General features: G+C 48.9%; 1 protein-coding gene and 2 long non-coding RNA genes across 4 annotated transcripts; 2 read left to right on the top strand and 1 right to left on the bottom strand.

Annotated features, from left to right (window-relative positions):
- The first annotated feature begins 527 nt into the window (after nucleotides 1-527).
- LOC124682212 lies at nucleotides 528-4,109 on the top strand. Its single transcript, XR_006996198.1, has 2 exons — nucleotides 528-1,269; nucleotides 3,754-4,109. It is a non-coding gene; the product is annotated as an uncharacterized LOC124682212 (long non-coding RNA).
- A 26,024-nt stretch (nucleotides 4,110-30,133) lies between these two features.
- Nucleotides 30,134-31,148, top strand: LOC124651582 (protein EXORDIUM-like 2). Its single transcript, XM_047190643.1, has one exon. It carries the CDS (start codon nucleotides 30,134-30,136, stop codon nucleotides 31,094-31,096), a length of 963 nt encoding a protein of 320 aa, XP_047046599.1. The 3' UTR covers nucleotides 31,097-31,148.
- Nucleotides 31,149-47,065: 15,917 nt separating this feature from the next.
- LOC124682204 lies at nucleotides 47,066-48,698 on the bottom strand. 2 transcript variants are annotated; one of them, XR_006996186.1, is made up of 3 exons: nucleotides 48,596-48,698; nucleotides 48,428-48,513; nucleotides 47,066-47,635 (listed from the first exon to the last, which is right to left on the bottom strand). It is a non-coding gene; the product is annotated as an uncharacterized LOC124682204 (long non-coding RNA). The 2 variants fall into 2 exon arrangements; XR_006996187.1 differs by having other exon boundaries at nucleotides 47,066-47,632.
- Nucleotides 48,699-61,108: the final 12,410 nt, after the last annotated feature.

The following is a 61,108-nucleotide window of genomic DNA, read 5'->3' as shown; positions in this document are numbered from 1 at the left end:
TTTGACTTAGTTAAGTTACCCATGATAGAATTAATTAGAAAACTACGGGCCAGAAAATTTTGTTTATACTTAAGCGAGATTATATGTTGCTAGGTTTAACCGTACTATTGGTGAGGTCACGCCGGCTGAAGAGCAGCCTAGATCGAATCACTGCTATGGTGATAACCATATATGAGTGAACTATATGATTGCCATGCATTGCATGCATCTTATATCTGCAACAGAAATATGAGCTCAGGTAATTCCGAAAACAAATACAACAAGAAACAAATTAATAAGATACATGAGTAATAAGAAAATGCCACTAATTATTTAAATTTCTCATATACATGTGGGTTGAAATGTTTGTGTGATTTGAGCAGGAGAAAACATAAGTTTAGCCATGATAGCGGAGTGTGCGCTCGAGATCATGATTTTACTAGAAATTCTCAATTTTAATCGGATAGTGTTTTTGAGAAAAACTAATTTTACGGTGAACGTGATTCCATCGATAATGCCTGACTTGCAAAAATATCCGCAAGGGTAAATAGGCACTGAATGCTGAACCGAACAAGTTCAATTTTGAAGAATTTATGTAATCAATTTATTTTCTAAAAATTGGTTGAACTCCCTAGTAAATATATTTTCTTACTAATTTAAATTCTAGGAGTGACTGAAATATGTATACCGTTGGTGGAAAAGCTAGCAACTTAAATGTCTCGTTATGTTCACGTACTAATCCATCCATCGATGGAGAAAATATTTGTCATTCACCATGGAGTGTAGCAGTCAAACCTGATCACACTTCTTCTAGCCAAACAACCACTATACGATGTATCTTGGACAGAGCTAATAGTAGTAGGAGCTGGCAAACAGGGGAGCAGCCAGCGATGCAGACATGGGCACGTCATGCTCTTGTAGAAGTCCGAAGATAGGGAAAAGGGACTGAAGCACTTATCCGATGTAGCCTTCCCGCAGGCCTCTTCCTCTCGTTCTGCAGCGATTCTCCACCAAATCGAAGCCTGTGACATGCCATCCAGCACCATATTCAAAGGAGGAGGAGAGGGACACTGCCTGATGGCGGACATCTGATCGGCGGCGGCAATCGGCAAGCAACAAGAGGTCGCGGTGGACACCCTGAATACTAGGGGGCCTTGCCGGGCGTTCGTCTTTGGAGCTCGCCGAGCCTGTCGGCAACTGTTGCCCACACTGGCGCTGGTGAGGAAAATCATCTGGAGCCCGGGCAACCAAGATCCTTTCCCAGGAAGATTACAATCCCGAACCAGTCAGGTAATACCTTACACTTTAGGGCACAAAGAATCTAAATATAATTGATGTGTGGCTTGCTTGTGTGCTGATCCAGTGTACGATTTGTGAAAATATAAAATGGGGATTTAGATGGAATAAGTTGAGCATCAGCTTGGGTTAATAATCAAGACGTTAGGCACCTCAGTTCTCATGAGATTCAGTATTTGAGATGCTGCTTTATATATATACGTGTATGCACTCACCGCACCTACACTTGATAATTTTAGTGTCATCACAAACCGGGGATATATAAGACTAGTGTCATGTACGCCTCTGAAAACTAGAATACAGATTTACCGTTTAGAGTTTAAAACTGTTGTGGTGCTGTCCTATAAATGATGTCAGACTTTCTTGTTAATTGGTACTGCACGTAAGAGCTAAACTGAACCGTAGTAACAGTATCAGGAGCGTTTTGTCGCAGCAGACTGTCCGAGTCACATCTCTGAATTTGCAAACTGCAGTGTATAAATGCCAACTTAGATTTATGTGGTCTTACTCTGAATATCAGTGCCTTGTTGTTTACTTGACTAAATAAAGTTCAGAGAAGAAGGTTATCTAAAGAACATTCTTTCAATAATGATAGAACAAGTAAACTATTGTTATAGTTTCAGTCAGCAGTAGTCTTACTGTGTTAGCTTGTCTATGAAAATACAACAAGCGGAAACCATCCAATTTACTATGCTTGCTTGCTTATTTAATTCGAAAGTGTCAGTAGAGCTAAAGATGAATAATATGGTCCGTTATGGTTAGCTTGGGACATATCATCTAGTAGACCATGGAAGTGAACATCTCTGCATTTGGGCACCACGGTGTGCACTGTCCCGAAGCCGAAAACATAGGTAGTGTTTCTCTGCCATAGGTGTTTTGCTATCATTGCCTAGTAAAGTCTGACAAAGTATATAACCATGAGAAAGCCAGTTCATAGAACAAGTAAGTTGTTATCTAGTAGAGATCAGCCATGCACAGATGCATTTCCATTCATGTTCAGACTAGTAACCCCACTACTCTAGCATATGTTCAGGTTTTAGTAGAAGAACCAAATCCAGGAATACCATCAAACATTTGATTGTTGTCGTATGTGCATGTCCGCATGTTACCAGCAGTACCACTAGGTGATCAATAGAATTCAAGTGTTTAGCTTCTGACACTAGAGTTCACTATCTAGTCTAATTCCTTTTAGCCATAATTATAATTGTTGTGATCAAATAACCCGCATAATCTTGATCAAATTTACTGGAATCTACTTAGCTGGACCATCAGCGTTACTCATATGCTCTGTTCTATAATTATTTACAAAGAAAGCAAAGTCAAAACCTCAAAACTCAACTCAACCAACTATTTCTGTTGAACCATCATATCTACAACTCGTGCCTGATGTAACATGTTATGCAATAGAAAACCCGATAAACAAACATGAACTGAGTTAATCATCAATACTTCAATACCAGCCAAGTGGAGATATAAGTATGCATGCATCATACTGTGATGTGCACTTTTGTGTTAGTGTTGATTGGATTCTATTTGCATTCTCCAGTTCGGAACTTCTTTGGGATTCTTATGGATGAACTGGATCTTCAGTGTACTGTTTATATGTTTCGAGTATCCCAGGCAAGTCCATTCTTGCATATCCTTGATTATTTTTTTATCAAAGTATTTGCAAATCTACTATTGTATATCACCTGCATCAAACAAAAATGTATCTTATAAATAATATGACATGCATGTTGATCGGCTGATGGAGCAGCCGGTGAACTATTATGGCTGGTAGTCGAACCCTGTGTGGAGGCTGTGAAGCCATTGGAAGGCGGGTTCGACTACAAGGGATATCACCATTAGGCTTTAATCAACAATTGCCTTCTTGAGCTCAAGCGCCGTAGTGACCGCGTTGACCATATGACCCTGACTGGGAAGGGCGGAGCTGAAGTAATTCCATCTTACGGCATATCTCCCAGGGATGGCAGTTGGGGTGTGACCTCTACTGTAGGCGACCAACTGTCTAAACAAACTAAAGGCCTCTACTGAAGGCATTAAACTGACCGGGCAGGTAGCTGGTTTTGCCAGCTACGATGTGAGATATGTCAAAGAAGTTGGGTGAAAAGGCTTCGTGTCCACGGGTGTGTGAATGGGGCTAGCTACCTCGGAAACACAACCATGGGCATCTGTGGGTAAAGTAACGCACCTCTGCAGAGTGTATAAAATTGTGGCATTGTCACTCCCTGTTCCGGGAAGGAGCTACGAACGTGGCGGAAAGGAATCCACAGGGGATTCTAACAGCTCGTGAGGCAAGAAGATCATAGATTTCAGAATAAAATTGAACTCTTTCCTCAGAAATGTTTTTGAAAATTTGTGAGTTGATGGACCATTGGTCCTAGTAGTTGATAGTGCATGAAAACTGTTTTGTTATATATCCTGGACTTGTTGAGTACTTCGTGTACTCATCCCTTCCTATAAAATTCCCCTTCTTAGATTGTGAGCTGGTGGATGCGGGAGTAGAATATTCGGACCTCCAGGAGGAGAAGACCGAGGAGCAGGCAACCGCCGAAGGATGAGTCAACTACTACATGGACTTCAATGGCAACCTAGTGCTGATCGGTAGAGTTGGTAGTATGGGTTGCGGCAAGATAGTAGTTGAGAGTGTTGTTCAGTATTAACTCGGTTATAATTTCCTTGTTCTTTTGGAGTTGTTGTTGTACTTGGTAGCAGAACCTTGTAATATGCTTCAGTTTGGATCTTCTTCAAAACTTGTAATATAATTTCGTACAGTGGACGCTCCAATGCTTATGTTGTGCTACTCTGATCGACATATTGTTCGAGATACTTCACTTCCCTTGCAATATGTCGAAGACTTGCATGTTACTATTTTGTAATATGTCGGGTCGCTTCAGGTGGTATCAGAGCAATGGTTGAGACCTCTAGGCATAAAAGTCTAGTTAGGAGACCTGTGAACCTTAGGATGGAAAGTTGGCCTATTACTTTGGTTTACACAAAACAAGTATTATTTTAAATGAAAATCTTTACTACTAGTTGAGTAATCTTGTCTATACCTAGTTCAAAAGTTTATCTCTTCCTGCCTATAGTGCTATCCATGCCTGAGTGTATTCATCTTCTTTGGGAAGAGGATGGTAAAACTTGATGCTACCACTTACCTCATATCTCTAAGACCTATGGAGAGCCGTGATGCTATGGCCATAGTTGGTCGAACAAGATGTGAGAGGTTTTAGAGTGGGTAGTAAGTTTGGGTAGATCGGTTTAATTAATGTAGTATCTAGAATCTAAGGATATAAAACCCGATATTTTTACGCATTCTTCTGATTTTTATTTGGACGCACGAACACATTATATAATCACTATAATATAGAATGTGAGTGTTTTATTGGACTTATGGATCTTCTTTTTGGCTCTTTGGTTGAGTGCTGTAGAAGTGATTATGTAGATATAACTTAAGACGGTCGCTTAGACTATATTATTGAGGTTGCTTCATATCACAATCTAGGAAAGTGTCTATCCCAACTTAGGAAAGCCATAGGTGGAAATATTAACTTGAGCATTGCTCTCGGGAGAAAGGGGAAGAGCATGCTTTGAAGAAAATCAACTGCAACATTACTGGTTGGGGCAGAAGTTGAAGAGATCAAGACATACATCTATCTAATCTTATCCTAGTATCTTCTCTTATCTATTGGTTTCCACAATCGTCTGAAATTCTAAGCCAAGAAGTCTTCAGAGTGGAAGGAGATGTATGACAAGTGGGAAAATTAAAACGAACTTGCATAAACTCCATTTGTTGATCATGAAAATCTTCTAAACATACATATGCTAAATTCCATTTCCGTAGTCATAAGATTTACCGAATGTCATGATAAGGTAATTGCTTGCATAGTTACGTCCTTAGGAAGTGGTTTACATAAGATGAACATAGAAATTCTTGCAAATTTATTTTCATTGATAACCAGATCCTTAGATGGCATAATATCTAACATGTAACATGTTAATATGTAGTTGTTCCATAGAGGAAAAAAAAAATCATAAAAAAAACGTTGTGACCAATACTTAAATATTTGAATTTTCGAAGTTTATATTTGTGAAATCATATGCCTTCATATATTTAAACCTAATGTACAAGATAATATTAGGACTTGTCCATATAAATTGGTGTATACCCCATTTCCACGACCATTACATGTTATCATAGTAACTGAAAGCGTACAAACTGACCATGCTTATGATATCAACATAGGAGTAAAATGCTAGCAGAGTTGTAAAAAAAAATGCTAAGATAGATTATCTACCATATCTAAAAATTGTTGAAGTCATGTTTTATCATCTCCTTAGCATGGGTAACATTAAAAATATCTTCGAAGTTATTATAACTAATTTGGGATATACATCTTTCTTTCCAAAAAAAGCTTGCTAGGACATATACATGATGAAACTTCTTAGCTAGGCTTCAGTTTCCATTTAGTTAATAAGTAATTCCGCGTGTCCAATTATTATTATTCTGTTCATCTGTTTGTTAAACTAGCATTTTATATCCAAATGTATAAATATAATTTTCCTCCCAAATCAAATCTGATAAGAATTGGAACCATTCCTAGTTCATATCCAGAGGCAGTGATAACCTTGAACTTGATGTTGTATTATAATTTTCGAACTTATGCTACTAGTAATACATGAACTGTAACATTTGTTCAGTATCCATGTCTTGTAGTATTTCTGTTTTCATAGTCCTTGCTATATTCGAAACATAGTATGTTTTGGTTGCCATGTAAATCTCAACCATTAAAACCTACACAATACAACCTATACAAAATGGCCAATAGTAAATATTTGTCATCTAGATGGTCAGTTTTCTTTAGTTGGACAAACTACTATGTTAAAAAGACATCGAACTGATGATACTATGCTTGATCACTTGTTTGTTTATAAACTGTAGAATCGGAGAAATTCAATTCACAATGACATCTGTTATGAATTTTCAGTTTAGCTAAATACCATTCTGCATAGTCAAGTTTAATAGAAATTTGGTTGTTTAAATTTAAGATGGTTGCTCATACTTAAGTGTCAAAAGCCACCTACCAGATTGGTAAAAAAAAATAAAAAAAATTAGTACTTCCAAATGGTGAGGTTCCATCAACAAGTCCTTCTGGATCTCCAATCTAGTTATCTTGCATGAATTACGTCTCATGTCGACTTGTAGTTCAGTCATTATTGGTTGATCATAGTCCGCTCTTTCAACTTGTTACATTACTCTCTTACCTCAAATTTCGAGGACGAAATTTTTCTTAAGGGTGGTAGGATGTAAAACCCCAGATTTTGACTTAGTTAAGTTACCCATGATAGAATTAATTAGAAAACTACGGGCCAGAAAATTTTGTTTATACTTAAGCGAGATTATATGTTGCTAGGTTTAACCGTACTATTGGTGAGGTCACGCCGGCTGAAGAGCAGCCTAGATCGAATCACTGCTATGGTGATAACCATATATGAGTGAACTATATGATTGCCATGCATTGCATGCATCTTATATCTGCAACAGAAATATGAGCTCAGGTAATTCGAAAACAAATACAACAAGAAACAAATTAATAAGATACATGAGTAATAAGAAAATGCCACTAATTATTTAAATTTCTCATATACATGTGGGTTGAAATGTTTGTGTGATTTGAGCAGGAGAAAACATAAGTTTAGCCATGATAGCGGAGTGTGCGCTCGAGATCATGATTTTACTAGAAATTCTCAATTTTAATCGGATAGTGTTTTTGAGAAAAACTAATTTTCTGGTGAACGTGATTCCATCGATAATGCCTGACTTGCAAAAATATCCGCAAGGGTAAATAGGCACTGAATGCTGAACCGAACAAGTTCAATTTTGAAGAATTTATGTAATCAATTTATTTTCTAAAAATTGGTTGAACTCCCTAGTAAATATATTTTCTTACTAATTTAAATTCTAGGAGTGACTGAAATATGTATACCGTTGGTGGAAAAGCTAGCAACTTAAATGTCTCGTTATGTTCACGTACTAATCCATCCATCGATGGAGAAAATATTTGTCATTCACCATGGAGTGTAGCAGTCAAACCTGATCACACTTCTTCTAGCCAAACAACCACTATACGATGTATCTTGGACAGAGCTAATAGTAGTAGGAGCTGGCAAACAGGGGAGCAGCCAGCGATGCAGACATGGGCACGTCATGCTCTTGTAGAAGTCCGAAGATAGGGAAAAGGGACTGAAGCACTTATCCGATGTAGCCTTCCCGCAGGCCTCTTCCTCTCGTTCTGCAGCGATTCTCCACCAAATCGAAGCCTGTGACATGCCATCCAGCACCATATTCAAAGGAGGAGGAGAGGGACACTGCCTGATGGCGGACATCTGATCGGCGGCGGCAATCGGCAAGCAACAAGAGGTCGCGGTGGACACCCTGAATACTAGGGGCCTTGCCGGGCGTTCGTCTTTGGAGCTCGCCGAGCCTGTCGGCAACTGTTGCCCACACTGGCGCTGGTGAGGAAAATCATCTGGAGCCCGGGCAACCAAGATCCTTTCCCAGGAAGATTACAATCCCGAACCAGTCAGGTAATACCTTACACTTTAGGGCACAAAGAATCTAAATATAATTGATGTGTGGCTTGCTTGTGTGCTGATCCAGTGTACGATTTGTGAAAATATAAAATGGGGATTTAGATGGAATAAGTTGAGCATCAGCTTGGGTTAATAATCAAGACGTTAGGCACCTCAGTTCTCATGAGATTCAGTATTTGAGATGCTGCTTTATATATATACGTGTATGCACTCACCGCACCTACACTTGATAATTTTAGTGTCATCACAAACCGGGGATATATAAGACTAGTGTCATGTACGCCTCTGAAAACTAGAATACAGATTTACCGTTTAGAGTTTAAAACTGTTGTGGTGCTGTCCTATAAATGATGTCAGACTTTCTTGTTAATTGGTACTGCACGTAAGAGCTAAACTGAACCGTAGTAACATATCAGGAGCGTTTTGTCGCAGCAGACTGTCCGAGTCACATCTCTGAATTTGCAAACTGCAGTGTATAAATGCCAACTTAGATTTATGTGGTCTTACTCTGAATATCAGTGCCTTGTTGTTTACTTGACTAAATAAAGTTCAGAGAAAAAGGTTATCTAAAGAACATTCTTTCAATAATGATAGAACAAGTAAACTATTGTTATAGTTTCAGTCAGCAGTAGTCTTACTGTGTTAGCTTGTCTATGAAAATACAACAAGCGGAAACCATCCAATTTACTATGCTTGCTTGCTTATTTAATTCGAAAGTGTCAGTAGAGCTAAAGATGAATAATATGGTCCGTTATGGTTAGCTTGGGACATATCATCTAGTAGACCATGGAAGTGAACATCTCTGCATTTGGGCACCACGGTGTGCACTGTCCCGAAGCCGAAAACATAGGTAGTGTTTCTCTGCCATAGGTGTTTTGCTATCATTGCCTAGTAAAGTCTGACAAAGTATATAACCATGAGAAAGCCAGTTCATAGAACAAGTAAGTTGTTATCTAGTAGAGATCAGCCATGCACAGATGCATTTCCATTCATGTTCAGACTAGTAACCCCACTACTCTAGCATATGTTCAGGTTTTAGTAGAAGAACCAAATCCAGGAATACCATCAAACATTTGATTGTTGTCGTATGTGCATGTCCGCATGTTACCAGCAGTACCACTAGGTGATCAATAGAATTCAAGTGTTTAGCTTCTGACACTAGAGTTCACTATCTAGTCTAATTCCTTTTAGCCATAATTATAATTGTTGTGATCAAATAACCCGCATAATCTTGATCAAATTTACTGGAATCTACTTAGCTGGACCATCAGCGTTACTCATATGCTCTGTTCTATAATTATTTACAAAGAAAGCAAAGTCAAAACCTCAAAACTCAACTCAACCAACTATTTCTGTTGAACCATCATATCTACAACTCGTGCCTGATGTAACATGTTATGCAATAGAAAACCCGATAAACAAACATGAACTGAGTTAATCATCAATACTTCAATACCAGCCAAGTGGAGATATAAGTATGCATGCATCATACTCGTGATGTGCACTTTTGTGTTAGTGTTGATTGGATTCTATTTGCATTCTCCGAGTTCGGAACTTCTTTGGGATTCTTATGGATGAACTGGATCTTCGATTATCTTGTTTATATGTTTCGAGTATCCCGAGGCAAGTCCATTCTTGCATATCCTTGATTATTTTTTTATCAAAGTATTTGCAAATCTACTATTGTATATCACACTGCATCAAACAAAAATGTATCTTATAAATAATATGACATGCATGTTGATCGGGTGATGGAGCAGCAGGTGAACTATTATGGTCAGTAGTCGAACCACTGTGTGGAGGTTGTGAAGCCATTGGAAGGCGGAGTTCGACTACAAGGGATATCACCATTAGGCTTTAATCAACAATTGCCTTCTTGAGCTCAAGCGCCAGTAGTGACGCGTTGACCATATGACCACTGGCGGGAAGGGCGGAGGCTGAAGTAATTCCATCTTACGGCATATCTCCCGGGGATGGCGGTTGGGGTGTGACCTCTACTGTAGGCGACCAACTTGTCTAAACAAACTAAAGGCCTCTACTGAAGGCATTAAGCCGACCGGGCAGGTAGCTGGTTTTGCCGGCTACGATGTGAGATATGTCAAAGAAGTTGGGTGAAAAGGCTTCGTGTCCACGGGTGTGTGAATGGGGCTAGCTACCTCGGAAACACAACCATGGGCATCTGTGGGTAAAGTAACGCACCTCGCAGAGTGTATAAAATTGTGGCATTGTCACTCCTGTTCCGGGAAGGAGCTACGAACGTGGCGAGAAAGGAATCCACGGGGGATTCTAACGGCTCGTGAGGCAAGAAGATCATAGATTTCGAATAAAATTGAACTCTTTCCTCGAAATGTTTTTGAAAATTTGTGAGTTGATGGACCATTGGTCCTAGTAGTTGATAGTGCATGAAAACTGTTTTGTTATATATCCTGGACTTGTTGAGTACTTCGTGTACTCATCCCTTCCTATAAAATTCCCCTTCTTAGATTGTGAGCTGGTGGATGCGGGAGTAGAATATTCGGACCTCCGGGAGGAGAAGACCGAGGAGCGAGCAACCGCCGAAGGATGAGTCAACTACTACATGGACTTCAATGGCAACCTAGTGCTCGATCGGTAGAGTTGGTAGTATGGGTTGCGGCAAGATAGTAGTTGAGAGTGTTGTTCGAGTATTAACTCGGTTATAATTTCCTTGTTCTTTTGGAGTTGTTGTTGTACTTGGTAGCGAACCTTGTAATATGCTTCGGTTTGGATCTTCTTCAAAACTTGTAATATAATTTCGTACGATTGGACGCTCCAATGCTTATGTTGTGCTACTCTGATCGACATATTGTTCGAGATACTTCACTTCCCTTGCAATATGTCGAAGACTTGCATGTTACTATTTTGTAATATGTCGGGTCGCTTCAATGATGATGACGAGGAAGGAGAAGAGGAGAAGGAGGATGATTCCTCCTCTTCCACTGGGTACCCGCCGGCGAAGCGCTTCCGCGCTTGGGCGGACAGCGAGGATGACGATGATGACGAGGAAGAAAAAGCTCCGGCCGAAGGCTGGGGCGAGCGACGACGAGGAATTCTCCGGAAGTAGCGCCGACGGCGGCTCCGATGCCGACGATGATGCTAGCGAGGATTAGCAATGTAGGATTAGTAGTCCCTGAGCAATCGGCTCTTCTTTTGTTCTTCCTTTCTTGAGCAATCGGCTCTTCATTGTAAAAATCCTCCCTTATTAATGAAGAAGACTTTTCCCAACTGATTCTGTCCCTTCTCACACTTTGCCGATTAAAGCGAGTCGACACATTAAGAGCCGATGGCAGAACATCGGCCCTTGCCATAAAACGCGAGCAAGGCCAACTCTATCGTCTTTCACATGGTGACCTGCGACCTCTCCGAAGGAGCAAAACTCAGACCCCCAAATCACCGTTTGAACAAATCCAGCCCACGTCCATATGAACCTCAGGTGTCGATCGTGCAGGTTTGCAACTGCAGCGGTCCCAAGGGCAATATCACCTAATGCCCATGCTATGGTCCCCTTCCGGCAACTCGGTGATCTTCTTACGCAATGACCCACCACTTCGCGGAAGCTTATGATGCGGGGTCGGCCGATGACACTCCAATCGGCTTCCCAAGACAGAGTGCTTACCAAATCAGCTGCCCCCCGAGCCTCAGCCAAGGCGAGAACGGCGGTGAGGACATACAGTTCAGACTAATGGACCCGAACTTGAGCAAATTTGAGCAAACTTGCTACCATCAATCACCTTTTCGTCCTTGAAGAGAAAGTTCTGGCACCAAATCGGCTCATTGTCGCTGAGGAAGCTCCCACTGTTTACTCCCTCTAGGAATCAGAAGGTGATCCGCGTCTTGAACACGCAGCGGGTAGATCTTGTAAAATTGTGCTAGAGTCGATGGCTATGCATCGGCTTTGTTCCTTAGTTCTAAAGTCGATGTCCGTGCATCGGCTGTATCATGAGAATTTTTTTTTTACGGGCCGATTTTTCTATCGGCCCCCAATATTTCACTGCACATGTATCGCACATGTTCATCTGACTAGGTGCCCCCGAGCCGATTCCGCCGTGTAGCTGCGCGATATCGGCTCCGTGGTTAGCCAAGGCACTATATGTGAACGTCGGCTCCGTTAGGACCGGTGTGGACTTCTTCCAGCTCTTCGGCCGACGCAAATCCATTGTCCATTAGATCGACGTTGAACCCGGGCGTGAATGAATGGTGAGGATAATTTTGGCCGATTGCTTCGGAATCGGCCTCCATGTTGCTTGCTCAATGAAGGTTTTGCAATGTTCCTCCATAGATCCTTGGGGCCGATCACATGGATCGGCATCGCCACGTTTGTCCATAGATGCTTGCTCTTGTTACACGGTCGGGCCGGTGGATAAAACCAGCCTAACCCCGTCCTTTGTCACGTCGATGCGCTCGCGATCGTCCAAATTGATGCCCGAGAGTGGCTCTTGGCCCGATGTCCCCCAAACGTTCATGCCGGCCGTTGAAATCTCGGCTGAATCATCTGCGTGGACGACTTCTACTTCATCTCCATCCCATCTGTATTAGGCATTGGTGCATCGTGGATGGAATGCAACGATTGGCGTGGATCCAATCTCCGCCTAGTAGGACGAGCATAGGTGCTCTTGCTTGTCGACAATAAAGAACGTCGTAGGGACGAGTTTTCCTTCCTACGGTCGGATCCACGTTCGAACACCTTGTGCATCGGATGCTTGGCCGTTGAAATCGCTCGGTGTCACATTGGTCTTGATCGGATCCAAGCTAGAGCGTCCCAACCGACGTAGCATGGAGTATGGCATAATGTTGATCGCCGCTCCGGTGTCCACCGACATTTTGTTGACGGATCGCCCATTGATGTAACCTCGCAAGTACGGGGCCTTCGGATGCCCGTAGCTTCTTTCTCGTGGCTTCTCAAAGATGACCGGCCGTGGGCCGCAGATCAAGTTGTGCCACAGGTGCTTCGTCTAATCTCGGAGCACTAAACTCCGTTGGAAGGATGAACACCATGTTTGTGCCGGCCGATGTCTCATCATCGGCTTTCTTTTGTCCGGGCGCCACTCTTTCCTTTGTGGCCGACCTTCTTCGTCCGAGGTCCGCCTGAATTTTAGCGGCCGGATCGAGCCGCGCCTTCCTCAACGTGTGCAGGTATAACCTTTCGGCTTCCTCCAACCCACGTAGTCGCTGAACCCTTCGCTTTTGGGAACGGCTGAGCCCATCAGGGCACCACCTCGGCCGATGATAATTGTCTTCTTCATCATCATCGTCCTCTAGTTCCTCGAGATCTTCCACCCGAGCGGACTCGGCGTTCTTGTTCCGAGGCGGGAGAGGCCCTAGACGTTTGAACACGGACACGTTAGCTGCATCCTTCTTCTTTTGTCTACATTACGGATCGATTGCCGATTGTAGGCAATCGGCTCATTCCTGAATCCCGAGCGGTGTCCGAAGAAGGGGCGGTCCCAATGCCTATCCACGTCGTCTTGCTCTCTCGACTTTTCCTTGGCGTGGCGCTCATATCTCTCCTCGTCGCGATCATGCCGACGGTGCCTCCTGGCGTCCCTAGCCAGACGATTTCTTTCATCATCGTCGTTGTATCACCGGCGTTGGTCATATTGACCCACATACTTGTTGAGGAGGTGATCAGAGAGAGGTCGCTGATATCTTACGTTCCTCACTTCTCCCTCTGTGATGTAGCGCTTGCCATCGTGACGGAGCCGATCGCGTGGAGCGGCTTCCTCTGTGTCCTTGCTATGAGAGCAGTTGCCCTCATCTCCGTCCTTACCAGAGTGGTGCCCAGGTCCTACCATGTTGATATTGCACGAGAAACCGGCGGCACCCTCCATGGTAAGTGCACTCCACCATGTTAACGGCGCGGAAGGGGTGTGTGTCGACCTTCATGGCGTACCGGTCGAAAATTAGCCGCCCTTGTTCTATCGCCATTTGGACCTGCGACGCCACACCCCTGCGGTCGTTGGTGGCGTGGGTGAACGTGTTATGCCACTTGCGGTATGGCTTTCCGTTCAGCTCCTGCACCGTGGGGATCTTGTGGCCTTCGGGTAACTTTAGGCTGCTTCTCTTTGAGTAAGAGGTCGAAAATCTGCTCGGCTTTGGTCACGTCGAAGTCGAACCCTTTTGGAGGGCCTTGTGGCTTAACCCATTTACGGGACACGGGCTTGCCCCCGAGTCCATTCGGCCATTGCTACTTCTTGATCTCCCGCGAGCACCTTCATCTTCATCCGCCTCAACCGGGACCACCGCACGCTTGAATTTATCCTGGTAAACATCCGGGTGGCGCTGTTCATATGCTGACTGCTTCACGCACCATGTGCGCCGGTGAAGGGTAGTCTCGCTTGGGAGGCCACGTCTTTGATCGATGATGAGAGACCCACCACCGCCAACTCGACTGCTTCTTTTTCACTCACATGAACCGAATAGCATCGGTTCCTAACGGTCCTCGAAGCGGCCGGACGTATTCCGCCACTTGTTTCCCGCGCTTCGTCGTACTCGTGCTAGATCGGCAATGCCGGCCTCGGAAGCCTCCGAGTGATACTGTATGTGGAACTGCTCTTCCAAGCTGCTTCCAAGCCCGGATTGAGTCCGGTGGCGGCGATGTGTACCACCCGAAGCCGATCCGTGAGGGACTCGTGCGAAGAACCTCACGCGCGGCTCGTCGATGCTCGAGATCGTGCCCAAGCTGTGCCAAATATCGGCTCACATGCTCGATGGAGCTGGAACCATCCGATCCATTAAACTTGGTGAAATCGGGGAGCCGATATTTGGGTGGTAGCGGGATCAACTCGTACTCATTGGGGTACGGCTTGGAATAGCCGATTGTCCTCCTTTTCGGCATCATGCCGAAGCTGGTCTTTCGAATTGTACAAATCCGATCCGCGGTGATGGGCTGCGAGCGTCGAACTCGAAGATTCGCCGGGGTGGCATACTTAGCCGACCATGCTTGCTTTTCCAGCTCGAGCCAAGCTGCGGAGCCGAGCTCGGAGGTTCGTCGGAGTGGCGTACTTAGCTAGCCACGTCTCGCTTTCAAGATCTGTTCCCGAAGTTCCTCCTCGCTGTTCGGAAGTCCCTGTCTGTTGCAGCCTGGTTCGAGAGCGCCCGATTCATGCGATCGGCACGTATGCGCACGTGTATCCGTGAGGGATCTCCTTCGGCGCCTCATGCAAGAATTGGTAGTCACTAGGGTCACCACCGATCTTGTAGACGACGTATGCCGATGAACTCGGCACTTCTGGTGCTCGCCAACGCAAACGGCGGCGGTGGACGGGACTCGGAGTGGCATCTCTCCTTGGTGAGTCCCCGGAGCTGGTCCCGACGGAGAATATTGGTGGCTCATGATTTCCTGGATCACGCGCGAGCGACACGCTCCAAAGTGTTCACCGAGGCTCTCGGAATGGCGGTGCGGCGAATGAGCCACCATGAAGTTAATCTCCCGACGCAGCGACCTGGTGCGTTCTTCGACGGGGTGGACGGGTCCACTCCATCGAGCGCGCCTTCGGTGAGAACCCTTTCCACCGATGCCATGTGAGCGGGTTCTGTGAAAAGAGCCGATGAGGTCGGCTTCGAGGACCGCTTTGATCTCGTCATGCTTCTTCTTGAGCTCCTCGGTCGGATCCTCGTACTTGGTCGGAGTGCCTTCCGCCATCTCGGATGTAGATGGCGATGCGGTTGATGTCGAAGATGGTCCCACCGGGCGTGCCGAGAATGTGTTGCGGTCGAAACCCACCGGCGGGCAGCGACGGGCAACACGCGTAGAGCCGGTAATCTCCCGGGATCGCGGCTGGCCCCTGGTCCCTCCGAGCGACGGCCCGCAAAGCCTTCGGCACGCACGTCCGATCTTCGATGCAAGGGCGTGCCACCGACCTATACCCGGTCGGGGAAGGTGTTGGATGATGCCTCGCTTAGTTTTCTGCATGGCATACACGTAAACATTAAATACGAGCCTCGATCGGCTCTCAGGTTGTCCTGTGAATCGGCTCAAGGAGCCGATCCACCCATGATGCGTACAAGGTGTACGATCAGATGGTGGTCCTGCTTGATCAAGATAAAGCTAAAACGACCTACTACGATATGGGGTTTTCACCGCATAATCGGAACATCCTACTCGTGATCGAGCCTGGCGGCCACGCACGGTGATCGTAAACCAACCCTAGACAAGGCCTAAAAACCAACACGAAGTTGATCCTCGGAACATCCTGTCTAGGGCTAGCAAACTACACCCTACGCGCCACTTGGATCCTTCGACCCGTTTGTAAGGCCTAACAATGTAGATATTAAACTAATCCTTGAAGAACAAGGAGCAATCATAACGGATCGGATCTACTAAACAATGATCAAGCGGGTGCCGCCCTACACCCAAGATAGGTGTAAGGGCGGCTAGATGCCTAAGGGTCGCACGACGATAGCATATGATACGATGAACAATGCTAACCCTAAAACATATATGATAACTACGTTGCTCGCCATCAAAAAGGCTTCGAGCACGAGCAACGCATGAACGACGAATAAACGTGTGCTTGCCTAGATCGCAAGATGCGATCTAGGCGACATGATGCTTACCGGAAGAAACCCTCGAGACGGGGGAGTTGGCGATGCGCCTAGATTGGTTTGTGGTGAACGTGATTGTTGTTTATTCCATAAACCCTAGATACATATTTATAGTCCGTAGACTTTCTAATGTGGGAATAATCCCAACCGGACACGAGCCCAAACTCGTCTAATCGACACGTACCCTACTATGTTACAGATACACGGGCAAACTAGCCCAAATTTGGTATATAAGGCCGATTCATGTATTTCTTCTATGTATATTCTTCAAGCCCATCTTCAATCGCGGCCCACCTCTGATCCGGTCAAATTCTGGTGATAACAGGTAATGAATATGTCACTTATGTATCTTATTTCTTATAAGTTGCTTGTTGTGTGGTAACCATGTTTCTGGGGACGCCATCGACCTGTTACACCTTTGTTGAATATCATGTGAGTTTCTATGCATGTTCGTCTTATCTGAAGTAAGGGAGATTTGCCATGAGTGAATGGTTTGAGTATGCATATTGTTAGAGAAGAACATTGGGCCGCCAACCAAAGCCATGTATCATGGTGGAAGTTTCAGCTTGGACATTAATCCTCAAATCTCTTATGAGAATATTATCTGTTGTTGAATGCTTTAAGAATTAAAGAGGAGTCCATTATCTGTTTTCTATGTTGTCTCGGTATGGATGTCCTCAAGTTGAGATCTATCAAAATCGAGAAATCAAATGCGATTTATCTCATTGGACCTTTGTACAGGTGGCATAGAGGTACCCCTTTGTGACACTTGGTTGAAACATATGTAATGCAATGATAATCCATGGAAATCCGAGCTAATTAGGACAAGGAGCGAGCACTATTGGTATTCGATGCATGAGGCTTGCAACTTATAGGAGGTTTTATGCATAACACATATGAATTATTACTACCGTTGACAAAATTGTTTCCATGTTTTCAAAATAAAAAGCTCTAGCACATGAGTAATCCCTGCTTCCCTCTGCGAATGGCCATTCTTTTACTTTATGTTGAGTCAGTTTACCTACTTCTTTCTATCTTAGGAGCAAACACTTGTGTCAATTGTGTGCATTGATTCTTACATACTTGCTTATTTGCACTCACCATATTACTTTGTGTTGACAATTATCCATGAGATATACATGTTGAAAGTTGAAAGCAACTGCTGAAACTTAAATCTTCCTTTGTGTTGTTTCAAAACCTTCTATTAAGAATCTATTGCTTTATGAGTTAACTCTTATGCAAGACTTGTTGATGCTTGCCTTGAAAGTACTATTCATGAAAAGTCTTTGCTATATGCTTCAGTTGTTTAGTCATTATCTTTACCATTGCTTTGAATCACTTCATTCATCTCATATGCTTTACAATAGTATTGATCAAGATTATGATGGTAGCATGTCACTTCGAAATTATCCTTGTTATCGTTTACCTACTCGAGGGCGAGTAGGAACTAAGCTTGGGGATGCTTGATACGTCTCAAACGTATCTATTATTTCTTATGTTCCATGCTAGTTTTATGACAATACTCACATGTTTTATATACACTTTATATCATTTTGATGCATTTTCTGGTACTAACCTATTAACAAGATGCCGAAGCGCCAGTTCCTGTTTTCTGCTGTTTTTGATTTCAGAAATCCTACACAGGAAATATTCTCGGAATTGGACGAAACAAAAGCCCACGGTATTATTTTCCACGGAACACCGAAGAGGAGACGAAGAGGAGCCACGAGGAGGCCACACCCTAGGGGGGCGCGGCCCCACCCTGGCCGCGCCGCCCTATGGGGTGGGCCCCTCGGGACTCCACCGACATCGCCCCTTCGCCTATATATTCTTCCGTCTCCGAAAACCCTAAAACAATCGACGATATTCCACGAAGAGTTCCGTAGCCGCCGCCATCGCGAAGACAAGTTTCGGGGGACGAAGTCTTTGTTCCGGCACGCCGCCGGGACGGGAATTGCCCCGGAGTCATCTCCATCGACACCACCGCCATCTTCATCGCCGTTCTTGTCTCCCATGATGAGGAGGGAGTAGTTCTCCCCGAGGCTGAGGGCTCTACTCGGTAGCTATGTGGTTCATCTCTCTCTCCCATTGTGTGATCTTTATGTGATCATGAGCTTTGTATCAGTATTAATCTATGTGCTACTCTAGTGATGTTATTAAAGTAGTCTATTCCTCCTCCATGATGTAAAGAGGACAGCGTGTGCATCATGTAGTACTTGGCATAGGTTATGATTGTAATCTCTTGTGGATTATGAAGTTAACTATTACTATGATAGTATTGATGTGATCTATTCCCCCTTTCATAGCTATTGTTGACAGTGTGTATGCTATGTTAGTACTCGGTCTAAATTGCAACGGTATTGTCTTGGATTATGATTTGATGAGGATATCCCTATGAATGGTGTTTGTCAAGTACTTGATGAACTTTGAGTGGAGCTTTTGTAGCCACTACGTGATGATTAGTGATTCCAATAGGAGAGTAATTCAGAGTAGCACAAGTGAAGAGAAGTTATCTAATTATGTGATCATTGTTGAGAGTGTCCACTAGTGAAAGTATGATCCCTGGGCCTTGTTTCTAAGTATTGAAACACCGTTTCCAACAAGTTCTGCTACATGTTCGCTTGCTGCCATTTTTATTTCAGATTGTAATTACTACTTACAATCAACCATATTACTTGTATTTCACTATCTCTTCGCCGAACTAGTGCACCTATACATCTGACAAGTGTATTAGGTGTGTTGGGGACACAAGAGACTTCTTGTATCTTAATTGCAGGGTTGCTTGAGAGGGATATCTTTGACCTCTACCTCCCTGAGTTCGATAAACCTTGGGTGATTCACTTAAGGGAAACTTGCTGCTGTTCTACAAACCTCTGCTCTTGGAGGCCCAACACTGTCTACAGGAATAGAGCGTGCGTAGACATCAGCAGTGTCTTCGACGGTGGGTGATCTCAAGTAGATGTCCCCGAACACTGTTATCACCGTCTTGCAGAACTGGTAGAAATAATCAAGGGCGGTGGACTCCGCCATCCGAAGATACTCATCTGCAGAATCACCAGGAGCTCCATATGCCAGCATCCATATAACCACCATGCACTTTTGGAGGGCGGAAAACCCGGCCATGCCGGTGCAATCGAACTTGCATCTGAAATAGGACTCGTACACTCGAAGGGCATACACAATTCTCAGGAAGAGCTTCCGGCTCATCCTGAAACGACACCTAAAAACAGTCCCACCGTGCAATGGGTCGTCGGCGACTACAACATGCAGTAGCCCTCCATTCGCTGCCTCGGCTTGCACTTCCGCGACCTGGTGTCGACCCACCACGGCGAACAATGGCTATCTCGGCGTACAAGCCGGACAAGAAAGTTAGGATCAACATGTGCCCCTCGTCTTGGGCGGCGGCTGCCATTTCTTCTTCAAAAATCTCGGCGAACATCTGCTCCTCCTCCTCCTCGTCGGAGTCCATGTCCGGCAAGGAAATTGGGCGAACACTTGTCGGGCGTGTCGACGAGGCGTGATGTGAGGGAGTTTCCCGACAGCGGAATATAGGAGAGGGCACGACGAAGCGGAATATAGGCTGTTGGGTAGAGGGACGACGGAGTTCAGGCAACCGACCGGCGGATTGGCGAGGGATGGTGCCGGCGGCGACAGAGCAACGAGAGGGAAGTGGGGATTTGCGTCGAGAAAGTGGTGGGGTTGGTGTGTTCTCTCGCCGACAGAGCGGGCCCATCCCCGCATTCTCTTGTACGGAGTCCCCGAGCGCATCCCGGAGGGCCGGGGATGGCATGTTTTCTCCGGATGAATTAAAGACCAAATCCGAGAGAAATAAGGAGTCGGAGACGTGACTGAGGCAAATAACACCGTCCGAATGTAAAAAAATGGCTGCCAGAAGTCTCGGCGGAGAGACGGCTCGAGATGGTCTAACAGCCCAACCTGAATTATATCCACAGCGGAAACTACACAAATGGAATGAATCGCTGTTTTAGATTATACACCGGGTCCTACACGTATGATAAGGTCATCGCGTGGCAAGTGCCGCATATCTAAGAGCATCTCCAGTCGCGTCCCCCAAACCGTCCCCCAAAGCGATTTGGGGCGCGCCGGACAAAAAAACGTTCCCAGCCGCGCGCCCCAAAGGCCCTTTTTGTCCGGCGCGGTCCGATACGGTGTCCGGCGTCCCGAGCCGTCCCCGTCCCACGTGGGACGCACCGGGCACGCCGGACACAACGAAATGAGAGGCGAGGAGGCGCGGGCCGGACCCGTCGGCGGCTCGGACGCTCAACCGCCACATACGTAGCGACAGTGCAGGTTGCCGTGAAGCGGAACCGTCGCATTGGCAACCGCGTCGGCGACGCGCCAACCCCGCCGGAATGGAGCGCCGACTCCTCGGAAGAGCAACCGCTGCTCTCTTTGACTTCGCGCCGCCGTTCATCCGCGCTCAATAAGACCCGTACGTACGCCGTACGTACGCCACCATTCATCCAAGCCTCCATCCGACACCTCCGGCGACGATGAGCTACATCTCCCGGCTCCCGTCCGACACCTCCAGCGAGGAAAGCCTGCCGGCTGGCGCCATTGGTGGGAGAGAGCCGGGACGCCGAGCAGCGGCGACGATTCCCCGCCGCCGGTTGACGGCGAGGAGGAATGGGCTGGGGCTGGGAGGAGGACGCGGAGGAAGAAGAGAGCGAGGACGCGGCGGCGGCGGTGGCCCGTGCGAAGGCGAAGGCGGCCAAGGCCAAGGCCGCCAAGGCCAAGGCCAAGGCAAAGGCAAAGGCGCAGCCGACGAGCACCGCCGACGAGGAGGAGGACTCCGACGCGTCGGGCGCCGACACCGCCTCTTCGGAAGAGGTGACGAGCAGGAAGCGCCACCGCAATGACGACGACGAGAGCCATCAGCAAAGAAGAAGAAGTAGATAGTTTATATGTATTTAATTATATTTTTCCGAAGTTTTATATATAATTTGTTTATGTTCAACCGATTTGAATATTAGTAAATAGTTTTTCTCTAGCTAAAAAAAGTACTTTTAATGTTTGGGGGCGGCGTTTGGGGGACGCGGCTGGGGAGCGACGTCCCCAAACGCGGCACGAACAAAACACATCCCCCAAACGCTCGATCCGGCGTGCTTTGGGGGACGGTTTGGAGGACGCGGCTGGAGATGCTCTAACCCCTCTCCGTGTCAAGCCTAGCCATCGGCCATGCTGATTTATGAGGGCCGAGGACTTGTGACGTCGGTCGTAAATGCTAGCTCCGCACATGTTTATCCTTTGCGAGACAGCCATACATCAATTGGTGGAGTCATAGGTTGCTAGGACAGTTCATCTGTCTACTACATTGCAAGGGCAATAAACAAGTTTTGGAGTACAGTGTGCAGCACTGTTTGCGATTAAAACAATGTCTGAGATGAGACGGAAGTGACCTTAATCCGGAAAGTGTCTTTTACATATGGATGCCAATGCTCTCTTCGTTTTCAGATTTTTGAAAATTTTGAAACCTCATATTTCTAAGTCTTAAAGAATTATGGCGTTAAATATATAAGTAAATATATACGGATAGGGTGTATGAAAAAAATCCCATTAAATAAATATTTTGTATTTTTAAAAGTATAAAAAAGATAAATTTCTAACAGTAAATGGTAGTAAAATAGTATTACAATAGCGTATCCTTTTGTCAGAAATTTATTTTTTATTTCACAAAATTTAAAGTATTTTTTATCGAAACATTTTTGCATACACTTCTCACGTACATATCTATCTATATATTTAACACCATAAATTTTGAGAACATAAAAGTATGAGATTTTGAAACTTTCAAAAAGGGCGCGCCTAGGTCACAGGCGACTGAGAATTTTCTCAGTCGACCTGATTTCTCGCTTCTAGCTAAATCCCGATCGATTAGTTCTTTTCTTTTGAATGGATCCCGATCGATTACCTGAACTACTGGCCTGATACGTTTTGTTTTGTTGGGCTTCGGGTTGATGGGCCATTTTTTCATGTACTATGCTGGAAGCTGGACACACGAACCAATTTATTTCTACGCTTTTTAGCTTAGCGCCGGACGTACTAGAGACTGAGAGACAAGTAACTTGGAAAATCAGTCGTAAAACCGTCAAAAAAAAATCAGTCGTAACACATTTTCTACTAAGAAATTCGTGGTTACAACTCATATGTAACAGCGAAAACTCTTAGTTTCAACCCATGTGTAACTGGAAATATTACAGTTTCAACCTACGTGTAACTGTAAACATTGTAGTTGCAACCCACGTGTAACTGAACAAATCTTAGTTGCACCGCACGTGCAACTGAAAAGATCAGAGTTCCAACTCACATGCAACTGGAAAGAATCGCAGTTACAACCCACATGCAACTATTGCAGTTGCAACCCAAGTGCAAGTAAAAATTGTCAGTAGCAACCTAGGTTTAAGTGGAAATACTTAGTTGCGACACATTTGTAACTAGGAAAAAATATCAATTACAACGCATTTGCAACTAGAAAAATATCAGTTGCAACTCATCTGTTGCTAAAAAAAAATCTCACTTACAACTCATATACAACTAGAGAAATCACGGTTGCAACCTGTGTGTAACTAGAAATATCACAGTTGCAGCCAATGTGCAACTGAAAAAATCACAGTTGCAACCAACGTGCAACTCAGAAAAAATAGAGTAAAGATAAAATGAGAAAAAACAAAAAAACCTAAAGGGGAAAATAATAAAATAGAATAAAAACAAAAATAAAGTATTACAAAAAATCTTTACCTACTAATAAAGGAAGCAAGGTTTCTCCCCAAAATTTTCGTCCGTTTTTTAATCATCCCTAATTTTCAGATGAAATTACAGTTAATGCCACCGAAATACGAAGAAAACGTTTCGTCTCGGAAGAAAAATATCAGCGCGTGCGTTCTCCTGCCCACGCAGGCGTCTCGTACTCACCCCTGCACATTGGCCTTCCTCTTGGGCCTGCCATTTGGTGGGCTTGTGTATTGGTATTTAGGCAAACCAGCAACCGATCAAATTATTCTCAAATAGTCCCACATCGTTTCCTTATGATGATTCCAACCGGTTTATATACACTCGATTTGCTTGGAACATCAGCAAGGTGAATCAACAAGAATTAGCACCACTGATTACTTGGTCGGAAATCTCCTATGAATTAAAGGAGGGTGTTGCCTATGTTACCTGCATGAATAGCCTCGATCTAAATCGCTTGGCATATACTATCGTCCACATCATGAAGGGAAAGACCGAAAGAGGATGAGGGGAATACATGGTGATGGAGGATTTCGAGACGGACGGAGGGAAGGGGAGGAAAAGATGAACTGTGTGGGGCTCTGGGGAATAGCCAGGGGCTGGCGACACGATTCGTGTCCAAGATGCCGAGTTGGCTCAGGTTGCGCCGCTGCTCTGAGCTCGATGCAGGGGAGGGAGAGGAGGTGGATTGGTGATGATTGTTGTGGCGGGGTGCGATATTTGTAGAGAATGAATGGAGAGATTTTTCTCTGTGTGGCAACGACCAAAGGAACGCTGGCTGAAACTGGATCCATGGACAGATGAGATTTGGGGATATCTTCACGCCTTGGTTGAAAAAAAAAGTAGTGGCACTTTTTCGTTGAGGTGTTGTGGCTTTCCAGAAAATATACATCAACGAACGAGGTTAATTCTTCTTACCACCTTCATAAATTATTTTTACATAGTATTTTTGACAACCTCCATAAAAATTCCTTTTAGAAGATTTCAGAAAAAACAATGTAAGAAAACAATCTAAATATTCGCATTCTCCTTCCTGATTTCTTACTGTCTTTTGCTCAACTTTAATAGACTATTTATTTTATTTCTTTTGCTCAGTTTTAATGGATCACTTTATTATGTATGTATATAGGTCTAACTTTTTTAACCATAGGAACGCACGAGTACTTTTTCTATCTATCTTTACCTACTAATGAAGGAAGTAAGGTTGGTTCGGTAGGACTCCTGACCCCTTCGCTTGGGTCGTCTAATTATTTATGTGGTCCTACATCGCCTAGAGATATCCCCGCTCGGGTCAAGATGGGCCATCGTAGGTGCGTTGCTAGGCCCAGCTCTACATCGGTTCCATCATATTGTTAAAAAGATATCTAGATTAGTTCTACCGTCCCGATGTCTAAATTAGTCCCACCTTGCTTTGTTAAACTGAGTATCACCGCCGGTTCACATACGCAAGTTTTCTCAATCAGCAAGCCATCTAGGAAAGCATGAGCACCACAATTTCTTAGTCTAAGAAGGAACTATTGAATTATTATATGGAAGGAAGCACCAAACAAGGGAAAAAGATAAAGGAAGCAACAAAAAAAGGGGGAGGCCGCCGCCCCAAAGTAGAGCTCACATATTAGAAACGGGTCTGGAAAGGGTGCCACAAAATTGGCGGGGTGGCGAGCGTCGGTCGACGCACACCGTTCGTGTGAGGAAGAGCCACAAGGAAATAAGGGGGGGGAGGTATTGCGAGGGAATCGAGCTCTAGGGCGAGGCATATCGATAAAATATTAAGCCGTGCAATAAGTGAGACGTTCTAACGCCAAATCAAAATATTCAATCTTAAATAACCCCTATAACGCATGCGCAATTTGTGATAGTGCGAGACATATTCACTAAATAGAATCTACAAGGTTAACAATCTATTATTCCGCAGCAACGTGCGGGCATTGTCCTATCACATAATAAGTCAAATTACCGTATACGGTGTACCGGTTCGTTTCATCGTAAATCTGAAACAGTTTGCATCTCGTCCGTCCGGAGTGGGCCTTGGAAAGCATTTGTTGTCGGCCCAGCGCACTTCAGAAACGAACCAGAACCAGGCCTCCACCTGCCGGTTCTCTCCCAAAATATAACAGGACGAAAATGTATAGTTCAATAATCCCACCTCGCTTTATTGTACGGACTTGCACCTATTCATATACCTAGCTAATTGCCTGGATTATCAGCAAGGTGTCCCCAAAATAGCATGCACTGCTGACCCGTCGTATCATGTGTGGGGTATTAAAAATACCAGAACGATGGCCAAAGAGAGGATGGAAGGAAAGAAAAAAAAAACAGAATGCACAGACGAGACTGGAAAGAAAGTCGAGCTGCGGGGTGAGATCGAAGGAACGAGCCCTAGCTGAGCACCGTGGGGATGCAAAAGAGGAAGGCCGGCGTGGGGGCGCTCAGGCGCGTCACAGAGGAACCGAAGACAGGGCGCGTGGCGGCGCCAAGCACTGCCGGTGGGCGGAGGAATGGAGGCGAGGTCCGGCGGCCCAGCAAGGCTGGGAGGCGAGGCAAGGGGCCGGGATTCCGGCGGAGCGAAAGCTGGCGGGGCCGCAGCTTGTTGCGTGGCTCCACAGAGGAGAGAGGCGAGCGGGGCAGGTGCTGAGAGGAGGAGCGAGCGGCTCGTGGTCGCTACGCTCGGGGTGGGGAGAGAGCTGAGAGATAGTTGTTGGGGCTACGGACCCGATGGCAAAACAAGATGGCCGTACGATTTAGACAGTTTAGTGTGTGTAGAGACATACAAATCTAGAAAAAATCTAACCCAATTATTTTTGGATGAAGGAATATTATGAAGAATTGAGCGTAAAGTATGTGCTGCTCAGTAATATAATATTATTTGTTATTTTGACCGGCCTCAAAAAATAATTATGCACGTGACGGGTTATAAAAAATATCAGGCATAATAAATTGTACTAAATAAAAATAAACCCGTTGCAACGCATGGGCACTTTTGCTAGTAATCATAAAATTCAGAAATTAAATGATACAAAGAAAACAACAAAGAACCACCCGGCAAAACAACCATCGTGGTTGCCCGTTTAAAGATGAAAACAGGACATCACGTGCACAATAACAAAGCACACACACGTAGAATAGCTAAGCAAGAAAAGATGAATAGCCCACATGCATAGAACAAAGTCCAAATTGGTAGGTACATGTATAAATCAAATGGGCCGGACAAAACACACAGCCCAACACACGTACAATCCACGTCTTCTGTGTACACGGCATGAGAACGACAGAACATAGCGCGAATCTTAGCGCTCAAATCGAACATCCATTTAGTCGACTGAGATTTAACTAATTCTCAGGCGTCTGAGAATTAGCAAATCCGTTTCAAAAAACTAAAACCAAAGGGAGCACTAGTGCCCATGCTGCCCATGCGCATCAAATCCATGTATCCTTGGGGAACGCCGTTCTTTGTACTCGTACGCGTTGTCTGTGATCGAAAAGCAATTACTCGTAAAATTTGAGAGAAAACTAAAGAAATAGCTCACGGAACACATGACTCCCGATCCACAAGAACGAAATGCATGCATGTTGGCAGGACCACGACCCTTAACCTATGCCTTATCAGTAAGACGCGAAAAGTTCAATTAGTAACCCTAACAAGTACTCCTAACAAAATGCACGTGACTAGCTACTCTGCAAAGCAGACAGATTCCTTATCTAAGGCGTCGCTTGAGCTGGAACTTTACGCTTTACACTGTGTCAATGGTGCTCTGTCCTCTCCCCATCTATACACCAATTATTTTTTTGACTTAGAAACACGTGACAAATGAGAGCCAAGTAGCTTGCCCTGTTCTGCGAGAAAGCTAGACAGACAAAGAGCGTACTAACATCTGTTGATAAATAATTTGAATCAAAGAGCGTACTAATTTTTTCGAAAAACTGTGATACTAACTTGGATCAAATATCGTGCAAAAAATTTAATTATCTGGCCATTGAAAGGATAAATACTGCAGAACCAATAATAACACAAATGCAGAACGGAAAGATATTTACTACACTAGTAATGGGGCACGTGCACATGCACGTTTTATTGACTCATAAATTTATCAAGATATAATAGTTATATCAATCATAATAAAAAAATTCATTCGAATCGATTCAAACCCTCGTGAAGGAGAAGTGAGAGTTGAAATTTGTCATGCTCTTTCCAAAATATTTTGCATTCTACTCATCCTCACTTGTATACAATCGGCGCAATTCTTGAGAAACCTCTAGGATAAATATATTCAGCCATAGGAGACATTCTCAGCCTTGTTTCTTTTCCAGTAGATTACCACTCGTGGGATTAGCATTCATATCTATAGTCGTGTTCGTTAGATCTGTAAACAGGAAATGCTCCACTGATCCAAGAGGGAACGCAGGTAGACGAATATTCTTCACGGGCAAAGAATGTGATGTGAACAACTAATGGGGAAACACTATAATCAGTAAACATGAAAGGGATAAAAACATATACCCAACATGTGGAGAACATAGCATTGAGTATTTGAGCTAGTTTGGGCAAGCTGAAATTTGCACCTTTATACATTATTCCTGACATATTTGGAAATCCATATTGTTTCAAAAGAAGTATAACTGAACCTATAAAGTAATCCGAGGACAGTACACTTACCCATGTAGAAAATAAGAGTTCAATTCTTGCAATACAGGGTTGCAATAAGAGTCCAAATCTTGCAATAAATCGGGGATTTGGTTACCGGATGAAATACCGCGGTTACCGGCCGGTAACCGGAATTCTCAGCCCCTCTGGTAAAATGAACTTATCAGCCAAAAAATCTCATTCCATTTGAATTTGTTTTGAATTTAGACTGATTGGTTAGTTCAACCTAAACCGTATGTGTTCTCTCTCCACTATGACCCCATGCCCCAATTCCTTTGTCCTAATCTTTCACTTTCTTTTCCTCCAAACCTTATTTTCAAAATATTTAGATATTTTTCAGTTTGAAATTCAAATTTTGTTTGAGAATCTCGTCCGGTATTTGACCGGTTATCTTCGGTAACCGTGGTTACCGGAAATCCCAATCCCCTCTGAGATTTTTTTCAGACCGGTTATTTATTAATGACATATTCACTGAAGAAAGTTGTAATTCAGCCACCACAAAAAAGCGATAAGGAGTGCATACTTATCTTTTCTGCTGTCAACTTATCAGAGATTAAAAAAAACTGTATTATAACTATCTGCTTGCCATCTCATATATAAATAGCAGATAAAATTATTTCATCAATCATTGCAATCTACAATGATTTTGTCCCTAAGTCAAGTGAGAGTGTAAGGTTTCTCCATTTTGTTCCAAAAGAACTATAACTGAACCTATAAAGTAATATGAGAACAGTACACTTGAACATACAGAATATAAGAGTTCAATTCTTGTAATACAGGGTTGCAATAAGATTTCGAGTCTTGCAATAACTGAACTTATTCTTTGGAGAAAGTTGAATTCAGCCATGCCACACAAAAAACGATAAGGATAGAGTAAATTCAGAGTACGTACTTAATCTTTTCTGCTCTCAGTTGCAGTTTTATATATGAATAGCAGCTAAAATTATCGCATGAATCTGGTGGCAATCTACAAAAAATTATTGTATTGTTATTTTTCCTCATGTGAAGTGAGTGTAGGTTTCTCATGCAATACGGCATTCTCTTCACAACTATCGTGGACAAGGCAGATGAAATATAGTGAATAATATTTTCTGCGCAATCAGTTCATACTTTTCTGACATTTTTTTGTGAAGTTAATTGTTGATGTTAAAAAATGATTTGCATCACTCTGGAAAAGTAAAGACAAAACCAATTTGCAGTCTGACTCAGTTCAGCAGCATCTGCTAATACAAAGCTTGTGTTAATTCTTAAATGTTACTGCCCAGCAAGCAGTATGGTATTTCTGTCGGTGTGGCATAAAATAAACATTTGTATATCAGACTGCTAAAGCAGAGCCATACCCACGTCTTCAGGCCTCCTTGGCGGCGGTGGCAGGTGCGTCCTCCACGGCGGACTGCAGCGTTGGCTCTTGCGGCGACTCACTTGGGGAGCGCGAGGGATCAGGATAGGGCAGGAGGTCACTCGCAAAAAAAAGAGAGGATAGGGCAGGAGGGGAGGCGCGTATGGAGGTGGAGGACATAGAGGTGCGGATGGAGGCGAACGGAGGACTGAGGGCGGCGGCGATGGTGGGTCTCAGCGTCGCCGGCGAGAGGGTGGTTCTGGAGGGCGCCGCAGTTCGTCGCGGGGAGAGCGTACGGTGGCGGCGATGCGCTGGTTACTCTCGGTCTCGGCCTCTCGTAGGAGCTGAACAACTGCTCTTTTGATGTTCAAAAAAAAAACTGCTCTTGTTTCTAAAAAAAAAAAAACTGCTCTTTGAGGAATGAAGCGGTACGTGGTTACTCAGCGTTCAACGCGTTTGAGGTGCTCAACATTGGGTGGATCTAGGTCGTTCGATTTCTTTAGTGAAGGGTTCAGATCATTTGGATCTCCAGCTCTCTCTCTTTTTATATTAGTGGAGATGGAGATAGTGGAGATGGAGATTACATGGTTTCTGACATTGTCACACAAACACTCGTGCTCCATGGTTTTTTCAATGCACGAAACCCGAGATAATTCAGGCCTGCCCACCACCATGAGCACATTCAAAATACTCCGTCCCTTCCGTTGGAAGGAAGCAGAGGCCCATCCACTGACAAAGGACCTACCACTACCCTCTGCACATGGGCCCACTATCCCGAATTTCGCAGAACTTTTTCATAAAGAAATGCTACGTCTCCACGAAACACGTCCTCAAAAGTCCCGCACGGCCCACGGCCCGCCGCATGGGCCATGGCCTGGCCCGCTCCGTCCTAACCTCCTATATAAACCCCGCTCACCCCGCTTCATGCCACCCAGCCCCTACACACTCCCACTGGGATTTCACTGCCAGCCATGGCCCACTGGTACCACAGCTTCCTCATCCTGCTCCTCGCGGTGGCTGTCGTCGGCACCGGCGCGGCCACGCCGCGGCAGCTGTTCCTCGTCACCCAGGCTCCCGTGACGCTCACCAACCACCACGGCCAGCTGCTCACCGGCAACCACTCCGTCAACCTGCTCTGGTACGGCCGCTTCACCCCGGCGCAGCGCGCCACCGTGGCCGACTTCGTCGCCTCCCTCTCCTCCCCCGCGCCAGCCCATTCGCCGTCGGTCGCGTCGTGGTGGGCCACCACCGCGCGGTACCACCCGGGCGCGGCGCGGCTCGCGCTCGGCCGCCAGGTGCTCGACCCGTCGCTCTCCCTCGGCCGGCGGCTCTCGGAGGCCGACCTCGCGTCCCTCGCCGCGCGCCTCTCCCCGCACCGCGGCTCGGTCGCCGTCGTGATCACCGCGCCCGACGTCCTCGTCGACGGCTTCTGCCTCTCCCGCTGCGGCCTCCACGCCTCGGCGTCCGCCGCGCCGCCGAAAGGGAGCACCCGCGCCGCGGCCACAGCCACAGCCACACGCGGGCGCGGGCGGTTCGCGTACGTGTGGGTGGGCGACTCGGCGGAGCAGTGCGCGGGGGAGTGCGCGTGGCCGTTCCACCAGCCGACGTACGGCCCGCAGGCACCACCCCTCGTAGCCCCGAACGCGGACGTGGGGATGGACGGGGTGGTCATCAACCTCGCCACGCTGCTCGCCGGGGCGGTCACCAACCCGTACGGCGGCGGGTACTTCCAGGGCCCCGCCGATGCGCCGCTGGAGGCCGTGACGGCGTGCACCGGGGTGTTCGGCGCCGGCGCCTACCCGGGGTACCCCGGACAGCTGTCCGTGGACGCCGCGACAGGGGCCAGCTTCAACGCCGTCGGGGTCGCCGGCCGCCGGTTCCTGCTCCCGGCCATGTGGGACCCCAAGACCTCGCAGTGCTCTACGCTCGTGTAGAACACATCAAGATCGAGACTAGGTGCGATGGGAGTAATAATCGATGCGTTGCAGTAGGGCGAAATGGCTGGGGCTTGGTGTAAGGAATGATCGGGATGTGTGACGATGTTCGTCTGTATGTTCGCGTGGATGTGTGTTTTTAATTGTTCTTGTGAATATTTCGTGGTCAGAATCGAAAAGAAAAAAATATTAGGTGTCTGTGATAATATTAGGTTTTAATCTTCGTGTTCTGTACTATGGCATTGTTGCTGACGATCTTTGTTGGCTCGTGGTATGATTGGTCTCGTTTCGGACAGCCGTGATTAAGGTCGAGCGAACCGCCGCCATGTACTCTGCTTTATTACTGTAGCTGAGAAGTGAGAAGAGCGCCGAGAAAGGCACGAACAGTGAACTTCATGCTTGCCACATGATTTGCTAAATTCTAGTGCCAACTATCAGCAGCTTATTGAAGTTCTTCCTTGCTGGATTCGCCCTAGTTTTCAAATTGATAATGTTGTACACGTAAATTGCTAGAATCACTATGCAAATTTTAAGTAGAGGTAATTCACAAAACCTTGTCCACTATGTGCATTTTCATACAAAACCGTGTCCATGAAATGCGAAGTCATACAAAATTGTGTCGGGGGGAAGACCCCGGGTAGGGCAATGGACGCGGAGCAGCCGGCTGGCCACTGGCCGGCTGGCGGCAAAGGCCGGCTGATGAGCAGCCGGCTGGCGCCGTGGCCGGCTGGTCCGGAAGCCGGCTGGCTCTAGGTCCTAGTCGGCCTGGCTACGGCTGCCAATGTCAGTAGCCGGGCCGGCTTCTACAAGCCATATCCGACCGGGGGTCTCGTACCTCGGACCGACTCGAGGTCGGCGAGTCTTGCACCGGAAGGAACCGGGTTGGTAATCCGGGTTCCCAAAGTCCACGCCGACTTCATCTTCCGTAAAGCGCGGGGCACCGTAGAGCAGCGAGTGCCACGCGCCGGACAGGCCATCATCGCCTACGACGGTCCGTCACCGGCCACGAGGCATGATGGCGACGGAGACTCTTCCTCGCCATACCGCCGACCTCCTCCGGCGGACGGGACGAGCCACTACGCCTCAACGGCTCCATGACGTCAACGCCTCGGGAAGGAGCGGAGCCGGAGCCGGCCAAGCCGGCCGGTAGACTATAGGGACTTATATGTAAAGTGCCGGCGCCTATATAAGTCTGGGCTACCCCTCGTGCGGGGGACGATCGATCATTATCACTTCATTCCACCCTTATCACCGCCTCGCGAGAGAGACCATCGACTCCCTTAGCCTCCCGAGAGCAGCCGGGACACAGCTCTAGGAGCACCATTGTACTGTGTGATATCATATACACTCTAGCAGAGTAGAGGTTTTACCTCCACCGGAGGGCCTCGAACCTGGGTACGTCGCCGTGTCGCTCGTGCCCATACCCGCTTCCGGATACCGCCGTGAGATCTCTCAGGAACCACCTTCGATTAGCCACCCTATGGCATATGCCGTGACGATACCACGACATTTGGCGCCCACCGTGGGGCCTTCAGCATCCTCGGCCGGTGTCTTCATCCGGACGGGCCTCACCATCACCACCGGCGAGCGAGTCGCTTGCAGGCTTGATCCGGAGATTCGCTCCTCGACCGCGTCGCCGACAACGCTCGGCTGCTTCGCCGACCGGCCCTTCCCAGCCGGCGGCAGCATCATCTCCTTCGGCGGCCACGACGTCTACGTCGCCACCGTTGCACCACCGCGCTACCCGCGGCAGGTGCTGCGCTGCGCCAGCCCTCCTCCGCGAGCCGGCAGCAGCGCTCCCGCCAGCCCCGCCGTCGTGCAAGTCATGATGGCTGGCGAGGAGTTCCCCTCCAAGTCCACGCGCATCCGCGGCCCCGACCTGGAGCGCGACGATCGGCGGGCACGCATCCGCATCAGGCGCAAAGGCGCCACCACCACCATCCCGGCTGGAGCAAGTCCGGGCAAAGCTGAGCACTCCGCTCACCACCGGCACCGGTGCCGACGCCGCCGCCGTCGAGGCGGACCTCGGAGGCGCACCGCGTGCTCCTCCTCAAGCGGACCGAGGAGCTGGCTGCTGCTAAGCGCCAGTGGGACATCACCCAGCGCGAGTACAACCGCGCCCACGGCCTCACCCCAGGCGGCGACAACCCCAGCCGAGCGGGCCAGATTCGCCGCAGAGGCCGCGACCTAGGCGCCGAGATCGACCGCGACGGCGCCGACGCGCCGGCTCCGTCAATGGAGCTGCCCATCTACAACACCCCCGACAAGAACATGCTCGCGGCCGACCGCCGCAGAAGAGCCGCACCGCCTCGAAGGCGAAGAGTTACGCCGCCGGACTCGCGGGTGGCCGAGTTGGTGAAGGCTGCCAACAGCGCCGAAAGACCCCGTGCACGCCCGGCCCCCGAGCTTCTCACGCTCGTGGTGCCGCAGGCAACGCCAGGGACACTGCCGAGTCCACCTCCCCCGCACCAAGCCGGCGCAGCGACTCCCGCGCCACGCACGCAACCTCAAGCCGGCCGAGCCACCAGCTAGGCGGCGGCAGCAGCCGCAGCCGCGCCCCACCAAGCCGGAACCAGGAGCAAGACTCCGAGCCTCGACGCCCACACCGGCCGGCTCCAGAAGCCAGCGGCGCTCGCCAGCCGGCCCACTCCCGTCTGGGCCCGCGCGTCGAGCCAACCGACGCCCGGGACCGCCTCGACCGGCTGGTTCAATCCCGCATCACGGAAGAAGAGGGGCCAGCTGGCCCAAAGTGCTTCGGGCCGCGGATCCTCAACGAGCCCATCGGTGCCGGCTTGAACAAGAAATAGGAAAGCGAGCTCACCAGCTTCCTCCGTGAGAATCGGGACATCTTCGCATGGACTCCAAGAGACATGCCGGGTGTGCCGAGGGAGTTGGCTGAGCACCACCTCCACGTCCGGCCCGACGCCAAGCCGGTGAAGCAGCCTCTCAGGCGCTTCGCCGAAGAAACGAAGGAAGGCCATCGGTGAAGAAATCGCCCGGCCGCCGGCAGCCGGCTTCATCATGGATGTGCTGCACCCGGACTGGTTGGCAAACCCGGTCCTGGTTTTGAAGAAGAACGGCTCTCGGCGCATGTGTATCGACTACACCAGCCTCAACAAGGCGTGCCCGAAGGACCCCTTCCCCCTGCCGCGCATAGATCAAGTCATAGACTCGACCGCCGGCTGTGAATTGTTGTCTTTTCTAGATGCCTATTCAGGCTACCACCGCATTCCTTTGAATCCGGATGATCAAATAAAGACTTCGTTCATTACCCCGTACGGGGCTTACCGCTACACGACTATGCCGTTCGGCTTGAAAAATGCAGGCGCCACCTACCAAAGGTGCATGCAAAAGTGTTTGCAGGATCAAATCGGCAGAAACGTTCACGCATATGTGGATGATGTCGTTGTAAAAACCAAGGAGATGCCTACCCTCCTTGATGACCTGAGAGAAACCTTCACCAATCTGAGAAGATTTCGGATGAAGCTCAACCCGGCCAAGTGCACATTCGGCGTGCCAGCCGGCCAACTCCTGGGCTACCTCGTCTCTCAGCGAGGAATCGAAGCCAACCCGGAGAAGATCAGTGCCATTGAGAAGATGGAGCTGCCGCAGTGCCTCAAGGACGTCCAGAAGTTCACCGGCTGCTCGGCTTCCTTGAGCCGCTTCGTCGGCCGGCTGGGGAGAAGGCACTCGCCCTGTATCAATTGATGAAGAAGGCGGACAAGTTCGTCTGGTCACCGCAGGCGGATGAAGCCTTCCGTGACTTAAAGCGCGTGCTTTCAACCGCGCCAATCCTTGCAACGCCGGGTTCAATGGAGCCGATGCTGTTGTACATCGCAGCCACCAACCGAGTGGTTAGCGTTGTCCTGGTGGTGGAGCGCAAAGAAGCCGAAAACAGAGAGCAGCTGGTTCAGCGCCCAGTCTATTACCTCAGCGAAGTGCTCTCCCAGTCGAAGCAAAACTACCCCCACTACCAGAAGGTCACCTACGGTGTCTACATGGCAGCCAAGAAGCTCAAGCACTACTTCCAAGAGCATCCCATCAGAGTGGTTGCCACAGCGCCTTTGGCGGAAATCATCGGCAGCAAGGATGCCAACGGCCGGGTTGCCAAGTGGGCTCTGGAGCTAGCCGCCCACACCATCCTCTACGAGCCACGCACAGCCATCAAGTCGCAGATCCTCGCGGACTTCTTCGTCGACTGGGCTGAGATGCAATATCTGCCGCCTGTGCCGGATTCCACACATTGGAAGATGCACTTCGACGGCTCGAAGATGCGCAACGGCTTGGGAGCCGGCATCGTCATCACCTCTCCCAAGGGAGACCGACTGGACTACGTCCTGCAGATCCACTTCGCCGCATCCAACAACGTGGCGGAGTATGAAGCGCTCATTCATGGGCTGAAGCTGGCCAAGGAGATTGGCGTGCGTCGCATACTATGCTTCGGCGACTCCGACTTGGTCATACAACAAGCATCTGGCGACTGGGACGCGAAGGACGCCAACATGGCCTCATACCGCTTCCATGTCCAGCAGCTATCCGGCTTCTTCGACGGCTGCGAATTCCACCATGTGCCACGGGCAAACAACTAGGCGGCTGATGCTTTGTCCAAGATTGGCTCAACCCGGCAAGCCATTCCGCTGGGCATCGCCTTGGCGGTTATCAAGAAGCCATCCATCATACCGTCACCGGACTCGGATTCAATATTCGTGCCGGCTGACCCGGGGGCTGCTCAGCCGAACCCGGGGGCTTCATCGCCCAAGTCGGGGGCTAACAAGCCAAACCCGCCGGCTACCACGCCGAACCCGGGGACTTCTCAGTCCAACCCGGGGCTTCATCGCCAAACTCGGGGGCTAGCAAGCCGAACCCGCCGGCTAGCAAGCCGAACCCGGCGACCATGCAGTCGAAGCCGGAAGCTCCCACGCAGGAGGCCCTGTTGGTCAGCGTATTCGAGATAAGATGCGTACCTTCATGGGCACAAGAATTCCTCTCCTACCTCACCGACGGTGTGCTGCCTGATGACAGAGTCCAGGCCAGGCAGATTGAGAGAAGGGCCAAGGCCTATACAATCATCAACCACGAGCTGTACAAACGCAGCGTAAGTGGGGTGCTCCAGCGGTGCGTCGAGCCGGCTGAAGGGATTGAACTCCTACGGGAAATCCATCAGGGTGAGTGCGGCCACCACGCCTCCTCCAGAGCCATAGTGGCCAAAGCCTTCCGGCATGGCTTTTACTGGCCGACTGCGCTCAGAGACGCAGAAGAACTGGTGAAGAAGTGCAACGGCTGCCAACGCTTTGCCAAGCAAAGGCACACGCCGGCTTCCGCCTTGAAGACCATCCCCATTACTTGGCCATTTGCCGTATGGGGCTTGGATATGGTGGGCCCATTCAAAACAGCCCGAGGCGGCATGACTCACCTCTTGGTGATGATTGACAAATTCACTAAGTGGATCGAAGCCAAGCCAATCAAGAAGCTGGACGGCTCCACAGCCGTCACATTCCTCAAGGAAATAATCGTGAGATATGGCTACCCGCATAGCATCATCACCGACAACGGCAACAACTTCGCCGAAGGCATCTTCAAACGCTACTGCGGAGAGATGGGGATCCGGATGGACCTATCGTCCGTGGCGCACCCGGAGACCAACGGCCAAGTGGAAAAGGCCAATGGCTTGATCCTAGCCGGCATCCGGCCCCGGCTGGTGGAGCCGCTTGAGCGCTCAGCCGGCTGCTGGATTGAAGAGCTGCCCAGCGTGCTGTGGAGCCTGCGCACGACGCCAAACCGCTCAGTCGGCTTCACACCCTTCTTCCTCGTATATGGGGCCGAAGCCGTCCTGCCGACTGATATCGAGCACGACGCGCCAAGGATCAAGCTCTACACAGAAGCTGAAGCCAAAGAGGCTCGCGAAGATGGAGTCGACCTGGTTGAAGAGGTCCGGCTGATGGCCGAGTCCGAGTCAACCGTATACCAGCAAAGCCTCCGTCGCTACCACAGCCGGAAGGTCAAGACCTTAGCATTCCGAGAAGGAGACCTAGTGCTCCGGCTGATCCAACGGACAGCCGGACATCATAAACTAGCATCCCCATGGGAGGGTCCCTTCATCGTGAGCAAGGCAGTAGGCAATGACTCCTACTATCTCATAGATGCCCAAGAGGCCAAAAAGAACAAGGCAAGCAAAACTGACGAGGAGACTAAACGTCCCTGGAATGTCAGGTTGCTTCGACCATTTTACACATGAGAGCAGGAATGTATGTATCCCTTGTATCCCTTTTGTAAGCTATGAAAAGCATGCGCCAAGAGCGCCGTTTCCGACAAGTTTTTTCCGCATACTCTACTTCGTTTCGCCAATTGGCTTGAACCCTTTCACGCGGCCGGCTCAGTAACGTGATCCGGTTTCCGACAGCCGGCTTCCGATCCAGCTACAGACCGCAACCCGGCTGTCCGGCTGGCGGGAGTAAGGCCTAGGGAGCCGGCACGCGAAAAACGACTAAGGGAAAGAGTAAAAGCGAGTTGACTTGCAACTTTTCATAAAAGTGCCGGATTGCCGAATTCAGCTCGTTCGACTGAAGTACTGTCGGCCTCCCTCAGCGGCCCGCTCTTGATCCGGCGACGGATCGCAAGTCGGACGCACGACCGGCAAGAGCACAGCCAAAGAGTGGGGCGGATAGGAAAAAGCAAACAAGTCGAAAGAAAGCAACCCGGCACACAAATGATTAACAAACACATTAAAGTGTGCCTTAATAAAAGGATAATAATATTGTCTTACATATGCACCCGGCATCCCGGGGATTTAACGAGCTGTCTTGCAAAAGCATAAGGTAACAGGTAAAAGCTAAGCGCCGGCTGGATCAGGACCAGCCGGAGGAGCATCAGCAGAGCCGGCTGCCGGGTCATCCTCGGGCACGTCGTCCGCCTCCTCGTCCTCAGCCTCCTCCTCCTCGTCGTCAGACGGCGGATTCGGGTCAGCGATGAAGATGGACTTGTCGACAAAGTCGGCAATGGCGCAGGCGCGGGCCAGCCGGGCAGTCTTGTTCTCCAGCGGGAGCTTGTCCTCCACGTCGGCTCGCCGGTACTCCAGCTGGTCGAGGCTAACCTCGTTGTACCAGGAGAGCACGAAAGACAGCGCCATATCGGCTCCAGCGCGCGTGGCCGACTCCTTCCAGTCCAAGAAGCGGTCAGGAGCCTGGTCCAGCCAGGCGATGAGATTGGAAAGGTCTTGCGGCAGCGTCTCCGTCGGCCATAGCAGCCGGATCAGCTCCTCCGCCGCCTTCCGCAGCTCCCAGGTAAGCTTGGTGATTGGCTCCACGCGGGCGGCCATGGACGACAGATAGTCGTCCATGGTGAAGCAATCGGAGCTCTGCTCCCCAGTGGCCAGCCGGCGCTCCTCCCGCGCCCTGCCAACAGCCGCTAACGCCGCCTCCTGCGCCTCAGGGAAGGCCGCTACAAAGAAGAAAAGCGTGTCAGAAACCACCAAAAGCCGAAATAAGCTGAAAAATGCAAATTTTCGAAGTCCTAAAGTAAGACTGGCGGCAGCCGGCACGAACCGACTGCCCCAGCCCGAAGATGGAGATTCCGAAGCTCTAAAGTAAGACTGGCGGCAGCCGGCACGAACCGACTGCCCCCAGCCCGAAGATGGAGATTTCGAAGTAAAAGAAGAAGCCTGGAGGCAGCCGGCAAGAACCGACTGCCCCCAGCCCGAAGATGGAGATATCGAAAAAAGTTTCTGCCGCCGGCCGCCAACCTAAGCCGGCAGCCGACGGCCGAAAGCCGGCAAAGGGGAAGGCAGAAGATAAAAAACTCACCCGCCAAGCCACGGTCGAGCCCGCTAAGTTCCCCCAACCACCGCTTGGCGGTGGCCGACGCGCTCGTTGGGACTTGGAGGTCACCTCTTGCTGGAGCGCAAGCCTCCACCTCCTCCAACCGCTTGCTCAGGCCCTCCAGCTTCTCCTCCTGTTCCTTCTTGAGTGCGGCAAGTTCCTTGAGATGGTTAGCCTCAAGAAGGCGCAGCCGTTTTAGCTCCCCGTCAGCCACCTTCAGCTTGGCGGCAGCGGCCCGGTTCGCCTCCTCACTTGTGACGCATTGAGCGCGGGCAACTCGGAGGTCCGACTCCAGCTGTGGGATCCGGGCGGCCTCAGCTGCAGGCCGGCAAAAACAAGCCGTCAGTAAAACAGAAGCGTGAAAAAGAGTAAAGGCAAAGGAAAGAAGGCCTCACCCTTGACAGCCTCCAGCTCGCGAGCCAAGCCGGCTCGCTCGATCTTGGCCTTGTGGTAGCTGGTCACCACCTGGTTGTACAAGAAGGTGCGCCGCTCCTCAACCGTCTGAAAGAATCAGTTGCTTAGACGAAACCTGGACCGGCTCCAAGCAGCCGGCCCACGCCTCGGAGGGCTACCAGGATAACAACAAAATTGCAAAAGAAAAGAAAACACACCTTCTCGGCATCCTCCAGCGTCGCCAGCTGGGCAAGGGCCTCAGCGGCCTTGGTCTTGAGGCTGGCGCGATAGCCGGAGAAAAGCATCTTCATGGGCGCCGTGCCAGGCTGCCCCTCCCGGCTGATTATCTCGCAGGAGTTCGCCTGATGCCATGCCTTCTCCATGGTTCCAGCCGAGCCGAAGCTGGAGTCAGAGGCGGACGCATGCGGCCACCAGCCGGGCACCCTTAGCCACATGAAGGCCCTCAGACGGGCCCGCTGGGCCCTCTGTCCTCACCAGCGCCCGGGAGTCGGCGTCCTTCGAGCGCGCTGGCTCCTCCCTCGCCGGCCCCTTCCCGGCCGGCTCCCTCCTCGTCGGCTCCGAAGCTGGCGGCGGCACGGTCGAAGCAGTCGGCCCGGTGGGGAGCCGTCGCCTCCGGCGCTGAGGCGCTCCTTCTGCCCCGGCCGCGAGCGGCGCGGGCCCGCCGACTCCGGCTCGCCGGCGGCGCAGCGCGCATGCCTCAGCTCGCAGCTCCGGGAGCCCGCTCCACAAACGGGGCGCGGCGCGGGAACATATCGTCTATGGTCGGCCGGCGCGCCGACAGACCCTGATCTCCGCCGCCGGGCGCCGTAGGAGGCGCGGCTGAAGAAGACACCCCTGCAGAAGGCGGCGTGGCCACAGGCGGCGCGTTAGCAGCCGGCGGCGTGCGCGCGCGTGCCGAAGGTTGCGGGGTTTGCTCCCTCCTCTGCCGCTGGAGCGGCGACGTGACGGGAGGAGCTTGCCTAGAGCCGCCTCCCTGGGTGAACTTAATCGCAGCCCTAGCCGAACAAGCAAGAAAAGATAAGTGCAAAGAGGAAGGAAAGAAAAGGAATCAAACAACAAAGGAAAAAAGAACTCACCCGGCTTTCTCCGGGATCTTCTTGGGCGCCAGCCGGCGCTGCTTCTTGGCCCTCGCCTCCGAAGCGGCCGTAGACCCGCCGCCAGCTCGCTTCTTCCCTTTCGGCTTGGAAGTCTCCGTGCCCGCAGGCGGCACCGCGCGCAGAGGCACTGCCGGGATCGGCCCCGTGCCGGATTCCGCCGGCTCCGCATGCGGCTGCTCCTGCTCCCGCTCATGCTCAGGCGAGGGCGGCGGGTTATGCTCCCCCTGGCCGCCGTGATCTTGCACCACCGGCAGATCGTCGTCGCCGGCTTGGTCGCCGGCTAGGTCAGCCGGGTCGACGTGATCCGGCGTCCAGACCTTCGTCGCCAAGTCGCCATCCTCGATGCCTTGGCGGGTGAAAAGCTGAAAACAAGACAAGTTAAATATCGAGTCGGCCATGCTGCCGCAAGTCGGAAGACGGAAAAACATCAAACTTACCAGTTCAGGCGGCTGCTCCCGGTCGTAAGGCGGCAACCCCCAATCCCAGTTGTCCGGCATGTTAGCCTTGGTGATGTTGTTCACCCGGTGAGCCACCTGGGACTTGGAGAGCTCCACCTTCGACGTCCGTGTCGGGTCGAGCTGGCCGGACATATGGCCAATCTTGTGGACGCGCCACTGGAGCGGTATCACCCGGCGCGAGACGTAGGTGCAGAGGAGGTCCTCGGCACTCAGCCGGCCCCCCTGACGCACTCACCCAGGAAGTCCCACAGGAGGTTCACCTCCGCGTCCGGGTCCGAGGACTTGGCGTTGTAGCCCCAGTTGATCCGGCCGACTGGCGGAGCCGGGTTGTATTCCGGCAGGTTGAGCCGGTCGAAGGCCGGGCTCTCGTTCCGCACATAGAAGAAAGACATCTGCCAATTCTTTACAGAATCGACAGTCGGAATCTTCGGGAAGGACGTACCCGTGCGAGGATAGATGGAGGCGGCGCCGCAGGTCCTCGGCCGGCCCTCAGTCGTCTGCGCCTTGATGTAGAACAGCCGGCTCCAGAAGTCGATGTCCGGCCACAAGCCGGCGTAGCCTTCCATGAAGGCCACGTAGCAGCTGAGGAGGATCATGGCGTTGGCCGGCAGGTGGTGCGGCTGCAGGCCGAAGTGGTCGAGGAACCGACGGAAGAAGTTGGAAGCCGGCAGGCCCAATCCGCGGTCGAGGTGCGCGCCGAAGACCACGCGCTCGCCGGGCTCCGGCCGAGGCTCCATCTCCGCGCCCGGCGCCCTCGTAATCACCCCCGCCGGGATGCGGCGGAGGCGCACAAGCCGGGCAATGTCATCCTCCCGCATATAAGATCCTTTCCAGGAGCCGCTCGGCTGGGCCATCGAGGACGAAGAAGAAGAGGAAGTCCAGGAGAGGCGGAAGGGCGAAGAAGAGCCGCTCCTCGCCGGAGGAGATCGCGGTGGAGAAGGGCGCGCCGTCGATGCGCGCGGCCCCGTGGCGCCGGATTGGCGAGGTTGCGGTGGCGGCTCGGCGGAGGAGCGTCGGGGCAACCGTTCGCCGAAACTCGCCAGGAGAGCGGAAGAAGAACCGCACCGGAACAGCGAAGAGCTCGAGCGGAGAGAGGTTGCGAGGCAGGAGCGCGAGGAGGAAGAAATGGGCAAGTACCGCCTCGATGCCTCCCCCGCGGCTTTTAAAGCCCTCAGGCGTGGGCGGTTGGCCTCCAAGTGGGCAATGTGGGCCACGTCTCCGGATTTATTGCGCCCTAAATCCTCCCACGACCGCTACCGTTACCAGAAACTGCCACACCACGTCGCCCACAACCGCACCGGATCCGGAGGGACATTGATGTGACCAGACGAACCGGCGGCAGAGCCTTGGCGTCAGACCGGTCAAGTCGGGTGCGGGACCCAAGGCGGCGGAGACTCCGGCGCACCGCAAGCCGGAGCCGGACAAGAAGTTCAACTCGAATTAAACGTCATCAGCAAGGCGGAGACGCCGCCAAAACTTGCAAGAAAGAAAAAGCTGCACAAGTAAAAATAGCAGCCGGCAGCCGGCGAACGAGCCGGATGAGGGCGCAGCCGGCTGAATGAAAATTCTCAGTCGGCCCCTCCAAGTGCCGCCAAGTATATTCAAGAAGCCGGGAAAACCTGCCTAGGTCCTTCTAAACGCAGGACCTTGCCAGCTTCGGGGGCTAATGTCGGGGGAAGACCCCGGGTAGGGCAATGGACGCGGAGCAACCGGCTGGCCACCGGCCGGCTCGCGGCAAGAGGCCGGCCGATGAGCAGCCGGCCGGCGCCGTGGCCGGCTGGTCCGAAGCCGGCCGGCTCTAGGTCCTAGTCGGCCCGGCTACGGCCGCCAATGCTCGTAGCCGGGCCGGCTTCTACAAGCCATATCCGACTGGGGGTCTGTACCTCAGACCGACTCGAGGCTGGCGAGTCTTGCACTGGAAGGAACCGGGTTGGTAATCCGGGTTCCCAAAGTCCACGCTGACTTCATCTTCCGTAAAGCGCGGGGCACTGTAGAGCAGCAGTGCCACGCGCCAGACAGGCCATCATCGCCTACGACGATCCGTACCGGCTACAGGGCATGATGGCGACAGAGACTCTTCCTCGCCATACCGCTGACCTCCTCTGGCGGACGGGACGAGCCACTACGCCTCAACGGCTCCATGACGTCAACGCCTCGGGAAGGAGCGGAAGCCGGAGCCGGCCAAGCCGGCCAGTAGACTATAGGGACTTATATGTAAAGTGCCAGCGCCTATATAAGCTGGGCTACCCCCCTCGTGCGGGGGACGATCGATCATTATCACTTCATTCCACCCTTATCACTGCCCTGCGAGAGAGACCATCGACTCCCTTAGCCTCCCAGGAGCAGCCGGACACAGCTCTAGGAGCACCATTGTACTGTGTGATATCATATACACTCTAGCAGGAGTAGAGGTTTTACCTCCACCGGAGGGCCTCGAACCTGGGTACGTCGCCGTGTCGCTCGTGCCCATACCCGCTTCCGGATACCGCCGTGAGATCTCTCAGGAACCACCTTCGATTAGCCACCCTATGGCATATGCCGTGACGATACCACGACAAATTGTTCGGAGGCTCCCACACGTCCCTGCCATGCTATGAAAACTTGCATAGAAAGATGAACTTGTTGTGGGATTTTCATTGGAAATTTACCAAAAGATCCATGCCCCGCTCTATATCTCTACTTTAGCCCGTTATGCAACATGAATGTCGCAACTTTCGCTAGGCAGTTGCCATTTTTGCAGTTGTGGAGGCGGTGACGTGGGTGAGGACGGAGGTGGCAACGTGGGCATCGGCGCCGATGAACGAGCTACCGCATCGTCATGAATACTTGGAAGATCATTCGTAGTATATATGGTGAGCTTCTCTTCTCCCTTGGTGAGTTCTTGTTCCACCCATGGCATTGCACGTCGCTAGGGTTGTACGTAGGGTTTCCAGCGATGATCGGCTGCAAAAATTTGTCGTGTATGTTCAGGTAGTGTGTAGGCATGGTTTCCTCGCAGTTCATGTGCCAAAAGTCAGGACTTTGAAAGTGTCTTCTTTCGGCGCCGCGTAGTGGCGCGTATTGCATCTTGATCCTTGAAATTACATCTAAATTGACATATGTTAGAGTTCGATGTCTCTAGACATCTTATGTAAGGTTCCTTCGTAGTATGCTAGTGGAACACTTGACTACTATGACAACTGCAAACCGTCTCATTGCTATGGATTGAGGATTTTATTAGGGAAGGTGGAAATGAAGTTACAGAAAGAACAACCGTATATTGGTGCCTACCTGGGAAAGGAATTACAAATAGGCTTTGACTCCCACATCTTTACAATGATGGTACGTGTGCAAGAGGAGAAAGTATTGAACTTGCTGGTTGACCATACCAATTTTCTCAAGGGGTTAAGAGAAGATATGGTAGTGCCAATTCCTAGAAAGTAGAATATCACTGCAAGTGGGAACGAGGATGCATATGATGTTGTCTTACAAGATGTTGACAATAGCAGTGCAAATGAGAAAGAGGGTGGAGATGATGTTGTCTTACAAAATGTTGACAATGCTAGTGCAAGTGAGAAAGGGGATGCATAGGGAGGAGATGTTAGTGATAGTGTTGATTCTGAATTTTATGACATCGCGTTCCTACATATAATGTTGACAAGGATGTGAATGCTAACAATGAGCCTACTCATATAGTTGAGCAAGAAGATGTTGCTGGTCTTGACCATGATGATTTAAATTTGTCGAAGGAGGAGTATAGGAAGCTGAAATACAAGTTCAAGGAATTCAATGCAGAGGTGGATATGGAAGCACCAATGTTCAAAGTTGGCATGCTATTTTCCTCTATGGAAGAATTCAGAAGAGCACTATATGTCTGTAGTGTGAATGAAATGAAGATAAAAAAATAAAGAAATGAAGCCACAAGGCTACATGCTATATGTGAAGGTTTTCATCAATTTAGTTGCCCCTGGATTGAAAGAATATTGTAATGATCACATTATTTAGAAGGTTTGGGAGTTCAAGACATTGACGACTCCATTTCTCACTCAATGTTTCATGGATGAGTTCAGAGACAACCAGAAACTTGATTACATCAGTTGGAGTTCTTGAAGGATGCATACTATTTATTTGCTTAGGTGGATGCCACATAAAGACAAGGTACAAAGGAAATTTGCTTACAACGGTTGTAGTTGATCCAAATGATTGCATTTATCAAATAGCAACGTGTGTAGTTGAGGTGGAGTGCATAAGCTCTTGGGAGTGGTCCTCAACAACTTCAAGAGATGATCTCAACATTACAAACACATCCTCTGTCACTATACCAATTACACCATTGTGTGAAAAGTCCTCTAGATTACGCATTCCAAAATGCTTGGAACCTCGTTTTGCTGTTCTTATTCGTTGTGCAAGGTGTGAGGTTATAACCAATGTTAAAAGATTATCAATACGCGGATGAGGAATGGAACAACTAGATAAGAGTAGCCTGCACATAATTGTCGATGCCGCCCTTTAATCTTTACATATTTTGCCGTGCGAAGTCGATGAAACATACCGATCATATGTATGAAAAACAAGCAAAATGCTTGGCTCAGATGTGTTTAAATCCTCGTATATGAATTTTCTTCTAGAAGTTGTAATAAATAAGAGTAATATGTGTCACAAATACACGTACCCATGCTAAATGTTCCGCAGACAGCTAAAAGGGACTCGAGCGCCCAGCTTCATTTCCAATTTTCCATGTGCCGAAGTTGAGCTGCGGCGACACCAAAAAACAAACTTAAGGCTCTTTAGAAAAGAAGGAAAATAAGATAATGGCATCCTTGGTAGATGTACGGTTCCACGCCGGCGGGGCTCCAGCAGGGGCGTGGGGCGGGCAAACAATCAGGCAAACATTTAGTTTAGGCCATGGACCAAGCCGTGATTAGCATCTTCACAGTGGCGTCGTACCTAGTCGTAGTCCTCCTGGCTAGGCGTATGGGTATGGCCCAAGGGGTGGGAAAAGAAGAGAAAAGCAGAGGGTATAGGATAGTCCTGTCCTGTAGGCAGGGCAGGCGTATGGCGCAAGCGAAAGCAGAGAGAGAGAAGGTACAGAGGAATCCAGGATAAGGTCGCAGCACGGGCATGGCCCGCCTGTGACTGCCCCCCGCTGCGGCGCGCAGAGCAGAGGCAGGAAAAAACTTGAAGGGCACGGTACGGCGGTGCACGGACCCTGGCCCATCGGATGTGACCCCTTCTCAGCGTCGCGTGGGGGCCAAAGCTGCTGCCGCTCCACTGCTCACCATGTCTCGTCGCGTCTTGGTGGTAGTGAGCGCCTGATTTGAGGTCTGCGAGACTGATAGATGCCCCCACGATTTTGTGGGTAATTTTGTGCTCGTAGCTCTTCCCTGCACCGCACGCGCGCGACCAAGTGACACGCGCGGGGCACATAATCCACACTGTTTCATGAGCGCCTTTATACTTACTAGCAGAATGTCCGTGCTTCGCTACGGAGTAAACGACAGTTAATATCTTTTAGATGTCGGTATATACCTAAGAGCAGGGCCAGCGCAGTATACAATTTCTGCACGTGCAAGTAAAAGCACCTTTGGCGTTGGAGATTTTTTACCTGTAGCATGTAGCCTTTTTATCAATTCTGTGCAGACTACATATTGATGCTCTAGAAAAGCTCAAGCTTGAAACATCAGAGAGGGAAAAGAAGAGAAGGCGAGACATGTCAGGGCGTTAGAAAATTCAAACCTAGGCTTGAGAAAAATTCAGAAGCTAGCTAAACTCATAACAGAACTACGCCAATGAGATTTTATTTCAGAATAGAGTTTGATGCGAATACATCCATGTTAATAATACAAGATTCAACATAAGGTTCCAACTTTGACGGAAAATAAGCTCAAATCTTTAGCATTTTGAACACAGAAAAATGAGCTAGTCTCTAGTCTAGTCTGTGATTCCAAAAGGTTTTCTTGATTCACTTAATGTTGAGAAAATTGTAATCAGAAATAAATTGGGTACATAACCCTTTCAGAACTCCCAAAAAAACAGAATATGAACAGATACCATGAATCAACAAAAAAATTACATGTACAGCAATTGCTTTAAGTTTGTCATAGTCCCAAACAACTAAAATCTACATAGTCAGAAACTGAACTAAAGTTAGTCATATATCTGCTTGTACAGTACATTTTGTAAGAAACTAATTGCAAATATGCAGCTCTAGCTATCTTTCCCAAAGGTTGAGAATCCTGAGTATGAAGCAAAGAAGAATATAAAGAAATGCATTATGTCAGCTCCTTCATTCCAGTTCTTCTGAAAACATAATAGATAGTACCATCTGCCGTTTCACGGTGAAGTTCCAGAGTAGCACGACCAGTGCGGGGGCGTGGCCACTGAGCGAGTAGTAGGTGCACAGGTTAACGGGACAACCCCCATCGCCACGCTTCAATTCTAGATCAGCCGAAAATGATGAGCTGCAATAAATTATGGAAAGCTAATGTATATCTAAACTTGAGACATTAAGAGAAATGTATTTCAAATATTCAGCTACCTATTCTAAACACTGGGCAACACACAAATGCCAAGTTTGTGCGGAACTCAAATGGAAACTATCCTTGAACCAAATTAAAGTTGGACACTGCATGATTTCCTAAGCAAGCGCATGAATCAACAAACAGTTGAGCGGATAAAGCATCCCAAACCATGTAATGGGATGAACTGTCACCTGTGTGATATCCCCATCTACCTCAAATTCGTCCTCTTCAGCATCATACACCATTACTTCCCCTACTGAAAAACATGACACTAATCAACATACCAAAACAGGAATGGGAGAAAAACATGACTGAATTTTGAAAAATATCTCTACAAGCATCCAAATGAAATGAACGGGGTTTAGCAGAAGCATCAAGATGGAATTGAACATGTTTATGTTCCATTTTAGTTTGGACAGTAAAAAAACTTATCCCAAAATATCATGTTGCATTAGGATCTCATCCAACTGAAATGAACATTTAATGCAAGCATCAAGCTGGAACTGAACATATTTATGTTTCATTTTAGTTTGGACACTGACAAAACTGACCCCAAAAAATCATGCTGCATTATGTCCTTAAGTAGTCATGGACAATGTTCTTCCAACAGAGATTACACCATTTCAACATAGCTATCTAAATTGATTGTTCCGTTCAGACTACCGACATCAAACAAAATCAATCTTGCTTTGCAAATTACACTACCTGCTATAGCTCTTGTGAGTAGCAAAGAGATTGTTCGATCAGCTGAACCGAGTGTACGCCGACACTGGGTTGGGGCTTTGCCAAGTGAAAAAGGACCGAAGAGTTCTAAACCTCCCATTCATGTCGGCCCTGCCTTCATCAAGAGTACTTGTATAGCCAAAAGCGGTGGCATTAAGAATAAATCTACATGAGTATATGGTTTGATCAGTAGAGTAGCTGCTCATTTGTTGTACTTAATGTGTTTACCACCCCTAAACTACTCAAACGCCAGGTATTTTTTTTATGAGTTTGCTCATATGGAAACATGATGATGAGACGGATGAGGAGATAAAATAACATTTACCTCTGCTATGTACTCCGGAAGCTGTTCAATGGCATCATTCACCTGGAAGATCATATGCCCAAACACTTCAATTAGCTATTTCATCCCTACAAAGAAACATGTAGAGAACACAATCAAATCAAGAACATCAACACATGAGCCACTTTAGAAGAATATAAATTCATTCACCTATTATTTTAAGCAAGAAGGTCCATAAAGTAGAGGTATCAGGTATATCTCGTATGGCACAGCTTTTCGACCATTGATTAATCAGTTGTAGGTCCCTTCCACATAGGCTTTCTCAAGCTCGCTCAACTGCATATTTGATGCAAGGATAGTCTAGGGCTCTCATAGGATGAAGTACCAGTTCAGGGTAGAATTCAGCTATTTTGTTCTCAACCAGCTGCCTCACCGATAGACACAGTCTAGAAATTAATACATCTACCTATCAATATAAAATCAATACAAGTTTAAATTAGAAGATTATTTAGTACTCAGACGAACAAAATCATCATATTGTCTTCCACTGAACATTAGATTATTCAGTACACACCAGTACATGAGTCATGAGGGATCAAGATGCTTATTGCATCCAAATAGAACTACAAATCTAATAATCTTATTCAGAGATCTTTAAAAATAGAAACACATTGGTTGCCCTTTCTTGCAAGCACACATACGCATAGTGAAGGCACATGTGCATACACATCATGAGAAGCAGGCTCGTCTCGTCCGGATGTTTTCTGCAGTTGTAAGCAACAATAGCTTGCATTGGCAATTCCATTAAAGTAATTCCACAAACAGTTGGTAGGCACTGATCGACTCCTAGGACAAAGTATAACTTGATGTGAAATCTGCTATAGAGCCAGCGAATAGCTACAGGGATCAGCTGTGCAGACTCACTCACCGTTTTGCCATTGGTGGTGGCGGCCAGTGAAGTCGTTGCCACGATCTTGGTACCTCGCAGTCAATTCACGCCTCGCCGGGATTCTCCGGCCACGCCTTCGACCCCACGATGATGCTGAACGGAGTCCCCTGTCGACCCAAAAAAAAAAAGAGAAACATGTCGGCTGGACGAAGAATGACGGCGGCGGCGGTGGCTCTTGTGGGTAGGAGTGCCAAGTGCGGACCCTTGTCACGCGGAATCACGCGGGGAGGTGGCGGTGGTGGCCGGCCACACCGTGCGAGGGGCACGATACGAGCAGGAGGCACAACTTAGGCGCAGCGTGGGCCGCGAGTGAAGTCGGCGATGTGGGCGGGGACGGGAAGGCGGCATGCGGATGCGGGGCGTTGGGCGGGCGGTGGCCATCGGGTGGGCGAATCGCGATAGCGATGGGTTGGGTGACTCGACGGCGGGGATTATTAGGCGGACACACGGGCGAGCATGGTGAGTTTCCCGCACGCGGTGGAGGAGGTCAGGAGCGGCGATGCTCGCGCGGTGGAGGGCGGCTGGGAAGGGCGCTCGCATGATTGGGGGCGGCCGAAGGGGAGTAGTTGCGAGATATTGACCACAAAAAACGCAGATAAGCTGTTACATCATTGCGTTGAGATAAATCATCTTGGTAGGACATGGGGAGGGAGGGTATTATTGTCCATCCTGAAAATGTGACACCAGGCATTCACCAGTTTGCTCTTAATAGTAGAGAAAAGAAGGAGGTTATTGCACCACAAGTACAAGAACTTGCACTCTACGTGCATTTTCATACAAAATCTTGTAAAGTGTGTTCCACTCATACAACAACTTGTCCTAGACGTGCACAACTCATACAATTCTATGTGGTGGCGACACGTGGCAGTTGTAAAGTGTGTTCCACTCATATAAGAACTTGTCCTAGACGTGCACAATCATACAATTCAATGTGGTGGCGACACGTGGCAGTTTTTCCAGACAGGAGAGGAAGATTTTTATTGCAACGTTAAAAAATAAGATAATTGCGAACAGGTCCTTGCCCCAACTAAACATGTTGTCAATTAGATTGCAGAAAATGCATGTTGTCAATTAGATTGCAGAAAATGCATGTTGTCAATTAGATTGCAGATTAGAAAGAGCCACTCTCCTTTAGGCTAGCGGTGATTGCACAAAAATTTCTCTAGGAAACCAAGCAAATCACAGGTGAACTTCATAATTGCAGCTTCAAGAAAAGCAACCTACATCTCAACTGGGACCTTCCGATCTTCAATATAGACTTCAGTTCACAGACGCTGTCAGATCAGGTGACCACAACAGTTCACAGACAACACAGCTGTGCTCTGGACCATTATTGCGTTGCAACACCAACAAAGTGAACACTCTATCTCAGCTCATAATTCTTGCTTAATTAAACGATGATGCTACAGACCTCTTACAACAATCGATACCTCTTCACGCCAAAACTTCCTAGTACGTCTTGATGTGCACACCGTATTTGGTGTTGGAGATGAACATGGTGCCCGTCTTGATCTTCTCTATAATTAAAGTTATAGTGGGGCGTTTAGTTGGGCGAGGACATGTTCGCAATTATCATAATTTTTCAACGTTGCAATAAAAATCTTCCTCTCCTTCTGGAAACTGACACGTGTCGCCACCACATTGAATTATATGAGTTGTGCACGTCTAGGACAAGTTCTTGTATGAGTGGAATACACTTTACAACTGCCACGTGTCGCCACCACATTGAATTGTATGAGTTGTGCACGTCCAGGACAAGTTGTTGTATGAGTGAAACACACTTTACAAGATTTTGTATGAAAATGCACATAGAGTGCAAGTTCTTGTACTTATGGTGCAATAACCTCTAAAAGAAGATGCAAATCATGCACGTGATCTGCATTGAAATTGATAATACTACTCAGCTTACTGTTAGTCCGGTACTAACAAAGTAACAAACGAAAACAGCGGTGCACGTGAATCACGTTGAATTGAATAACGGTGATTGACTAATTATTAGCACCACAAGTACCATCCCGCTAACACGAAATCGCCACAACCACAATGACACGGCCCGCTTCACCCATCCAACGATCGGGCAGGTAGTACGTAGTAGTACGCCCGTTGCAACATTGCTTGGTGGCACACACGCTACGAGCTGTGATCGCCAGCAGTGTCTAGTCTGCAATAGGCTGAGGAGCCAGTTGTCTTCCACAATGCCCGGCCTCTGCCTGCCTGCCTCATCACAATTCCATTGATAATAGGCGAGGGACGTGCACGCGTACGCCTCGGTGTGGCTGATCTGATGGATAGACGGATTGGATAATGGATGGAGATAAGTGCTGCGTTCTCGAGGGCATCCGTGTGTGTCCCCCGCTCCCGTCCTTTCGCTCGCTCTGCCTGATCGATGCGCCCACCTTCGCGTTGTAGATGACGAGACCGATCACGGGCCTAGAGGATATGTTTAGGCCATGGACCAACTCCTGAATCCTGATTGTGTAGCATCTTCACCGTAGGGATGTATAGACTATCGTCATCTTCATTTGAACCCATCTCATGTCAGGAATGCCTAGCTAGCCGGCCAGCATTAAGGTTTCCGAGGGCTGCGTCCCCCAGTTCAAACGGGCAACACAAACATACAGTTTGGTTGCGTGGAATGTCGTTTTTCCTTTTTAGTGTGTTAAAAATCGGACGATTGGTTGCCCTCGCCTCGGTTGTATGGAAATAATGCATCGCACGAAGTTTAAAGCGGCACAAAAGTTCAAATGTGAGTAACGTTAGATTCGACTGTTTTCCTGGGGATATGCGATATCGAGCGTAAATCCGCCGGAATCATGCGCGGGAGGAACGCGGTTGAAAAGGCGGGAGATCTCCGATTAGGCACGCAAAGCAGTCTCACCGCCTGCTATAGTCGGTCACCCCAGCGAAAACGAGATTTCCTTTAGCGAAGAAGGCGAGGCCGATGGCGGCGGTGATCTTGATCTGAGAAAGTGGCGTCGAACTAGATCTGCGGTGGAGATCTCTGGGATCGTCTCCCGCAACCTCTCCGACGACCTGTCCAGCTAGTTTCCGAGTCCAAGAACTCCCGGAGCGGCGGCATGTCTATGCCTCCATCCCCTTCATCTGCGGCTCCGGCATGATGCAGTCGTCTTCTAAAAAAGACCGTAAGATCAACCAACCTACTCCCGCCCCTCCTCTTACTGATTTAGCTTACAAACAAGCCAATTTAGCCTAGATTCATGCCAATTTGGCTCCTGATTTAGCCATGTCAAACTGCCTAGGACGACCATCATAAGATATTTGTTCAAGCTGGTGCGCTTGTAGTTGTGATTCAGGCATGGGTGTTCTGTCTGCATGCGAGAGTCATTCGCCGCCACACTTGGCCCAGCGTGACATATGCACCAATATATGTCCGCGATAGAGAGAGAATTAACAACCTGAACTATATCTACAACAATGGCAATGTGGAATCTGCGAACATGCTCAGGATGGAAAAAGCTGCCTTGTACCAACTCATCAACACATTAAGAGGAAGGAGGTTGCTGAGGGATAGCATCCACACATGTATCGAAGAGCAAGTTGCTATGTCCCTTCACATCGTTGGGTACAACCAACGATTATTAGTCATCCATAGCACATGGAGGAGATCAACTGAGATAGTTTCTAGGTACGTCAATAAAGTGTTGTATGCTATTGGAGAACTGAGAGGAGAGATGATCAAGCGTGCATCTTCGGCCACCCCTGTGAAGATCGTTGAAAGTCATCGCTGGCAGCGGCGGAGCCAGGATTTGACCATAGGGGGGGGGGGGGGCGAGAAAACTAAATGGCATAGAAGATTTTTCTTTAACAAGACTAAACGGCACCTAAGATACTTTAACACAATATATGATAGCTCAAATATATCATCAATATTATCAGAATATGACAATGCAAATATGAAAATTTGACAAATCATTTGTATGTTTTTCTTCCATTCTGAAGAATGGTTTCTGAAAAAATAAATTGCACTTTCAGTTCTTCTCTTGCTATTGTCTTTCAACTATAGAAGTATACAAATCCATATAATGTCTATTTGATCTAATAAAAAAAACTAACCAACCAGTGGTGTGCAAGAATCGAATTGTAATTCTAATTCATTGACATACCTAATACCCTTAGTCGGGCGACGGAGTATAGATTACAAAACAGCTACGGTCCGTCGAGGCACTGCGCGAAGCGCTGGAGCAGCTAGCACCTAAGTGGACAGGCCGCATCATGGTCTGATCTCCGGCCGTGGTGGTGTATGTATGCGGCGAGCCGCTGGCGGCTGCGCCTTAACAGGTAACTGCGAGCCTGCGAGATGCAGACAGGAGAACGTAGGGTTTCGATCAATAAACGATCGATTGATCTGCTAATTTCGATGGATTGAGGGCTTGTTTGGTTCTCAGCCACACTTTGCCAAGCCAAAGTTTGGCAATTTGGCATGTGTTTGGTTATTGCCACACTTTAGAGCTGCCACACTTCACTATCCATATGGCCCACTTGTCATAGAGTGAATTTTTTGCCAACTTTTGCCACACTTTGTGGCTTCTAAAATCCTAGCCACACTTTTGTGGCTGCCACACTTGCCAAAGTTAGGCTTGGCAAAGTGTGGCTGGGAACCAAACAGGTCCTGAATCTGTATGGGCAGGTATGGAGCGACTTTCATCCACTAACAAGGCCATACGGGGAGTGGGCTACCGGGCTTTAACTTGCTGAACAGGATGGGAATCTATTAATCATGGGCTAATTATTCTTCTCCGGCCATTAGCGCGTACGTACTGCTATACTACTACGAGAAGCAACCATGAAACGTTGAGGGGGGCGATGCATTGGGGGAGGGGGGGGGGGGTCTAGCCCCTACTCGCCCCCCTGTTTCCGCCCCTGACCGCTGGTATCCATATTCCAAGGTGAGCAATACCTTGTACAACTGATTTACACTTTTGTGCATTATTTTAGAGTGTTAATATTCATGTATACTACTGGAGATGTTTCTGATCATCACATATGTTCATGGTCATGTCAGGATTTTGTTGGTGTCATTGATGGTACTCATATCACAGCGAGAATGACAAGCAGCGAGTCTCATGCTTATAGATCGAGGGAGATAGCACTACACCAGCCAGAATGTGTTTGCCGCTGTGAACTTCGATATGAGGTTCACATATGTGCTTGGTGGGGTGGGAAGGATCAGTCCATGATGCTACTATTCTTGCTAACAGCTTGGAGAGAGCATATGGCATGAAGCTCCCTCGCGGTAAGTTCTACCTAGTTGATGTCGGCTATGCTTGCCGCTCTGGTTTTGTCCCGCCCTTCAGGTCCACAAGGTACCACCTTAATGAGTTCTGTGCAAGGTTCTATCCCAAGAATGCCAAGGAACTCTTCAATCTCAGGCACTCTAGCCTCAGGGTCACCGTCAAGAGGGCATTTTAGCTTTGAAGAACATATTTAAGATCTTTGACAAGAAGCCTTTCCACACCTTCCCCTCCTAGGCAAAGCTAGTGCTGTCTTGTTACATTCTGCATAACTGGATCTTAGACTGGGGTGTTGATTCGTTCTCCCCGGAGGATGACGAGGTCCAGCCTGATGAGGTCGATGTTGGCCATGGTGTTGCTGCCACCGATAACACGGCCTGGAAGAACAAGAGGCAAGAGTGGGCGGACACTATGTGGGCTGAAACAGGCCAGACCAGGTCTGAAGAAGAAGAGAAGCATTCACGTGTGATGTGCCATGAAGTACCCATGTTGTGATGTGCCATGAACTACCCCCTGATGTGTGTCATGAACTACTTGCGCGTTATGCACTACCATTCGTGGTTAGCTAGGGCCCAACATGTTCTTTCAAACTGCTATTTGGAACTAGCTAGGACCGAATGACGTTATATTAGCCACCATGTTAGTTTCATTCGTTGTTATGCTACATCTTTGCTCTTTGCCGATGAGGGGTAATGTCACCACTTGGGAGAAGTGGTAACTAGAACTACGTCCCATAGATAACCAAAGAGCCAAAATGCGTGCTTGAGACGCAAATTGCAGTTTTCTTGCCAACCAAACAAGTCGCACAAATGGGCTGAAAAAACTTTGTTGGCAACGAAACAAAGTGCCATTCAGGTATATGGACTTGGCCAAGTTAAACATGGCTCTGTGGAGAAGATCTCACCTGATGCAGCAAAGGGATGCGGCCAACCAATCACGCCCAAAAATATGACGGGCACCGGATCAAACAACAGTGTATGGGGCCATCTCTATCAGTCGCGCCCCCCTAGACAGCATTGCAATCGAACTACAATTTAAATTTTACTCAAATTTCACAATATATTACAAATCAGGTTAAATAAAATTTGTAAAATATTTAAATTAAACCTAAAGTACTTGCGGGAGGGACGAGCCTCACCATAAGGGCGAGCCCAACCGTCCTCCCCTAGTTGCCTAGTATGCGGAGCCTATCTACTAGTGCACATGCCCTTCTCCCTGGCTCCGGGTGGTTGCATGCAAACATACAAGGGCTAGGTCGGGATTCTGCCCGGGCCGAGAAAAGCACGACAAACAAAATCTAGGCCCAGGCCTACCCCGTCAAAAATCTAGGCCCAGGCCTATCCCTAGGCCTTGTTCCTAAATACTGCTATCGCTGCTTGTTTACTGTTTTACTGCATCTGTACTTCCTGCAATATTACCACCATCAACCACACGCCAGCAAGCACTTTTCACGGCGCCGCTACTACTCGCTCATATATATTCATACCACCTGTATTTCACTATCTCTTCGCCGAACTAGTGCACCTATTAGGTGTGTTGGGGACACAAGAGACTTCTTGCTTTGTGGTTGCGGGGTTGCATGAGAGGGATATCTTTGACCTCTTCCTCCCTGAGTTCGATAAACCTTGGGTGATCCACTTAAGGGAAACTTGCTGCTGTTCTACAAACCTCTGCTCTTGGAGGCCTAACACTGTCTACAAGAATAGAAGCTCCCGTAGACATCATCGTGCGTGCCCAAGGAGATTCCTCGTTCATAGTAACTCACGAGGGGTGGCCTCAACAAGGCTTCGCTCGCTGAGGTTGATCATCCTCTACCCCGCTCGACGGCCATAAGCAGTTGAGCGGACTCCTTTGTTGCTGCCGTCTCGCGGAAAATGTCCATGACGCATTCCACGAGCGCCTCATGTGCCTCTCCGGGCGCATGCGGTGTTTCAGTCCTGTCACGCCATCCCACAGGAGGCGAGCATCGTCGCATGCTCTAGGTTTGCTTGCGCAGGCCCGTCGAATCACTTCGCATGCTCATTCTACTAGCGGCGGCGGTTGTGGGTTCTCCTCCAGCGGCATGCACGGCGGGTCAACATCGCATAGGTGGTTGGAAGGCGACGAGGCATGCTGTAGGTGAGGGAGGCGCCGAGAAGGAAATGTGGTTTGGCTTCTCGTTGGAGGGGTGAAGCTTTTAGAACCTGGCATTGGGCGTGAAAAAGAGCGGGAATGTGGTATTAACGCGCCCGAGGGAAGCACATCAACGCGTGTAAAGCACGCAACGCCGACTAAACTTCTCGCATGGCTACTCCGCCTAGGGAACTATCGCCACCATTTAATAGGGTAGATCACTGGCCGCTCTCGATATGACATGGTTGGCCAATTGGACATCGACCTACATGGGGCGAGCAATGCCTTGTGTCCGATGCCACTGTGGGGCGGAGTTAGCATGATACCGATGGATAGTTTCTTTTGCCATGCCGGACCGAAGCCTCGACTGGATGTCCACTTCTGTTCGGGCCCCAATAACAATTTAGGAGGCACTTGGGGGCGTTGCTGAAGATGCGAATCAATAAACGAGTGTGACGTTTTGGAGGCCGAGCTACATCTAGCTCTTTATTTTTAAAGACTCAAAATCCTTATTTGAAAATTTTAAATGAATCTGAAACAAAATTCTAGAGGTAACCTATGATGTATGCGACAATGATGAAAAATTTCAATGCAAACTGATTTGTATTTTAGGCTACATGAAATTGGCAAAATCTAACAAAATTAGTAGTCTTGAAATGTGTACTATTCGCTATAAATTTTGTCAGAATTTATCATTTTTGTGTAGCCTAGAATATGAAGTAGTTTTTATTGAGATTTTACACTATTGTAGTATACATCATTAGCTATCTCTAGAATTTTAATCCATTTTAAAAAAAATTTAAAGTACTAATTTTAAGTGTTTATAAATAAAATACTATGTGTAATTCGGTTTCCGTTTGAAGTTTTCATCAATAAACCGGCCATAAAATTTAGGCCAAATAAAAGAGGACATCGAGTACCAGAGAGAGAGAATCTTGGACTCCCAATGTTGATGATACAGGCACATCTCAGCTTATGTTAAACGCGAGTAAATGCTCTAAGAATTAAGACCATGGATCGATCACAGCATAGTACGGAGTGTAGTTCCAATGAGCTGTCGGCAGGCACGCCCGCATCATTGCATGCCCTGCCCAGACACTGACGCAGCATTCGCGCACGCTACCATCGGCCATGCATGGATTTGCCTTGAATAGACGCTGTAGAAAGGGCAGGGGCTGGCTGATCGAGCAGCCCAGCCATCATCGATCAGCTGCCAATTCAACACTCCTGGCTACACCAATAGAATTCAATTGCCAATAAATAAAACCCGGCAGGCTTCAGCACGCACGTACAGTACGTAGCTTCCCAAAGCTCTCTCCGTGTCCATCCAGTCCAAGCTGTATACTTACTCGCAGTAGAGTATGTATTCAGCCTGCTGTCACGGTAAATGTAGCCGTAATTTCTCATCTACTACGACGAAGAAAGCGCATGGCGATACTTCCAGATGAGGAAATGGGCGCGGAATCTGAAGCTAGCAGCATGCGAAAGAAGAAACTGACCTGAAAGCCTCGGCCATGCTTCTTCTTTTTATTATAAAGCAGTGTGGTGACGCCACATGATCAAAGCAGCCAACAGAGACTGAAACATGTTAACTTTTCTTGTGACCTTTGGCGTCGCCTCCTGCTGGCCATCACTGTTCTACCCCTTAATTTTCGCTCGGTGACGTTGATGGCCCATGCGCATCATCTTGGCGGCATTGCCATTGCTGGTAGCTGGAAGAGTGCTTCTGCATAGATAGTGGTTAGCAGGCCCTCGCTCAAACTAATGGCGCCGTACAGCCGAATTCGATTTAGGTCTTTGCGGCACTGTTGCGTTGTCAATTGGCCGAAGTTCGGGTCAAGTATACAAGCCCCAAGACGGACCATGCCACCAGACGAACGAAATGTGAAGGAGATGGCACGGCCATGTCATTATGTCAAGAAACAAGACCAGCACAAGTAGTACACAAATGCTATCTACTACGTATGGTGCAAGTATCTAAAGGACTCTGGTTGAGGCGTACAGAAACGCAAAATGGTAGCGATAACAACGAGTTAGCACGTCACAAACCAAACATACAATTAACGTCACAAATACTCCGTGCAGAATAATCGTCCCGGGAAACATGCGGGCACTTTGGTGTCTCATAAAGGCGGAATATTCTTCAGTGAGAGGCGACGTTCCCGTCGACAGCGAGGCGCCTGTGGTGACTTCGTCAATCTCAAAACTGCCGGATCAGTTCTTCAACGCAGTCTCTTGGAGGTGCTCATAGGGGTAGGGTGTGCGTGTGTGCGTTCATAGGGGTGAGTGTGTACGCGTATGTATGAGCGTCTTTGATTGTACTGTGTTTCGCAAAAAAAAGGGAAACATGCGGGCAAGTGGCCGAACACCGTGCGGGCGGCGTAGTTCGCAGCCGTGGAAGATCCCTGCAGACGGTGAGGCCAACCTGCCTTGGCCAGAAAAGGGTAGTGGCCGTGGAAGAGCCCTGCAGACGGTGAGGCCAACGATGGAGCAGATACCCGTTGCAACTTTGCGGTGGCACACACGCTACAAGTTACTACAGTACGTATTCAGGGCATCTCCAGCGGCGCGACGCATTTCGGACGTCCGAAATGTCCGTTTGCGTCACGCGGCGGACGCGAGACAGACCGTTTTTGTCCGCGCGTCCGTTTGCACCCTGGGGTGGCTCCAGCGGCGCGACGTATTTCCGCGTTTGCATTAAATATGAAGTTTTGAAACAACAAATAGGATTTCAACGAAGTCATAGTTATTACATTTAAATTTTGAAAAGTCTACATGAAAATAAGATACTAGTCCTCTAGGCATGATCTTCATGGTCAGCCATGGTCCATTGATGCTCAATCGGATCCGTCTGCGACTGTTTGGAGACGGTATCGTTTGTGACTTCTACATTCATATGTAGATAGTCCTCCCAAGTAGAAGCTCCAGGAATTGGCGCAACCAACTCACCTTGGAATTCCCATCGGTTCTCATTGCGGCCATCAGGACGCTCGTTCTCAACGATCATGTTGTGCATGATCACGCAACATGTCATCACCTCATGCATGGTCTTCAGCGACCATGTTCTTGCCGGGTGACGGACAATTGCCCACCGAGCTTGGAGCACACCAAATCCACGCTCCACATCTTTCCTGCAAGCCTCTTGCATCTTGGCAAACCTCCTCGTCTTCTCGGAGTTTGGATTACGATACGGTCTTCACCAATGTGGCCCAGTCAGGGTAGATGCCATCAGCAAGATAATATGGCTTGTCATATGCATTTCCATTGATCTCATAGCTCACCCGGGGAGCTTTGCCTTGCATGAGCCTTTCGAAAACCGGTGATCGGTGCAACACATTGATATCATTGTTGGAACCGGCCATGCCAAAGAATGAATGCCAAATCCATAAATCTTGAGATATGACAGCTTTCAAGAATGACAGATCCGTCCCTCCTCATGCCCGCTGTATCGACCCCGCCATCCAAATGGACAGTTTTTCCACTCCCGAGTGCATGCAATCTATGCTGCCAATCATTCTTGGGAAGCCTCTAGACTCGTTGATAGATAGGAGGCGCCTTGTATCCTCAACAGTTGGCTCCCTACAGTAATACTCTCCGAACACGGCAATCACGGCTCGGCAAAACCTGTACATGGACTCAAGGTAGGTGCTCTCACCCATTCGAAGATACTCATCGAATATATCAGCAGCCATTCCATATGAGAACATGCGAATAGCCGCAGAGCATTTTTGGTAGGAGGTGAAGCCTAGCGCACTCGTTGCATCGGGCCTGCATTGGAAGTAGGGGTCGTAGTTCCTGACGCCCGTAGAATGACCAAGAACAGGTCCCTTGACATCCCAGTATCGGCGCCGGAACAATTTTTCCGGAAAGATCGGATTGGTGAGGTGGAAGTAGTCCTTGTAGAGGCGGGCCTCGCCCCGCCACTCGTTGCGCGGCGGGTTTTTCGAGCGCCCCTTCACGAGCCCCGGTGCTCTGCGGCCCGGGTTTGAGGTGAACTCGTGGATCATGGAGGCCGCAGTAGTTGCCAATGTGTGCGCCGACTGATCGGACTCGTCGTCCGAAGAGGAGTCAACGATCTCCGCGCGGAACTTCTCCACCATATGCCACGCGTCCATCTGCGTCGATACGAACTGTTGATCAATGGCCGCGCACAAATCGCGCCGAAAAAACAAGAAGGAACCTACCGGCGCAATAGGTCGAACAGGTCGTGGGCGGCGCGGAAGGGCGGCGCAACCGGCAACGTTTCGCCCGAAAACGGCCTGGCAGGTTCGCGCCGGAGCCAACCCCGAGTACGATCCTCGCTCTCCGCGCGGCGACAACGGTGCCGGCGGCGAGTATCTGCGGCGCTGCGCGGCGGACGGCGGGGATTGGGGCGGGGGCGTCGCACTGGGGCACCAACGAGGGTGAAAA

The sequence above is a fragment of the Lolium rigidum genome, chromosome 1 (genome assembly GCF_022539505.1).
Source record: "Lolium rigidum isolate FL_2022 chromosome 1, APGP_CSIRO_Lrig_0.1, whole genome shotgun sequence".
Lineage (NCBI taxonomy): Eukaryota > Viridiplantae > Streptophyta > Magnoliopsida > Poales > Poaceae > Lolium > Lolium rigidum.
Note: the sequence above shows the minus strand (reverse complement) of the source record. Positions and strands in the feature narration are given on the sequence as shown.

Bases quoted from the DNA above. Each gene is read 5' to 3' on its own strand.
- LOC124651582 (XM_047190643.1), top strand. From the start codon at position 30,134: ATGGCCCACTGGTACCACAGCTTCCTCATCCTGCTCCTCGCGGTGGCT.